Raw genomic sequence first — 72089 nt, 5'->3', positions numbered from 1 at the left:
TGACAGAGACTGTCCAAAGCAAACTATCGCTGATTCTATCTGTGTGTGGACTGACAGAGACTGTCCACGGCAAACTATCGCTGATTCTATCTGTGTCTGGTCTGACAGAAACTGTCCACGGCAAACTTTCGCTGATTCTATCTGTGTCTGGACTGACAAATACTATCCACGACAAACTATCGCTGATTCTATCTGTTTGTGAATGACAGAGACTGTCCACGGCAAACTATCGCTGATTCTATCTGTATGTGGACTGACAGAGACTGTCCACGGCAAACTATCGCTGATTCTATATCTGTGTGGACTGACAGAAACTGTCCACGGCAAACTATCGCTGATTCTATCTGTGTGTGGACTGACAGAGACTGTCCACGGCAAACTATCACTGATTCTATCTGTGTCTGGATTGACAGAGACTGTCCACGGCAAACTATCGCTGATTCTATCTGTGTCTGGTCTGACAGAAACTGTCCACGGCAAACTTTCGCTGATTCTATCTGTGTGTGGACTGACAAATACTATCCACTACAAACTATCGCTGATTCTATCTGTTTGTCAATGACAGAGACTGTCCACGGCAAACGATCGCTGATTCTATCTGTGTCTGGACTGACAGAGACTGTCCACAGCAAACTATCGCTGATTCTATCTGTGTGTGGACTGACAGAAACTGTCCACGGCAAACTATCGCTGATTCTATCTGTGTGTGGACTGACAGAGACTGTCCACGGCAAACTATCGCTGATTCTATCTGTGTGTGGACTGACAAATACTATCCACGACAAACTATCGCTGATTCTATCTGTGTCTGGACTGACAGAGACTGTCCTCGGCAAACTATCGCTGATTCTATCTGTGTCTGGACTGACAGAGACTGTCCACGGCAAACTATCACTGATTCTATCTGTGTCTGGATTGACAGAGACTGTCCACGGCAAACTATCGCTGATTCTATCTGTGTCTGGACTGACAAATACTATCCACGACAAACTATCGCTGATTCTATCTGTTTGTGAATGACAGAGACTGTCCACGGCAAACTATCGCTGATTCTATCTGTATGTGGACTGACAGAGACTGTCCACGGCAAACTATCGCTGATTCTATCTGTGTGTGGACTGACAGAAACTGTCCACGGCAAACTATCGCTGATTCTATCTGTGTGTGGACTGACAGAGACTGTCCACGGCAAACTATCGCTGATTCTATCTGTGTGTGGACTGACAAATACTATCCACGACAAACTATCGCTGATTCTATCTGTGTCTGGACTGACAGAGACTGTCCACGGCAAACTATCACTGATTCTATCTGTGTCTGGTCTGACAGAAACTGTCCACGGCAAACTATCGCTGATTCTATCTGTGTGTGGACTGACAAATACTATCCACGACAAACTATCGCTGATTCTATCTGTTTGTGAATGACAGAGACTGTCCACGGCAAACGATCGCTGATTCTATCTGTGTCTGGACTGACAAATACTATCCACGACAAACTATCGCTGATTCTATCTGTGTCTGGACTGACAGAGACTGTCCACGGCAAACTATCAATTCTATCTGTGTCTGGATTGACAGACTGTCCACGGCAAACTATCGCTGATTCTATCTGTGTCTGGACTGACAGAGACTGTCCACAGCAAACTATCGCTGATTCTATCTGTGTCTGGACTGACAGAGACTGTCCACAGCAAACTATCGCTGATTCTATCTGTGTCTGGACTGACAGAGACTGTCCACGGCAAACTATCGCTGATTCTATCTGTGTCTGGACTGACAGAGACTGTCCACAGCAAACTATCGCTGATTCTATCTGTGTCTGGACTGACAGAGACTGTCCACAGCAAACTATCGCTGATTCTATCTGTGTCTGGACTGACAGAGACTGTCCACGGCAAACTATCGCTGATTCTATCTGTGTCTGGACTGACAGAGACTGTCCACAGCAAACTATCGCTGATTCTATCTGTGTCTGGACTGACAGAGACTGTCCACAGCAAACTATCGCTGATTCTATCTGTGTCTGGACTGACAGAGACTGTCCACGGCAAACTATCGCTGATTCTATCTGTGTGTGGACTGACAGAGACTGTCCACAGCAAACTATCGCTGATTCTATCTGTGTCTGGACTGACAGAAACTGTCCACGGCAAACTATCGCTGATTCTATCTGTGTGTGGACTGACAGAGACTGTCCACAGCAAACTATCGCTGGTTCTATCTGTGTGTGGACTGACAAATACTATCCACGACAAACTATCGCTGATTCTATCTGGTGTCTGGATTGACAGAGACTGTCCACGGCAAACTATCGCTGATTCTATCTGTGTCTGGACTGACAGAGACTGTCCACAGCAAACGATCGCTGATTCTATCTGTGTCTGGACTGACAGAGACTGTCCACGGCAAACTATCGCTGATTCTATCTGTGTGTGGACTGACAAATACTATCCACGACAAACTATCGCTGATCTCTATCTGTGTCTGGATTGACAGAGACTGTCCACGGCAAACTATCGCTGATTCTATCTGTGTGTGGACTGACAGAGACTGTCCACAGCAAACTATGGCTGATTCTATCTGTGTCTGGACTGACAGAAACTGTCCCCGGCAAACTATCGCTGATTCTATCTGTGACTGGACTGACAGAGACTGTCTATGGCAAACTATCGCTGATTCTCTCCGTGTCTAGACTGACAGAGACTGTCACAGCAAACTATCGCTGATTCTATCTGTGTGTGGATTGACAGAGACTGTCCACAGCAAACTATCGCTGAATCTCTCTGTGTCTAGACTGACAGAGACTGTCCACGGCAAACTATCGCTGATTCTATCTGTGTCTGGACTGACAGAGACTGTCCACGGCAAACTATCGCTGATTCTATCTGTGTCTGGTCTGACAGAGACTGTCCACGGCAAACTATCGCTGATTCTATCTGTGACTGGACTGACAGAGACTGTCCAAGGCAAACTATCGCTGATTCTATCTGTGTCTGGACTGACAGAGACTGTCCACGGCAAACTATCGCTGATTCTATCTGTGACTGGACTGACAGAGACTGTTCTCGGCAAACTTTCGCTGATTCTATCTGTGTGTGGACTGACAGAGACTGTCCACGGCAAACTATCGCTGATTCTATCTGTGTCTGGACTGACAGAGACTGTCCACGGCAAACTATCGCTGATTCTATCTGTGTCTGGACTGAAAGTGACAGGTGGTTTCAACCTATTGACGTAGTGTTATTTGCGATGCTCATTTTTGGTTTTATGTGTTAAACATGTGTGGTAATGTTACTAACTGATGCACCATTTGTTACAAAATTATACATAGATTAAGTGTATGCGTATATTCACTTGTGAATCTGTGTTTCGTTTGTGTCTTTCCCCAATACATGTAGTGATATGATATAAAATTAGCTTACTGTTATAGCCTGAAACATAGATATGGTAGTAAACTAATATTGTACATACGCTGGGCTGAGGGTGAGTTTTGGCCATGAACCACTGTCATAACACACACCAGTAGGAGAAGGTATGGATACGAGAACATTGTTCTCTGCCACACAAACGGTACACGATGTCTGAAAATATAGGTTTTCTTTATTAATACCAGTGCTAGAAAAGCGAAACATTCCAGTCAATAAAACTGTTTTCAGAATAATGTATACAAAAATGAATGAATGAGTTCCGTTTAATGTCTTGATATCTTAATGTCAGACACCTTACGCAAGGAAACCAGTAATGAGGTAATTTGGGGACTACATCATTAATCGTGTAGTTAATAACTTGCATATGTACAGTCAAATAGAAACAAACATGCAAAGCAAAAAATAAACGCATAATTTGCAAAATGTGAAAACGTTAGATGCTTGCCTTTTTTCAAACAATCCAGTCCTGTGTAATGTTTGTTAGAAGGTAACTGAAGGGTAGGTGCTCAGCTGAAATAAGCCGACTACCCAGTCAGCCCGGTTATATATATACCTACCCTGGCCTCGCCCACCACAGCCAGCCTGGCCTATGGTGTATCATAAGGTGTGTTGCTGGCAATGTGTGTATCAGGTATAATCAGTGAACGTCCACAAATACTGGAGTATACGGAGCTGCATAGGGGACCATCGATGTGTGGGTGGTAGAGCATACTTACGATTGACTTATTTCCGGCAACTGTTATCAATGCATGCTAGTATACTGATTACCGGTTGACGCCCACTGTCAACAACTTCACGGGTATGTCATGGCAAAGTAACTCTGGAAATACCACTCAGACGAATGCCAATGAACACCATGAATACACTATCAAACGCCACGCTAGATCTCGTTATGTACTCACTAATGTGTATTTACAACCAAACATGATTGAATTAGTATCTGGTCATCCATGGCAGTAAGACAGCTTTCAACAGAAATACGCAGTGATAGTACTATAAAATATGGTCAAATATTGACAACTGCACAGTTGGCATAGTAAGTTCGAGGTTGTGTCTTTTGGACTCACTAAAAATCTTTGATTGTGGGTTTGGAACCCTGTTCGACCCGATTATGTTTCTAGCTTTACCATACGAATGCTCGTGGAATTCACCAGAGTGGCAAAATATCTGAGAACTGTGTAGCAGCAAGAACACAAATGCGAAACTCGCGCCACAGAATTTATTCATTCCACACATGTGACGAGGTTCAAAAACTACAATAAAAACAAACAAAAAGAACCTCAGTTATACAAACACAAACTCATATCAATACAGATATGAAAAAGCCTTTTTTACATAATTTTACTCATTTTAGGCCTTATACACTGTTACAGAACCATATTCGTTATTTCATCTAGGCTCAGTCATGAAAACAATGCAAATAACAGAAATAGACAGTTCACATGAAATTTCCCTTCAAATTACACATTTCCTACCAAAAAACATAATAAACACCAAAAAATAGCAGATATTCATTACATTACACCTTCTCTCAAAAACATTATGGTAGGATACAGCAAAATTGTTACTTACACCTTGTGTTCCCACTTGGACCAGGTGCATGACCAATATGGAGAGTCAGTGACTTCAGCCAGGTAACAAATTTGAAACAGCCACCAGGTGGTGATGATATGCAAATTAGGTCAGCTGACCCTTATGTTTGTAAACAATGACATGTGCTTTTGTTTTGATTACAATAAGGAGTAGAAATCAATGTTTTGATTTACTCATCTAAAGAAGTGAATTAACTTATTGGAGATGTAATTGATTGTAGATGATGATTTTGAAACATAAATATGCTTATAGATGATTGTAATAAGCATTTTGTACAAAAGTGAAAAATATGGTTTTAGCCTTTACATACTCGGCCTCTTAAACATATATAACATGTTTAACACAAAAAATAAAGGCTAAATACTACCTTAAAGCTGGAAATTCAAGCAGAAAACACACAAATTCACTGGTTGCCTGCAAGCAACAACACAAGCTTGTGGATAGGCCTGCGTAACGTAGACCCCTGCGTCTTCACAGTTACAGTTCGGACATAACCTTGCTGATCAGGCTCCGTTTCTACGATGCGTCCCATAGACCAGTAGGTTCGGGGTAAAGACTCATCTTTCAGCAGTACAATGTCTCCTACTTCAAAGTTACGTTTCGGAGCATTCCACTTTTGACGTTTTGTAAGGTAAGGAGATACTCATTTTTCCACCTTGTCCAGAAAAGGTTGGTCAAATGTTGAACACATCTCCAACGTTGACGCATATAGACATCATTCCTCTGAAATGTTCCAGGCGGAGGAATAAAGACTTGTGTTTTCACCATGAGGAGGTGATTTGGCGTTAGAGGCTGGAGATCAAGCGGATCATCAGACGACGTTGTCAAGGGTCGGGAATTTACAATACCTTCAACTTCAGTCAGCAGTGTTCTGTAGGACTCATCATCTATTCGCTCCAAACTCTCGCAGTAGGGGATTAAGAACAGTACGCACGGAACGTATAAGTCGCTCCCCACACGCCGCCCATGTGACTAGCTGTTGGTGGGTTAAACTTCCAGGAAATGTTGCTTTTCAGCAAGTACTCATGTAATCTAGACTGATCCATTTCTTGTACAGATTGTTCAAGTTCTTTTGCTGCCCCGGTGAAGTTTGTACCATTATCACAATGGATTTCCTGTACAGGTCCTCTTCTTGCGATGAAACGACGCAAGGCCTGTATGAAAGAATCTGTGCTCAAGGAATTTGCTACTTCGATATGGATATTCTCGACTGGTGAAACAAGTGAAGAGAGCCCCGTAACGTTTCACGCTTTTTCTTCCTTCTTTCACTGTATGTGGGCCGAAGAAATCCACACCACAATATGCAAATGGAGGAGCTGGATTAACTCTTTTCTCTGGTAAGTCCGACATGAGCTGAGTAACTTGTCTGCCTCTTTATATCTTCGACATGTTGTACATTTGTTGATGACGCTGCGGACTGTGCTATTTGCCTTCGTTATCCAATAGCGCTGTCTCAAAGTAAGACAGTACCTGTGAACGTCCAATATGTCCAGAATTCTCATGAATCTCTGGTGATCAAGATACTGATAGGACTGGTACAAGGGATCAGGAATAGGATGCTTCATATCTTCAGATATGCGCTCGTGATAGACGACCTCCAACATGCAGTAGTCCGTCATGAAGAAATGGGCTCAATCTGCGAATTCCACTATTCCTATTCACTGACCCAGATTTCCTCAAGTCGTTTATCTCTGACCTGTAATGTTCTGATTGTATGAATCTCACAATAGATGTTTCAGCATCTTTCAGTTCTGTAACAGTGAACTTCTGATCAGTTAGTAGGGATTTGATATCACGTTTCATATTTCTCTGATACAAGATTTTGGCTAATCGTTGGTAGACTGCAACAGCTCGTTTCAGGCGATACCAAGAGGAGTAGTAGTTTATCAGCTTCATCAAACCACCACAACTTGAACTTTGAGACTGTTTTACACTCACAATAGCGACACACTCCTCGGCCTCAGTGTGGTCTTTGTCATACAAAGTGTCAGCAGGCTGGGATGGCCATTCCTGAATAAGGTAGTCTCATGAATCGTGGACCTTCAAACCATGTTGCTGACTTCACTAGGCCTTCTGGCACAACTGCTTCCTCTTGAAGCGATATCTGCTGGATTGCTGTTTGAATCCACGTAGAACCATTGCTGAGGAGTAGAAAAGTCTCGTATCAGTCTAACTAACCCTGTTTGCTACGAAGACAGGGAAATCTTCTGTGCTCACTCTTGATGTAGTGAAGGACTGTGGTTGAGTCTGTGTGAATGCTTTAGGTGATATTCCTCATCGTCAATGTCCAGTTCACATAGCAGTTGTCGTCCGATCTTAACCGCCACTGTAGCCGCCGTCAATTCGAGTCGGGAATACTCTGGGTTTTCATAGGTGCTAAACGTGACTTGCCCATGAGAAGTACTGTATGGATGTTGTTGCAGTTGTCAGAAAGCCTAATGTAGGCTGAACATCCATATCCGTTTGTGCTGGCATCGGAAAATACACAGAGCTGCTTTTGAGACAATGTTGCCGAAATAATCAGGCTTCATGCAACGATCAATTTTCAACGACCTGAGAGATTGAAGGTTTGTGAAAGCCACTGTTTCCAGAGTTGCTGATTCTCTTTCACTGACAATGCCGTCCCAGTCAAGGATTTGTCTTTACACAAGTCCTGTAATATCTTCTTGGCTGGCAGGAGCACAGGTGATACTAGTCCAAGAGGATCGTACAGTGAAGACATTGTCGACAATATACCTCGCCTTGTCAAGGCTTTGTCTGGTAATACAACTGCATATTCAAATGTGTCCGATCTGGTATGCCACTGTAATCCAAGTGCTCGTTCTACAGGCAACTTGTCATAGTCCATATCTATTGCTTGAATATCTTTAGATCTGTCTTCAGGAGGGATAGACAAAACCACTGCTTTGCTGTTACTGACAAACTTTGCCAGTTTGAATCCGCCTTCCATGCTTGCTGACTGTAAGTCTTTGATAAGTTTGATGGCGTTTTCCTCAGTACCCACAGACTTAAGACAATCGTCTACATAAAAGTTTCTTTCTCAGAGTTTCTGTCACACTTTCATCATATTTCTTTTCAACCTTTGTCAGCGGTTGCCTTGAGTGCGAAGTTAGCGATAGATGGAGATGACACGCTTCCAAAGACCTGGACCGTCATGCAGTATTCCTCCAGTTCTGCGTCTAGATCTCCATTTGGCCACCAAACAAAGCGAAAGAAGTCCTGATGCTCAGCTGGCAACCTGACCTGGTGAAACATAGCATCTATATCACCCATGAAAGCTATGCTGTTTTCTCTGAAGCGAAGAAGAACGCCCAACAATGAATTCGTGAGGTCGGGACCCTGAAGCAGTACATCATTTAAACCCAGACCTTTACATTTCGCACTACAATCGAAGACCACCCTGATCTTTGTTGGTTTCTTCGGATGGTAAATGCCATGGTGAGTAAAGTACCATATACGTCCAGGTTGTTTGTTCAGTTCAGCAGGAGGGATCTTGCGTGCATATTCTTTCTGGAGAAGAGATTCTACAAACATTACATAATCTCTGTGATACTTGTCATCACGGAGCATCTTTTCTTTTGACCCAAAGCTCTCTCTTGACAGCAAGCTCACGATTGTATGGCATAGTCTGATCCAACTTCTTAAAAGGTAGTGGAACTTGGAAATGTCCATCAATGAAACAGTGTTGACCTTTAACAATTTCCATAAATCTTTCATCCTCCACTGAGAGTCCCAATTCACCAGGTCGTTTACCTTTGACCATGTTCACTTACTAAAGTCCTGTTCAAACATCTTGAGAACTGTTTCAGACAATCACTCATTAGCTGTTGTGACTGGACGCAGAAGAATTCTATTGCACACCACTGTATTGTCTTCTCTGTTGTGCTTCACCTGTATAGGGCCGTTGATTGTCCAACCATGTCGATAGCGAACAGCAAACAGATCCCGACAACTTGTCTGACCTTACTTCAAGTGGCTGGTGTGCAGAAGAACAGTTGATGCCTATCAGAGTCCAATGTCAATGTTTGGCTCGGTATGGAGGCAATGTATCAGCTATACCTTGAGAATGCTTCCATTTTTTGTAGAAGTTGACGCTGAGGGATATGACTGTGGTCTACAGGCATGACGTCTCGACAGAATGTCTTGGGAAGAAGAGAAAGATTGTCATCAGACAGGTCAGTGATGATGAGATCATGTATAACATCAGTATCAATCACTTCCGTTCCGTTCATGGTAGTAAGCTTCAGTGTGGACTTCATAGCTTTAGCATCCAGTCTCTGCTTCAAGTCATTGGTGATAAAGCATCCTGTGCTTCCATTATCTAGAAAGGCATTACGTCGTGATTACCTTGTCTTGACCCTTCTGTTTTACTTTGGACAAGAATGATAGGCTGCAGAACTGTTTCTATGACACCTGTCCCAGTGACATTACAGGCTGTCTCCACACTTGTCTCTTGATTACTGGATCCAGACAGTACTTTACTACTTGTCTTTGGAGAATCTTCAGGCTTGTAGTTGTAATCATGTAAGGCTGTGGGATGGCGCAATTCACAGACTGCACAAACACGATGTTTCAGCACATCCTGGAAGTATGGTTAGCACCGTAGCAGCTGAAGCACCTGTTGTTGTCACGAAGGTAAGCTCTTCTCTCTGCTAGTGACTTCTGTTTAAAAGATTCACAATTGTCAATATCATGCTGTTTCTTGCAGAAATAACAGAACCATTTCTCATTGTCCTTGGAACGCTTACCATTTTTCTGTTCATTGCTGTTTACTCCTGCTACAAAACTGCTGAATTCTTGCCTTCGTGAAGACTGGTTGCTCCTTTTGTTTTCCTCTTCTTCGACGTTTTGTCGATTCTTGGCCAGCTGTCAGGGCTTCCTTACCAAAAAATGGGCTATCTGCTGACTTGGCTGCAAAATCAACAAAATCCACTAATGCCTTGAAATCACACCAGCCCTTTGTCCACCCATTCTAAGTTTTGTGACCTTGTCTCTCCATTTGTTCTGCAAGGTGAATGCGCAGCTTCTGTACAATGGCCTGTAGGTTTGGAGCATGATTCAACACCGACATGTGAGAGATGCTATGCATAACATGGTAGCATTTTAAACAACAAGTCAGATAACTGTTTGAGTCCAATGTTGTCATCATTCTTGATTGTCGGCCAAGAAAGTACTTTTGCTCAGATAGCTTCTGGAAACACTATATGGGTCACCATATTCATTATGCAAGAGCTGACGTGCAGTCCTGTATCCCTCTGTAGGCTCTATATATAAACAGCCTGATATCAAGTCCTTAGCTCTCACCCTCAAGCTGCTGGGCCAAGATAAGGTACAATCTGTCAGCATCATTATTTGTGTGTGGTACAATGCGAGCATCAAAAGACATGATAAATTGTCCAAATTCCATAGGATCCCCTTTGAATGTAGGAACTTTTGTCTGTGGCAATAACATTGCACTTGTCATCTGCCTATAAACTTCTGTCATGATATTACTTGCACTTTGCTCCCCTGATTCATTTTAACAGACTCTAGTGTACTGGTAGGGAGGTGCCTGGGGTAGTTACTGGAAGTAGCTGGATAGCTTACATACTCACTGGGATGTGGCTCTGATTTCAAGGTAGTACTGCGCAGTGGATATGTATGCTTTCTGGGCTCTGTGTCTTGCCAGGTAAGTCTGTTCATCTGGTCACTTGCCTTGAATACATCTTTCACCGCTGTCTGTTCAATGTCATCATTTTCTGCAGTGGCGAAAACTTTCTCACGTGCCTGTACCTTGGCTATCTCAATGTCAGCTGTAACTCCTTGACCTTCTGTGCAGCATCCATCATAGAACGCTCTGCAATCAATTCTGCAAGTTTTGCTTTCTCAAAGGTACGAGCAGATTTGGTAGAACTTGCATAAGACAAAGTAGACTTCCCACCTTTAGATCTATGGCTGTGCTGTGAACCCCTGTAGGACACTGAATCATATTCAATTTCCGCTAATAACTCACGTTCCTGTGTCTTGATTGAATCCAACACCTGCTCCCGGAATTCTTTCATTGCCTGTAACCTCTCTTTAACCTGAACAGTATAGATATTTACTTCCTCTGGAGACTCCATCTCCCTAGTGTAAGATTCAACACATTTCATAGCTGAAACACAAATCATGATATCTACTAAAAACATGATTTAATCAAGTGTAAATTGTCAGCATTAGAATCATTCAACAGTCTAGTGAGTTCATTTTACACTTGGTCACAGCAGCGAAGGTGCACTAGTAGCACCCTTCTCAAACCACACAAACGTTCAGCCCTTCCTTTCTCCGTTAGGACCCGTTGACGAGTAGGACGTTGACTAAATTCAGTCTCATCATAGTCTAGAACATCATGTCTGTACACTGGTGCAATACCAAGTTCATCATATGTCCTACAATCAAATTCACTATTGCCACTTCTGTCAGACATATTAATCCTTATAATGTCCTACAAAACTGACAAAACACAAATTCAACAGAACTGTCACAATTCACAAGTCACCATTCACTTTCAACTGTTATCTTCTGACTTGTCCTGGCATTCTGTTACGTTATCACTTCAGTCCTGGCCCGGCTGTCCACAACAGTCCATCTTCTCGTTCAAAAGGTTTTTTGAACTTTGTAGCAGCAAGAACACAAATGCGAAACTCGCGCCACAGAATTTATTCATTCCACACATGTGACGAGGTTCAAAAACTACAAATAAAACAAACAAAAGAACCTCAGTTATACAAAACACAAACTCATATCAATACAGATATGAAAAAAGCCTTTTTACATAATTTTACTCATTTTAGGCCTTATACACTGTTACAGAACCATATTCGTTATTTCATCTAGGCTCAGTCATGAAAACAATGCAAATAACAGAAATAGACAGTTCACATGAAATTTCCCTTCAAATTACACATTTCCTACCAAAACATAATAAACACCAAAAATAGCAGATATTCATTACATTACACTTTCTCTAAAACATTATGGTAGGATACAGCAAAATTGTTACTTACACCTTGTGTTCCCACTTGGACCAGGTGCATGACCAATATGGAGAGTCAGTGACTTCAGCCAGGTAACAAATTTGAAACAGCCACCAGGTGGTGATGATATGCAAATTAGGTCAGCTGACCCCATGTTTGTAAACAATGACATGTGCTTTTGTTTTGATTACAATAAGGAGTAGAATCAATGTTTTGATTTACTCATCTAAAGAGGTGAATTAACTTATTGGAGATGTAATTGATTGTAGATGATGATTTTGAAACATAAATATGCTTATAGATGATTGTAATAAGCATTTTGTACAAAAGTGAAAAAATATGGTTTTAGCCTTTACAAACTGTATCACTGGGTTTTTCTCCTGCATCACGTTGACACGTCGTGATATAACTAGAAGACTGAGCTGCTTTAAACCCAGCATACTAATCCACAACCCAATCAACCAAATCCAAATGACATCAGTTTTACGTTGAGCTCCATAACGGAGTGTTACACTTGTGGGATTGAAACTAAACAACACAGAGACACACGCACGCATGCATGCACGCACGCACCCACACATATGTGAAAATAGAAAGTGAGATGCTACAGTTACTGACAAGGTTCCAGTTCTTAACCTCAGAGTTATGGGTCTTCTTGATTTTCATGGGCCATGATTTATAAAATCGTTGTGCCCATACTGGACTGTTCAGGTGTCTTGAAACATATGCCATCTGTGTCTTGACATGCACAGGACAACCTTGGTGTTACACTCGCATGTTTTCTCCACATGTGTTTGATAACGAAACCGTTGTAGTGACAGGCTATCACACACTTACAGATAATAGTTGATAAAAATGAATTTCTTATGGTCCTTTCTTTACACGTTCCTCTCAATATGAGAAAAACTATTCAACCTGTCAAAACTCATGTTATTGAGGAAGCAATGAATCTTACAATTGTAATCCACACTCTTCTCAGGGCACGTCACAAGCTACGTATTTCCAGCTGATATCGATGTGGTGGCACACAATCCTGGTTACAAACAGTCATACTTACTTTTAACTACTAAACTGGTCATGCCTAAGTCTATACTTGGGTGCTCAAACATAACAACGCGAACATTTACTGAAGTACATACTCAAGATATCATACTCGTTTTTACCAATTCATGATTTCAACGTCTTGTGCGTTGATTCCCGACTTAGTTTTGGTAATTAACAGGCAACACCCCCTTACTGAAGATCAACTGGGTAATATTGTACTGTGGCCCTGCTTCAATATGCTGTCTGTCTGAAACAATGTGCTCCAAACTCACACAAACAATATTTGCATATTGAGTATACATTGTTAACACGTAAACAATATTTATAATCGCATACGTTAAGAACACACATGGTATTAACGAGGGTAAGCAGGGCTTTTCTTCAAGAAGATTTTAGTATTTGACAGCTTGGATCCAGTCACACTACGTGGTATTGTACGATACTTCAGCTTGCTAATATCCTACACATTGTATGATAACAGTTTCAGATAAAGTGAAATGTAATTATTCGTCGGAGGCATTTGTCTCAAACTCTTGTAGCCCTCTGGTGTAGAGGTCTCCCTATGTTCGTTGTTAGAGGCGATGGTACGTATATGTTCATATGCTGTAGATTTACTGTCTTTGCGTATAACAAATAACGACTGGAACATACCTACATCATTGATAGTGTGAGGTACTCCATGTATCCCTTTCATTACAGTTATCAACTCACTTTTAAAACCACATCTTGTAGGAGGTATGACGACGGATCTTCACTGATAAATGCATTCATATGTAGTTGTTTATACTACAGTGTATGAATTCAGGATTTTCCTGGTTATGGGACATAAACGTGACGTGATAGACCACACGAGTTACTGACAGTCTGTGAATGAGAATGGTCGAGCCCACCTAGGTGATTCAGATTCGGAACCCTTATATTTTACTTACAGTACACCCCTACTTTCTTAAAGTATGTCCCTATTTTAAGACGTTTTTTAAAATACTTGACAAAAGACAGAACTCGTTGTGTCTGTATTTGTTCTGTGTGTGCCTCCCTCGTGTAGTGCACTAAGTACCGTTGCTATACAGTCTACCCTTGTTCTACCGCCACCACTTGTCCAGGACGAGCTATGGCGTTATAACCAGGGTGGCATTATAACCAGGGAAGTCAAATCTGTCGGTCATAACCATCTCAAACATCAAGTATTGAAACATCAGAGTAAGCAATGAGTTTCATTAATTTCTTGAGTTTTGCCAGTCAGGTATAAAAACATTTTCTGCGAGAGAGCCCACAGGATTAACTATTGATAAGTTTGGCCAATGATAAACTTACTGATATGATATGATATGTCTTACTTCACCATTTAGTCTCTTAAGCAAGTGATTTGCCAAGTGGACCTTTTTGGCATAAACACTGGCATAATAACCAAGAAATTGGACACTTTGTACTGGAAATGTTATATCCAGGGAATTGCAGTGTTTGTAAATCCGTTCTGGAGAATTGTCTCGTTATAACAAGGGTCGTTATAACCAGCGTGCATTGTATTGTACAAGGATCCTCCGAACGAGTATTTTAGCTTGGAACCTTGAAGGATCCTGCGTTCTGGCTACTATTTCATAGCCTTTGTGATCAAATAGCCATGTAATAGCGAAAACATATCCATCGTTACATACTCTCCCAAAAATGAAACGCATATAGGAATTTCAACTGTATGTTTATGTTTATTTTGAAACATCTTGTAGGCTTTATGAGTCAATGAAATATAGCGAACTTGCACACTGGGAATGCAGACTTATCCGTCTTTGGCACCAACTCGGGGAAAGTCAGTTTGAGTGTCACATGGAGACGTGTGGTGGCGCTGAAGTCAATACCTCGTGTGACCACCGTGGGCATCCAGAACTGCACGGCATCGCATCGGCATCGAACGAATAAGTCTCAGAATCACGTGTTGCCAAATCGCAGCTCACTCTGCCTGTAGTGCCTGTGCGAGTTGCTGAAGTGTCTGGGGCTCAGGGTTACGGCGTCGCACCCGTCTGTCCAGGGCATCCCACAGATGTTCGATCGGGTTTAAGTCCGGTGATCTTGAGGGCCAGGGGAGTACATTGATGTTGTGGTTCTGGAGGAAGTCTCTAGTGTGACGTGCTGTGTGGGGCCTGGCATTGTCCTGTTGAAACAACTCCCTCTGGCGATCAATGATTGGAAGGAGGTGTGGGCGTAGGATTTCGTCACAGTACCGTTGAGCTGTTAGGTTGCCCTGGATCATCACCAAATCACTTCTCCTACGGCAGGTGATCGCTCCCCACATCATAACACCGCCCCGGTCGAATCTGTCCACCTGGGGAACACAAGCGTCGGCAAAACGTTCACGTCGACGTCTGTACACCCGCTTTCTTCCATCGCGTCGTTCCAATAGAAATCTTGATTCATCACTGAACCAGATTCTACGCCAATTCGGTGGGTTCCAGGCCTGAACGTTGGTGCACCATTGAACTCGATGTCGACGATGTTGTTGTCGAAGCACAGGGCCAAAATAAGGTCTTCTGGCACGTAAACCAGCCTCTCTCAACCTGTTCCTGACGGTCTGTGTAGAAAGCCTCCTCAATCCGGGTATTTGTCGAGCGGTACTGGTCGCCGTAGCAATTCAATGACGCAGGTGATGTACCCGGATGTAGCGATCCTGCGCCGCAGTGGTCGCTCGAGGTCGCCCACTACGAGGGGCATCTGCTAACGCATTCTGCCGGCGATATCTCTCCCAGAGCCGTGAAATTGCTTTGGTGAACATTCATGCGTCGAGCAACTGCACGTTGAGACTGGCCAGCTTCAAGCAAACCAATGGCGATATGACGGTTGGCTTCACTTAGACGTGGCATTTTGCGTTCGTCAACAATATTCCAAATACAGTGAATAATCGACAGACAGCAAACAACCTTTTATACCCATCATTGATCCCCAACTTTCACGTGCATTACATGTGAATTGTGTATTCTGTGACACTACAAGCCGAAATTAAAAATCATAATGTTAGATACGGGTATTTTACGGATGGTGCGTTTTGTTGTGATGTTTCAAAACATAAACACCATAGGACTCATAAACAGAACAAAACCTTTTGTAAAATGAATCACGTTTTAATTCATTGTTAAATGAAATTGCTATTTTCATGATGCGTTTCTTTTTTGGGAGAGTATATATACTAAAACCATTGTGTAACTCCAAACGCAAAATCTGGTTTTATGAATTTTATAAACACTTGAATATGTCATGTGTCGTAGTAGAGGAAGTGCCTATTATGCGAGTTCGATCCATGTATATGATATCCAACAAACGTTTCATGGTATGAAAATAGAGATTATTGCAATCAGTCCCATGTGTACAATAATTGGCTGCCAAAGCGTCAAATCGTGGAATATTGGATCGTTTCAATAGCACTGTCATTGGCAAGACCTCAAACGACGTCACAGAGAGGCATGGTATTGTGACGAGTGTAACCGGATAGATGTCAATCATTATCTGCAGTTAGAGTAAAGTGCAGCCTTATATCTTTCAACAGTTTCTTTTACCACCAAGTGTCTACGAATGCACAACACTTACGCCTTTAGATTCATATCTCATTTCTTGCATCTATACCTTATGAGGCCTGTTGTCTTACAGATTACACAGACCCCATGCCAACATGCACCACACCCTCTGGAAACACTTTGTGCCACATACATTGATACATAGTGTATTAATATGACACATAGAGGTTTACATTGGGACCTCTGGGGATAACATCGGGTTGCGCCGCAAATGAGATATAGGTTGTGGCTAGTATCGTAGCAACGCCGCCCACGCTGCAGAATCGGGGAGTGGAGGTTAGTCTTATCTGACACAGAACAGTATATCACATTAAATTAAATCTACCTATATTTGCAGATCTCATCGAGGTCGACATTTTGTATGATCAGTGACGACTGTCCGGGACAAGCTAGACGGTAGAGAACACGCTGTAAAACATTTTGTTTTGTTTGTTTTCGTTTCAGAAGGATACGTTACTTAATACAAATATATCAGTTGGTTTGATGCTAACGCATATATTTTACTGTGAGATATTTTTTTTAATGGTGGCTAGACACACGTGTGATAATAGTGAAGGGAGTCCCATGGGAGACCCTTGAAGTACCCATTAACGTAGGACTGGAATTAATGGATGCCATTCACTCACCCACTCAACCCTCGTGTCCCTCTCTCAGAATACATGAAATCTAAGAAGTAAAATTGGAAAATATATCTTCCAATGGCGGTAACTCTCTCTCTCACACACACACACACACACACACACACACACAGACCGAGAGAGAGAGAGAGAGTAATGGAGAGAGAGTAAGAAAGAAGGGAGAGGAGAGGTGAGGTGAGGTGAGGTGAGGTGAAATTGGGTTTAACGTCGTGCTTGAGAATATTTCGCTCATATGACGACGTGCATGCGGGTGTATGTGTATGTGCGGCTGCTTGTACTAGCCCAGACTTAAGCTGGTTTTATAGTGCTAGCCCACTGAGATACCATGCCGCAGTGAAGCATGAATACCCCACTCAGACACATAATACTGACTCCGAGCCGACCAGTCCTTGTTGTACCCATTAATGCCGAGCGCCAGGCAGGGACCAACAAAGAAAGAGGGAGAGAGAGAGTGAGGGGCTTGAATACATTCTAGATGTACGTTCTGGTACGAATACCTATACATCGCAGAAGGTTATATTGACAAAATCAGATCAACTTCGAAAAGAACATTCCATATAATTTCTTCTCCTTGATTTTAAATGGATGTATGGTTGGATGTAGTTGACACCTATTCAACTCATCTTCTCCACTGAACGGTCAAGTTTTCTTGTAAATATCAGCTTGTGTTATCGATCATCACCCAATAACGGGAGGACATGAATCGGCGCAATAGTTGAAGGAAAGAGAACGTATCCTCCCGTCCTCCTGGCGACGGATGTGACCAAGCCAGAAGCAACAGGGAGAAAAGACTCAGGATCATTAAGCTGATAGCAGCGAGGTTGCGCCGCCGTCAGTCTGTTTGCTTGTCTGCAGGAGACTAGCATTATTATAAGATAGGCAGATTTCCGCACCTCTTCTAGTTTGTAGTTGTTGAAGGTGACCTCATGGGATGCACATTGAGGGGCGGTCCATCTTGTTTGGCAACCTTTTCTGCACAAGACTTGACAGGGGCAAATCGTTTGCAAAAACATGTCTCTGATGAGAGCTTCGTGCACTTGGTGTCTGCCTTCAAGACAGCCAGACTGAACAGGTTCCCATGTAGTGTCGTGGGGAGACAAGTGTAACCCTGTTTTACTCAGCGGCAGAACGACAAGGCCTAGAAGAACGAGCAGTCAAACTGAATGGTGACTGTCAGGTCAGGTGGCCAACAGGAGGCGCTCAATAGCTTCAAGCTCCGAGTCGGATATGCTGTTTCTGCCGGCCTCTGTCGAAGATCATTTCACCTGTTGGGACGCAGGGACGTAGTCTAAAATTGGATTTGGCGGTGGCGTTCTTGATGATGTTGAACACATTTTAAATTTTCATCAACCAAAGCTTGATATCCGTTACATAGCTACAGCCGGTAGTTGTACGAATATCTTTTTGCTATCTTATTGACTTTGTTATCGGTTGGTCTGAAAACTTCTTCAGTTATACAAGGATGAGTTCGCGGGAGTTTGCTGAGTGTACAGTGTCGTGGATGATCTAAGTTTTGTTTGGTTTCCCCTTTGAGGGTTCTGTGAAATGGAAGTCAGCGACTCCGACAGACAGTCAGGGGGGACAGTCAGACAGGCACAAGCACACGCACACATACACATACACATCATACTGTCAGCCTAACAGTAGGAGACAGATTGCCAACACGCCAACATACATACATTTTTTTTATGAAACTATACTGTAAATATTACGTTAGATATTAGAATGACAGACGTTTTTGCACATATACTAGCCACATAAAGAAACTGTGCATTGTCAAAATATTACCCCAGTTGATAAGTACGATAACAATGTCAAAGGTACATATAAACTTTAATGGAGGGATCATGAGACCATAACAAGTCGGGAGAATTTCAATTGAAAAGTCAATCACAATGACGTCACGAGTCCACAAGCGGGACAGGGGTCAAACGACCATGTCACAAGCTCAATAACGGGTATGTCCACCATCGGCATTGTGAACAGCAGTGCATCGACGACGCATAGAGCCTATCAAACGTGCAAGGAAGGCTTGTGGGATGTCACGCCAGATTCTCTCAAGTTCTGTTGCAAGGTCAAGGACGTTATCTGGCGGATGAGGAAGACGGCGTAGACGTCGATCCATCTCGTCCCAAACATGCTCTATCGGGGAGAGATCCAGTGAATTTGCAGGCCAAGGCAGTAAGTCAACGTTGTGGTGTTGCAAGAAATCCATAGCAACCCTTGCCGTATGAGGGCGGGCATTGTCCTGTTGGAATGTTAACCCAGGGCCATGACGTTGCAGAAAAGGAATTGCCACAGGTCGAAGAATCTGATCCCTGTATCCCACACCAGCTAAGTTGCCCTGAACAAACACCAAAGGAGTTCTTTGGCGTGCTGTTATTCCACCCCAAATCATCACGGAATCACCACCAAAGCGATTTCACTCCAAGACACAGGCCTGTGCATAACGTTCTCCCACGCGTCTATAGGCACGTTGATGTCAATCACTATGGGAAATGTTAAACCTGGACTCATCTGTAAAAACAACATTTCTCCACCAGAACAAGGGTCTGCGGACATGATTTCGGCATCACATTCGGCGAGCTTGTCGATGACGTTGTGTCAGGATAGGCCGTATGGCGGGACGTCGTGGTCTGATCCCGTGATGACGTAAACGTTGTCGAACTGTGTTGGGGTGGATACGGTTGAGCTTTCCAAAGTGACAGTATTGTGTGGCATTCATTTGCTCTGTTTCTCTTTCCCGGAATGCACTTGCAACAACGTATTGCACGTCTCAAGGACGAACCCACTAACGTCACGGAACGTGGCACGTGCATGCATGTTGGATACATGTCACTAATCTCTGAGTTTAAATCCTTATGTGTCTACACAGGTTTGATAAATTTAGATTTTAAATTTTTGTATGCACAGTTTCTTTATGTGCCTAGTATAGATAATCCAACTAGTATACTTCGCAATGTTATTTACGTTAACTGTGAGGCCACACTTGTGTAGGATGCCTCCATACCCGTGGTTTACCCAAGCATACATATGAACTGTGATAGACCTGTGACAAGATCAAATGTTTGTTTATCTTTTAGAAGTTTATTTCTTTAGCTTTAACTAAATTGAATATTCACGTAAGTTTGGTTTAAATATTATTTACTTCCCACTTCACCTAAATCTCTATTTCAGCTTAGAGTATGGGTATGCCAAAGTCACAATGACGTTGTGCTCTATCACACAATAGCATGCCCAATTATCTTTGTCAGCTTACTGACTCCAGTTTAAAGGTTTTAGTTTAACCAAAGTTTGTGTCACATTTGATATTACTGTCAGCTGGTCAAAATGTACTTGTGGACATTGTGTGAATCACATTTGGAATAAATCAATCATTCTGGACATTTACATAAACCTCTAAACGTTAGTCTCTTTGATCATTTTATAATTTATACACATTCATGTGATTGTAGAGATTTGAATGGTTTCTTTCAGGTGTCTTCCAGTATGCTGCTTAAACTTGCTGAAAGGTACCTGAAGCCTTTGAGAAACTTATGTCCTCATTTCAGGCTCTTGGTACCTGGCCTACTGTTGATAAGGCTGAGGACTTGGTACTGTGGATACAAGAATATACTTAGACCAAGGCCAAGGTTGAGGATGGTTAATCCATCCTGACTTCTAACCTGGGTACTCAGTCAAACGCACAAAACATCTTCCTTTACAGTCACTCAAGCACCTTTTATGTTAGCACAGGCAGCAAAAGTTCCATCTTTCTCGGGTGACATGAAGGGCGAGGGAGAGGGTGTTATCAACCTCATGAACTTCAAGGAAGCTATTGTGGCACCGGAGGGGTTGACGATTGGCAAGCATGTCATCTCACAGTACCTGGATGTATTTTCAAATGGTGAGACAGAATTAGGGCATGTCCTCAATTTTAGGAACCTGACTGGCCTTGAGGATTGACCTTTCAAGGACGGCACAGGACTGTACCATCAGTGTATTAAGAGGTCAAGGAACACCTACAACAACTGCTGGTAAGTAGTGTTATCAGTCGGTCATACTCCCCATGGTCATTTAAAGTGGTCTTAGTCAGGAGAAAGAAAGGGAAACGAATGGCGGACATCTGACAATTGATCGTCAAATACTCCTACTCTCTGCTATGAATAGATGAGATGTTCGACGCACTTGCAGGATCAAGATTCTTCAGTACACTGGACATGTCTCGGAGAATAACTGCATGCCGTTTGGTCTCTGCAACATCCTGTAACATATCAACGAGCGATGAATGCTTCTAAAATCTACACCTGATCTGTACCATTTATATAGATGATATCATCACATTTTCCAAGTCATATGATGAACCTTAAGAACGCCTTGACCAAGTACTTGAACGATCCAGAAAAGCGGAAATCAAGCCAAGGTGATGACAAATGTTCTTCCTTTAAGAGGAAGGTCAAGTTTCTTGGCTACATGTCTGAAGATGACATTGACACAGATCCTGACAGGATACAGAGGATCAAGGAATGGCCTACCCCTGTGAACCAAGATAAAGTTCCAGGTTTCTTGATTTGCGGGTAACTATAGAAAATTCGTCAAGGAGCTTGCCCCGATTTTCAAGCCTCTATCTGCTTTGTTGCAATCTACAGAGACCAAGATACTAGGAAAAACCAATCCAGTCAACAAACCAGACAAGCCATGGCTTTAGCTATAGGGACCAAAACAAGATAGGGCGTTCTTGAGTGAGAAGACAATCAGGACATACTTGTCAACACCAGAAGTTCTTGGGTATGCGGGTTACACGTGTACCAAGCCATTTGAAGTACACACTGTCTTGTACCAGGAACAGAATGGGTTGAAGAAAGTCATCAGCCATGGAAGCCGTGGATTGAACAGCACACCATCTAGAATTTCTAGCTCTGAAATGGCCAGTGGCTGAAACGTTCAAGGATTATCTGTATGGCAATACATTCCATGTTTATACTGATCTATGTGCTCAATTCTGAAAAGTTGCATGCTTACAGGTTAGTGATGGCTAGCTGTCTTGTCAGAGTACAACTTTGATGCCATCTACAGACCAGAGCTCAACAACGCAGATGATTCCAGCATCAATCTAACAGCACATATATGCTTGTAACCTGAGTCAGTTGAGTGAAACATGTAGGGCATGACTCTTTACATGCATAGTTGTGAAAGGTTTTCCAAAGAATTTAACTGTGAATGTTTATTCTACCAAATCTATTCTACATTGTTATTTGACAGAAACGATACTAAAGTCGCATAAAATATTCCGCATCGCGCAATATTTACTTTTTAGATTAAAAAGGGAAACATGGAAATATAATATAACATAAATTTTTAATTATGTGTTGATGGGACATACTGTATGATACAGTATAATTCAGATATCTTAAGTACTCCTTAAAATCGCCTCGTGTTATCGCCTACTCGGAGCTGTAATCAAGGGCGATAAATCTAACAGCAGTTTGTTTGGTCTATGTTTTATGACGACAGTCTGTAAATAATAACGGCTGGACCAGACAATCCGCTGACAGACATCATGACCATCGAAGCCATCGAGGGGACGTGGTAGAATGTGTCCAACCACGAACTGAAAAATAAGACAAAAAGGAGCAGCGATTGAGCAGTTGGGATTTAGAAACTAATGTTTAGTTAATGTTCCCAACTAAAACGACTATGTGCTCATTTTTTTTAAGGGCACATTATTATTTTTTGTACAATGTCAGGCACAATATCTGGTAGATCTGTATGTAAAACGAAAACGGCCCGAGAAGATCCGGGGTAGAATAGGTCTTCAGCAACCCATGCTTGCCACAAAAGGCAACTATGCTTGTCGTAAGAGGCGACTAACGGGATCGGGTGGTCAGGCTCGCTGACTTGGTTGACACATGTCATCGTATCCCAAATGCGCAGTACGATGATCATGCTGTTGATCACTGGATTGTATGGTCCAGACTCGATTATTTACAGACCGCCGCCATTCAGCTGGAATATTGCTGAGTGCGGCGTAAAACCAAACTCACTCACTCACTAAGACGAAAACAGTAAAATGGAGTTTGAAGGTCCCAGCTCCCGCCGTCAACGAGAACTCTCATTTCAGGACATATTTTAAACGGTATTCCACAGAGAAATAAGAGAGGGTTATGCCCCTTTGATTACTTGTATTTACCACAAACTCTATTAGGTTTCCAGTAGAAGCACTCAAGTCGCACAAAATGGGTATGGTGAGGTAGACAATGATGTCAGCAGAAGAACAGGTGGTTACCGTCCAGCCTCAGGCTGGTGAGAAGACATCGCTCACGGATGACACGGACACAGGGGATTATCAACCCCAGGGATTGAAGGATTTGGCGAAAACGAACGTGCTGAGGGTTCATCAGTATTTAGATGTACTAGAAGGTATTGATACGAAAATTAATGCTGGCTATCGACATATTCATGGTGATGAAAATCGTTAACTTTATATCAGTGGGCTATCGATGATGGGTAGAATACAGGTTACCGGCATAGGCGCTTGACTCTGATATGTTTATAGTATGACCTATATATATAAGATCTTATATCTTATATATAGGTCATACTTATAAACATATCAGAGTCAAGCGCCTATGAGTAAAATCTTTAACTTTGCGTCGCTTCGCGTCTCTTGTTAGCGCCATGGGTTTTTGCCGTCTTTTAAAGTTGATATCACTTCCCGTCATCCACTTTTACGCAATTCCGGAAGTTGGTTTGTCGTCTGCTTCGCTGTGAGACACAAACAAAAACAAGCATGTCCGTACACGGAAAGGAAATGAGTAATGACACAAAACAGGTCATTATCAATATGATTAATGATGGATGTAGATCAGCCGATGTTTCAAGGGTATTATGCATCCACCCTTCTACTATTTGCATATTTTTTAAGAGATATCGATTATCGAGAACGGGAAAATATCGAATTCGAAAACACTAAACAGACGCCAAGTCTGAAATAGATGTGTCAAAATTATCTGTGGTGGTGTACATTAAATTTTGCAAAGTTGAACACATTTTGGGATAACAAAAGAAATGTGGAAAATCTGTCCAAATGAAAAGTTGAACATCTTGAACTTAAACGTATATTCACTGAATATTTTCTTGTTTGCAACTAGAAAGACAGATTGCAAATGTAGGACATCACCATCGGTCAGGTTCCTGATTTTGTCTCAAGGTTAAGGTGTGTCCTTTATATGTCCTATTCCTTGTTACAGTGCTTCTGGGGTGGGAGAGGAGCAACAGATACCAGATCAGTGATGCTGATGGAACACAGATATTGTATGGGTATGAAGGTAAGACACTGTCTCTAGCTAGGTAGTGTCAGGTGCACAGGCTGGTCAGTACCAACATACAGCAAGGTTAATACTGCATGTTGTCATGGTTGTGTTGGCAGGAGATATTTCCTCAGGTAATATGTACAGTGCTTCTGTTACAGTTGGTGTGTGTCTGGCGCGTAAGGTTTTGGGTTCTTCTCGTGGACTTGTGATGAAAATCAATGACAATGAATCTCAAGATGTGATCTCTCTCCAACGACCATTACGCTGCTCAACACGTTGTTGTTGGATGTGTTGTCATCTGCAGGAGATGTCAATCCACTCTCCTCCAGGGACACTGATAGGCACAGTCAGAGAAGTGTGAGTAGCAGAGAAATACAGGAATCCTTGCAGCTAGAGCCATGTGCAGGCATCTTGTCTGACGCTCCAGTATGCTGAGGGGCGATGGGTTAGCCTAGTGGTTAAAGCTTTGGCTCGTCACGCCGAAGAACCGGGTTCGATTCCCCACATGGGCACACTGTGTGAAGCCCATTTCTGGTGTCCCCGGATGTGATATTGTTGGAATATTGCTAAAAGTGGCATAAAACTTAACTCACTCACTCACTGTTGTCCAGTATGCTATTGTCTAGTATGTTGATGTCCAGTATGCTTATATCCAGTATTCTGTTGTCCAGTTTGTTGATGTCCAGTATTCTGTTGTCCAGTTTGTTGATGTCCAGTATGCTTATATCCAGTATTCTGTTGTCCAGTTTGTTGATGTCCAGTATGCTTATATCCAGCATTCTGTTGTCCAGTTTGTTGATGTCCAGTATTCTGTTGTCCAGTTTGTTGATGTCCAGTATTCTGTTGTCCAGTTTTTTTATGTCCAGTTTTCTGCTGTGCAGTTTCATAATGTCCAATGTGCTGGTGTCAAGTATGCTGATGTTAGAGTTCTAATGCTAAGATATTGATTGTTATTTCAGATGGAGCTGTGGGGCTCCAGTCTACCATGTTTACAACCTGAAAGAAGACTTGCTCTTCACAATAGTCGGGGACTGCTTCCACTGTCGTGCTTGTTGTGATGTCACATTTCGTGTGAGTGTTGTGATTTGTTGTGTCAGTGTATTAGTGCTGTCACATTCCATGTCAGTGTTGTGCTGATATCTCATTCTGTATCAGTGTTGTGCTGATATCTCATTCTGTATCAGTGTTGTGCTGATATCTCATTCAGTATCAGTAAAAAAATGCGATAAAATTTACTTATTAATTCAATGAAGCTCATGGTAAATGACATTGAAATTACAAGCCCTTTTCCAAAGACAAGCCACTTAAGGGTCTGTAAATGTCCAGTTTCCCCCAAGGCTGGAGTCATAGTGCTACCAGTGGCTATTACAAGGGTATCTTCCCATAAGACAGACCTCCCAAAAGACAGACCGCTTAAAACAACACATTTTATGGTTGGTTGCATAAAGCTGTACCCTTGATAATAATGGTATGTGCCCAGATAAAAACAGACAACATTAGGTATTAACTTACCCCCACCTCGCCAACTTAACCCCTTTTTCTTTCTTTATAAGCCCTCTTATTTAAACTATGCAGCTTACCTGCACTCATTTACATGTCCCACTATGCTATACCTCTTTATTAATCTACCCCACCACCCCCATGCATGGCCCCCATTTACACTTACTATTACTATCTATCTCTCAATCATTAACAATCACCACTGGTTTTTTTCCCTCTTTTCCCTTCATAATCTCGGCTTTTTATTTATTTTCCTCTCTTGTTTCTTAAACGTTTTTCATTCAAATTCCACATAGGTTAACGCCCCATCTGTTATATTTTTGGGGTACGGTGGTTTATCCCCTATTATAATCATATTAATTATTAATCTGGCTCCCACCTACCCCGTTGGCGACATTGGCTACAGTCAGAAGCCGACGTAAAACCCTAAATCATCATCACCATATTAACTATAGTTTTATCAATTCATGTAATGAATTATGTTGTTTTTTTAAATTAAGACATATTGCATCAACATATATGTACATCAACATATATTTGCCAGATCATATTTACTTGTGAATATTATCAAAAACAATAATTTATATACATGTACCTATCAAACATATGAGACCAAGCTGTAAGTCCCAAACCATCAAAGTCAATTTAGCTCTACCAAACTTTTAATCGTAGCATATTTGTTATTTTTAATAATGGCTAAAACTCAGCATAATTGCCAGCAGCTGAAGGGATGGTGTAAATCCAGGTAGGGTCCATGCAGGTAGCAAAAGTACTGTAAGTCCCCATGGACCCTAGTATGGTGATCTACCTTCAGTTGTTGGTGATCTATAGCCCGTTTTTATTTTGTACTGTCTATACTGATTTAATTTTATGATAGCGTACTAGTTTTAAATTTATATTTATGATGTTCTAGTATTTTTACTGTCCTTCGATGACAGATTTTTATGTTCTAAATTTATTGATTTTAATATTGATATAAATTAACTTGTTCTCTGAAATATTGCTGATGTGACGCTAAATATTAACTCACTCACTCACTATGAGACCAAGCACCATATTATTTTACATCACATGTACTCTAGAAGTACCTGGGGGCAACTTTCTGGGATGGGACATACTCTGCTCTTCTTAGGACAGCTCATTAATTAAATAGGGGTGGACAGCATGGCTCATCTAATCATTGTACTCATTGAGTCTGTCTTATGGGAGGTCTGTCTTTTGGGAGTGAACCATTACAAGTTATATCCGTTATATGTCCCTTCTATTGACCAGCCAGATACCACCCCTCACATTGCCAGTAAGTGCTTCAAACAACATGGCAACACTCAGTCAAGACTTTCTTATTAATAGTCAAGATCTTAATTCTCAAAGTGGGGTCAAATCAGCTAAGCACCTTGAGTAATAACAGAAAATGATTTGGAAGAAAACTGTAGATGCCCAGTTGATGATACAGATGCTTAACAAATCCAGTGATCAACTGAAACCAGCAGCCATTTTGTTTATGAACCAAATGTCGATTTGGTCTGTGATTTGGATTAGACCATGGATACATTCATTGGTCTTGCCAAAATATTACTTAATCATTCAAGCCGAGTTCTTGAAGGGTGGAAACAGAACTTTTATCTGACAAGATGGTGTGTTGTACAGGGTGTATTAAGTTATGCTGTGTATGTGAAACCAGGTGTATGAAGGCTCGAAGGGAAAGGAGAACAAGGTGGCTGATCTGACAAAGCACTGGACCGGATGCAGGGATGTTATTGGTGCTGCTAATGATTTCTCGCTAACATGTAAGTGATTTGAAATTCAGAGTGTTTGCTTGAGTAGATCTGAGGATATGAGCCATCATTTGTAAACGGCTGTTCTTCAGAAATTATTTGTCTGATGAAGCTGAAACTTCACAAACATGTTAACCATATTACATGAATTACACTTGTTCATGTTATTCAGTCCATGCATTACAGGTTTTAATACATAATACACTTTTAAATGATGCAAGATTATGGCATGATAAAGATGTTCATCATATTAGCAGCTTAATGATGAAACCTGTGTCTACATTCAAATTTCGAGCTAGTGAATTATTTTGTAGGCTAGTAACTTTCAGGAATAGCTAGCCCGACTGGAAAGCAACTTTTGGAAACTATTTCACACACTGTAAGAGTTGCTTCACTTGTAATCACCATGCTGATGAAGATATTTAAACTCTACTAGTGACTAGATAATGACTTAATAATAATAATAATATTCCATTAATAATGGTTAAAATTCAAGCTACCATTGTATCATACCAGGTACCCAATTTACTGCTGAGTGGACAGAGGCAATTTTGACCAAACTCACTTGCCTAAGGTGCGACCACATGTATCACGTGTGCTTCGTTGTTGAGCAGGACTGAAGTCCTAGAAACTCTAATGAATCAAACTGCCAAACACAGTCACCCACCCAAGGACTCTCCACGCCCAATGTTGCTTAACTTCCACTGATTGTGACCTGAGGTCTACATACAGGACCACACACCACCATGATAGGGATTACATGCATGTTGGAGAAATTGGCCTGTCCTCATGTTAGAGGACCATGACGAATCATCATCATTCTTTTAAATCACCCACCCTCGGTGACGGTTTTCTGGTAGTCCCTTCTGATGAACTATGCCAGTCACAGCTGCCCTTTTCCAGGAACATTTACTATAAATCTTTATATATGCTAGTCCTGACAACCCCACATTGCAGATTTATATGTTCCTGTCAATGGTTAACAGGAGGAAGTGCATAATGTGAGCAGGGTTCGAAATACTCCATATATTAGGGTGCCATGGCACGGTAAATATTGAAATGGCACGGATAAAAACTGTTCTCTGTGCCCTTGTGGCACGCCTAATTTTTTAGAGACATAACTCACCTTTAGTCATTTAATCCCCAAAACAAATCACTTACACAAATGACAAACAAGCAAAAACATTTCTTGACTTTATCGCCCAGGAAATCAATGGAATTATGATGGATGATGTAAAGAAATGTGGTTGTTTTTCCATTAAGAGTGATGGGAGTACTGATAGCTGGAACAGGTAAATCATTTACACAGCAGAACCATGTATACACATGTTACACTGTGTGCCAAATGTCAGATCTATGGAACTGGTCATTAAGAATTGTTAATTAATTAATGTAATATAAAAACTTGTTATGTTGCAGATATCAAAGATATTGGAGTGAAAGACAAGTTGACAATATTTGGAGCTGTGTTTTTAATAGACTTCAACTACTTTGAGACACATTGTCGATGCTAACTGAGCACTCCAATGAAAACATATGTGATACTACTAGGAGGGACCCACCTGGCAGACAACCTGAGTCCCCCAGCATGACATGCTCAATGAAACCCTCTGACTACCGGTATTTGTGATCCCAAGAAGTGAAATGAATTGCTACCAAGGTGACTTCTGAGAAATTATACAATATAATTTCTGATTGATTGGTTTATATCTCTATTCTTTTGGCGAAATCTTTGCTGCATGCAGGTAACTGGGTAGCCTAGTGATGAAGACGTTCTCTCTTTATTTGCTGAAGACCCAGGTTTGATTCCACACAATGGAACAACTGGTGTCCCCACCATAATATTGTTGAATATTGCTGAAGGTGACAAAGATTCATTGTCCCCCACAGGCATAGTCGCAGATATTGAAGCGTGTGATTGCTACAAACTTTACCATAAGTCCTTTGACAGAGTAACATTTTCTGAAATAATGTTACTGTAGTTTGGGCATCATCATTACTGTGTTGCAGCTGCAGGTGTTCAGCAGACAGAGTTGCCTCCCTTGTAGTAGTCTGTTTACATTGCCCATCCCTGCAGCTAATGATGTTTGTAAGATATGAGGCATTAGTTTCTGACATAAAATGAATTCTAACATATATAACATTCAGATTGGTTGTGTACTATAATTGGCTTGTTGTAAAATATTTGATTATTTTGCATGATTATGTAAATCTTTTTATTGACAAGACTGTATGTAATTGACAACTGTTACAGGCATCAGTGTATGTATAGAGAGTATTTGTTTCACACAACAAGTACTCGTTAGCTGATCCTGAGTCTAATGTATTTGTAATGTATATTGATATTAATGATTATATTATCACTGGAATTAAATCTTTTAATGATATCAGTTGATACAACTGTAAGACTGTTTCGAGCAAACTTCAGCAATAAGAGAATAGTAATAATGTATCACTTAACTTTGTGTAATAGATAACACATAAAATATTGCTATTATTTACCTAGCATGAATATAATAAATAATCTGAGTCCAATTATAGATGAATAGAAACTTTTGTTATCAGTCAGGAATGTTTATCTTTACATTGCTGGATGACTTTTCATCTGTGTTGATATGTATCCACTGATGTAGTGTCTTTGTTTAAAATATAATGAACTATTTATTGAATCTTTTGCTATTACATTGTTCTTTGTATGACTTATTCAGCTGAGATGGACAAGTGATGATTGAAAACAACAGCATCATCAAGATATGTGTTCATCATTACGCTCTCTCAGCTCAATTGTATTCTTCATCTTACAGTGATATATTTCTACACAGGCATCTTTATGCAATATGCATCCCATACCCAACAGTGTTGATATAAGTCCATAGTAGCTCAATTCCATTTTACTTTTTAGGGTAATACATCTAAACAAAAGTATCATTAAGTTCATGATATATATCACCTTAACATGCAAAACCGCCAGAGACCATATTTTGGTATTTGGTATATGTTCACTGCATAATACACACATAAACATTGGCCCAATTTTGTTACAATGTTGGTCTTATGTTATGTTGCCAGTATTCGACCAACATTGAAACACTGTGAAACAAATATACTGAACATCATTGAAAACGCACCACTTATAAAAGTTACAGATTATTAAAAGCATGTGTAAGGAATTGATATTTTTTGAGTGGATAATAACAGATGGACGACTGACAAAAACAACAACACAGAAAAGACGCTCATTCATTGAAATGTTCCACAGTCAGAAAGGATCAAACACAGTGGGGTCAAATCAAAAGTCAATATCGTGTGTGACCGCCATTTGCATTGACACATGCAGTTCAACGTCTCCTCATTGAGTCAATATCCGTCCGAATAGAGTTCTTGAAGAAGGCATTCCACCTCTGCAGTAGTGCAGCCTCAAGTTCCCGGATGTTTCGCATCTGTTGTCGCCGCGAAAGACTTTGACCAATTTCGTCCCACAAGTGCTCCATGGGGTATACATCTAGCGACTGTGCTGGCCAATGAATAACCTGGATGTGTTGTTGGGCCAGATACTGCATGGAAAGTCTTGTGTGTGCCCGTGCGTTGTCCTGTTGAAAAGTATGGACATCTTGGTGGTGATTGAAGACAGATACGATGTGATTCTGAAGAATCTGCTCACAGTAATAAAGGGCATTAACTCTCCCTTGACAGACATGACGGCAGTCCTGTGATTGTAATTTATTCCATCCCAGACCATGACACTCTCACCACCCAAAGTTCTGTCTGAACCACACACTCATCAGCATAACGTTCACCACGTCTACACCAAACACGTAGTCGGCCGTCAGCATTACGTAGATGAAGACGTGACTCGTCAGTGACTACCACACCATGCCATTGTTGTAACCTTTACTGAAAATGCCTGCTAGCCCTTGTATACGCTCATTATGGTGTCTGTCAGTCAGAATTGGTCCAACGTAAGGACGTCGAGCATGGAGCCCTGTAGCGTGTAGAAGGCGTCGCATGGAGTCAGCGCTGATGACTCCCACGTCAACCTTTAACTTGTGCAGCAGTCCTGGCAGTCGGCAGTGTTCAATCACTGATATGGACAAGGTCAATATGGCGATCCTGATGGAGCGTCATAACACGTTGTTCCCCAAGGTCCTTGAAGGTCACGGGTGCTGCCTGTCTACTGATGTCGTCTATGAAGCCTAACGATGGTGGAGTGGTCAAGTCCAAGTTGTCGAGCAATATCCCTACCGCTGGTGCCAAACTGAATCATGCCTAGAGGACGTTCTCTTTCGTGAGGTGTTAACCACGGCATCTATGTCCTCATTTCACAATCGTTAGTGAAGCAATGAGAATCGGTTCTCATACACCTGCTTTTAATGCCACAGTCAGTATGATTTCAGAATGAAATTCGCACTTTTTTCATGGCGTGGCTGCATGTTGATGCATTTTGGAAGTAAGAGTCATACTGTGGACAGGAATTTGTTTCTAAAGCATTTTTTCAACTGGACATGCCCCTCGACTTCAAGTTAGTTATATTCATTGATCATTGTCATGCTGAAATCCATCTTGATGAAAATATGGACAATTTTAGACTGGTGCGTTTTCAATGATGTTCAGTATATATTGGTTCAATATCATCTTCCACGACTGGACAATTTTTTAACTTAACAATAGGCAAACATCGATCCTGTGATTGTGTGTTGATTTGTTGTATAGTATGACCAGAAATTATTGAGAATTTTAGGAATATGTTTAACTGGATTTCTAGTGTAAACAACCGTGACCAGCTATCAAGTGCTTGGTTTCATTCAAGAGAGACAACTCCGTTAATCCTTTTTCATTAGTTTGTGGAGAGTAATCCCCCTTTGTTTACTTGCTAGCAGACGACATTTTCAGTGATCCTCAGTATTGATGATTTAGAGAAGAGGAAGTTGATTTTAGAGTATTATAACAAGGACATCAGATCAGCTAAAGTGATTTCAAGAAGAACAGGCATCCCTTTGTCCACTGTTTATCGTGTTTTGAAAAATATTGCAAATGGACATGCATTGAGCACCAGGGAGGCGCAGGTAGGCCCAGAAAATTGACTGTCGGTGACAGGAGGTGGCTTGGTATTCTTGTTTCTGAAAACAAACGAAGGAGTTTAGAAAACTTAAGGCTGGATGTGATTGATAGAGGAACTGTGGCTGTCTGTAAGGAGACAATTAGAACTGATCTGCATGCAATGGGCTGGCAGAAAAGTCGAGGAATTCCATCACCGATCATGAAACCTGAACAAAAGGAGCGAAGGTTGAACTGGTGCTTACAGCATAGAAATTTTAACTACGACAATGTGATTTTCTCAGATGAAAGTTCTGTGTGGCTGTTTCCTAATACACTGAAATTCTGGACCAAACAAACTGAAAAACCTTTGTATCAGCGCCAAAAGTACAGTCCGAAATTTAACGTGTAGGGTGGCATATCTGTGTTAGGGGCAATGCCCCTCTGTGTATTTGAAGGGAATATAAACAGTGAGCGGTACACAGATATTCTCGAGGCACATTTACTTCCATCTGCTCACGTGTTCTATGGAATTTTTTTTATTTTCCAGCAGGACAACGACCCAAGCCATCGTTCAAAGCATTCACAGGCCTGGTTTCAGACCCAAAATATGACATTATTAGATTGGCCAAGCTATAGCCCTGGCCTAAATCCAATAGAAAATGTTTGGAAACTTATGAAGGAAAGTGTCAATAAGAAAAATCTGACAAATATTGCTGAAATGAAAGAAGAGGTGGTCCGATATTGGGACAGCATGGACCACGACTTTCTAACTTGTTTGATCAGTAGCATGCCCCGCCGCATTGAAGCCTGCATTGCTGCCCATGGTGACTTTACAAAATACTAACTGTTCACCTGTCTTTGAATCAGGAGTTATGTTCTGCTAATATTCACATTTAATACGTGAGTAATGAGCGAAGAAAAATAATAATTTACAACCTTTAAATTCTCAATAATTTCTGGTTGTACTGTATCAACACTGTGCATGAGACGTGAATACAAGTGGGGCACTTGTGAGCACTACCAGGATCTTTTAGAGGGTCTCACGAATACGGGTTGAATTCCAGACAAGTCATGGAAACTGACCTGAGGTCACCATGGTCGGGTCATCTGAACCAGTAGGTGCAGTGTTTAACTCCCACTATAATCACTACACTACTTACACCGCCACTCCTTACTAATAACATGCTTCACTGTAACCCCAGTGTTATTGGAAATATAGCCATTGTGCCTTCCCCAATTCTGATGTACTTTGAACTCTCTAATGTTTCATGAAATTTGCTCCACAATTAGTATGCAGAGGGAGGAATATCAGATATGTTACATTTTGGGTACACATTTGGATAAGGTTTAACCTGCTGTTTTTTAACCTTACTATAACCCCTCAAATCTAAATCTGACTTTGCAGTAGTTAGGCAATCTCCAAAATATGAGAGATGATGGAACTTGCAGGTTACATGGCACAGTATGCTTCTGTGTTCATTTCTAGAATTGTCCACCTTTTGCATTTCTGTTCAAAGCTGAAATGATGTCAAGCTTTAATGAAATGTCTACATTCTGTTGGGATGGCCTAAATGATGTATTCATTAGTTCATCTCATTGTATTTAGCTTGTACATGTAGAAATCTGCTATACCCACGGCCAGTATATGCTCATGTTTTTAAAGGGCTGTTGATAATCAAACCTTAATTCAAGGTGTAATATGTTTTGAGTAATTGATGATTTGTATTCCTAGCCAATACCTTTGGTACTTCAAACTTTGTATACCAGTAATTTTCTACAAAACTGAAACTCCCTTAAACCAGACAGTGGGTGAAAGTCACATTTTGTTGTACATTTGTCATGATGGGGAGACTCTAGACTAACACTGTTACCTTGTAGCACATTGATTGATTTTATTAGTCCAGGTAGTGTTTATTTAGTTGTTATGAGTTACACACACCAGTTACTCTCCGGTTAAAGGTCAGATCCTGATCTGTACCCTATTTCATGTCCAGATTTGCTCTTGTAAGTCGTATTAGAATTTGACAATATGTATGCCATAGAATGCACAATGTACATTCCACATTCAGTGACAGGTATAATGGAATGCCTCATTATTAATGTTGATATTATTCATATAAAAGTACCACATGATACAGCAAATATTGAAGAAGATTATGGTGAGCTGCAGAGCTGATTGATCTATTGTTTATAAAATTGAATTATTAACATGGTTTATGCATACCGTCTTTACAGCTGCTCTGCAGAGGATACCTTCAGGTTACCTTTTCACAATCCTTGTACATCTTAGAGACTTAATTTATTTTTTGTTGTTAACAGTTGATACCAAATAAAATGTTCATGCATGTATTTATGTAGCCAGTGTTCTTTTTTCTCCCAAACAGCTATTTCATAATTTGCCCCTAAATGTGTCCCATTTCCTGTTATTACTTAGCATGTGATAGTGCAACTATTTCTGAGCTATCTCTGCTGTGAGATCCATGTTAGAACTGCCTGAGGGTTGACACATGGTTAGACTGACTGAACAAAAGCTTTACTGGAAACATGTAGAGTTAATCAGTGAAAGTTTGTTGTCTCATGTTCTGCACTAATCCAGTCTTGTAGTCAGAACAGGAGATACACAGGTGATACAGAGCAATGACCAACCATCACCATACAGGGTTATGTATATCCAGCCTAGCCATCGCCTACCCAATCCATTTGGTTGGTTTCTATAAAACAAGTTGAGGTTACTGGTCACCAATTTTAATCTGGACATGCCAGAGTTGGCATTTTTTTCAGTAATGCAACTTCTGTTAAACTACGACACTCACGGTTTTATTTATTTATTTATATATCTGTCCTTATGTGTGCACACACGGGGGGAAGACGCACACACACACTTGTATTTATGCTAAGTGGTAATACTTTTATGTGCGACTGACAACCGTTCCGGATGCATTATGGACCCTCTGATGCTTTACATTGTTAAGGCAGTCCGTATAACACAGAATTGCAGTAGCACTAAGTATGCCTCTACAAGTGTTGCTGCTGTCGTCTTGTTGGTGGGGTGGCATACCACGCTGATATTATTGACAAGAATCAAGGCCAGCTTGCATACAAGACCAACTTGTGACTCGTACGTGTCAAACATGACTCCGAGGTTTCTTGCATCTGAATACGGGTGAATAACCCAGCAGGCACATAAACGTCTAAATGACGTCTACACAAGACGTTGAAAAGACGTCTAAATATAGTTTAAAATGAAAGACGTTGAAGCCTAGACGTTGTTTAAACATTTAAAGGTAGACCCCATCTAAACGTTTAAAAGACGTTTAACAGAGGTTTAACATATGTGTATGAGGGCATGATGATGTTGTCTGCCCCTTATTGGCATTATTAATGTGTTGCAATCTTGATTCATCTTCACTCCATCTGGATTCAAGGTTAAAACTCTAATACAGTGGTATATTAAAGGCATAATCACACTTTTCGAAATAAAATTAGATATATTGGGGCATAAATACCTACTTTAGATTCCCATTGATGCAATAATATTGTTGGTTATAATGTATGGCAGAGTTGCAGTTTTATATTTTTAAGGGAGGGGTGTGCAATTATGCCTTTAAAAGTAAATAGTTATTGTAAATTATTAACAAACAATTGTTTGTAAATGAATATAAAAGAAATGTATTCAGTGTACAAAATGATGGCATCTTCACTCTGCATAATTTGTACCAGTTCTACAAAATAGCACTTAAATAGAAAGAAGATGTTTTGAACGGCAAACTACATTTCAACATTCATTTTCAATGTACATTATTCCAATCTCTCCGATCACAAGAGTAGGGAGTGCAAGTCTAGAATGAACATGTTTCGAAACTATTACTATAAAGTTAGATTTTGTCTTCATTAAACTTGAGAGTATTGTTAGAGACATCATTTACTGGGCTGGGCCAGTGGTACTTGTCTCAGAAGTGCATCATGTTTTGCTGACATTCTCTGCCACCAATCCCCAACCCGACCGTATTTTTTTATGTTTTGACTTCACCCCCAACACTACAAGTAACATTCTTTCATGGGCCGCTCTTCCTAAACGAGTGACCAATCCCAAAATAGTGGTTAAATAAGTAGAAATGTGTCATTTTTTCAGAAAAGAATTTACCATCCAGCTTGTTGGCCACTCTGTCCCAGTGGAAGTGGCCTGTGTTCCTGCTTACAGTCACTCTTTGCCTAATCCACACTAAGGAGGGTCGCTCACCCACATTCACGTTTACATTTACAAACATGCATGACAAACACTCCTCCTTCAGCTATCCCCATGTTCTTTTGGCTTGCATTCTCAGTCGGAGGGGGGGGGGAGGTTTTTATCCAACTTCCAAACCGAAAGAAAAGTCAACAAGTTTATGCGTGAAACACATTTCATGAACCCTTGGAAGCGGACGTAAAATATTTGTATGTGTCGCAGAGCTAGCCACTTTACAGGTAATGTTGTTATATTAAGGACGCAATCCGCAATATTCTAGCTCCATGGCGGCGGCCTCTGTCGAGTGTTGCTGCAATCTCCGCAATCTCGCTGCTGAAGACCTATTCTTTCAAGGGTCTTCACGGCTGAAGAGATTAAATTACTTTTATACCACATTGTAGTTTATCAACGAGGGTTGCAAGTAAATTAAAGGATGCATTGTCATATTATTTTACACAATTCCTCATTTTTGTCTTTATGTTAAATCATAACTGAGACTGCAAACCACTTTGTGGGGAATCGAACCCGTATCTTCGGCGTGACGAGCGAACGATTTAATCCCCAGGCTACCCTACCGCCCCCGATATTTTTAGAGAGAAAACTGCGTACTTAAAACTGATCTTTATAGAGTTTATTAATTTCCATACTACCCACTGCGTGTTCTGTAATGTTTCTGGAAATGTAGTGATAAACTAGTATCTAGACACAAGTCAACCCCCCGAAGCGTCCATGCAGGCATCGTCAACTTGCGTCTTGGAACGTTCTTAGGAATGATGCTTAATAAAGTTTTGCATATAATTATGTTTTTGTATTGATTATAGGTTTCACTAATGTACATGCCAAGCTGACATTTAAATCACTAAAGATAGTAACACAAATGCGTCTTAATATTTTTATGAACGTTGTCAGCAGATTATCACGTGACCGACGGTGCGCTGCACAGTTGTTTCGTTTGTGCCAGTTCCTAGTGTGTAAATTTAAGGAGGGTAAACCAATGAAGCGTATTGGTTGGTAAAACACTAGCGGTTTATACGATTTTGTCAGAATGTCGCCTCAAGACTCTAAGGCCCCACGTCACTATATGGCTGAAATATTGCCGAGGTGACGTTAAACTATAACTCACTCACTAAGGCCCCACAGTAAACAAAGGAAACGTAATATTGGATTGAAACCGCTATGACGTCCACTATAGAAGCTTTCAGTAGTTTAAGATAATACGTTCAACATACATTAACAGTGGATTTTCTCACGATCGTACAAAACTGAGAAAGAAATGATTTATTGACTGACTGCACTGAATTATGTAACACACTGACGTCGGGTAAACAGATGTTAGTGGGTTAAATCTAGTTAACTTCGTATTTACCAAAATGAATAATACCATATATGACTTCAGTAAATTTATACTGGATAATTAAAGCCATTCAGAGGTATATAATCACGTTATATACCTATGATTTTCCAACACAGTATATATCATTTTAAAATCTTAACGCGGTTATGGTAGAATGGAGATAAACACATTTACTGTGTTGGAAAATCAGAGGTATAACGAAGCTATAGGATATAGCTCTCAATTTTGTATTTAAAACCTTACGATACGCGTTCGGTTTAAAAACAAATTTAGAACTATTATAATTTCGTTCCATACCTCTGATTTTCCAGCACAGAATGTTTATCTCCAAAATATTAGCTATAATAACTAAAAATCCATGGAAAAAGCTGTAGGTTATCTCGCGAAGCGGCGTGGCTAAACTGGGTCCCGTCTCTCATATTGCAAATACCTTGCTTTGGCGCAAGTTGACGACGCGCAAAGGGAGCCAGGAACCAGCTTATAGGAGCTTAACGGTACAAGCGGTAGGGTTGACACACAGCTTAATTAGTGCTCTACGTGTTTTGGCACGGAATCCCATAGATTATGAAAGTCGTGGTTTTCCTCATTTTGTTGTAACCTTATCTATGGCCATATTAAAGCTTGTCATTTGGGCCTTTTTCCCCTACTATGTTTATGCATAAATGCTGGCAAAGTCCGGTTTGCTTATCTGTTTCCCCGGATTTTAATCTCACTGGTACTATTTCATTGTTGCGCTGGCTCCTCTTAGAACTGGATATCCCAATGAGTTTTGAGGATAGACCCAAGTATGTACGAACGCAGATGGGTGAGAAGTCAGAAGGTATGCCAAGTATGGAAGCAAGGTTCAGAAAGGGGAACCGCTTAAACAGTGTGTTCTGCGAGCACTCGTCACCTTCCATGTGCCTCTGACGAATACAGACACCGCCCACACCACACAGAAAAGATATTGTCAGGTAGGTTTTCGTGTCACTTATGACTGACGGTGTTGTTAGGTTTATCTAGCAAAATGTTACACCAGATAAACACATGGAGATCACTCGGTACGGCATACGCGGCTTCCAGGCACTGTCGGCGATGGTGCAAAGATGGAAATAGCCTGTTTTCAGTTTGCCGGCTGCCCGGTGTTTCATGTGCTGACTCACGTTCAGTGCACGGTGAGATGGATGAAGTTCGGTGGCCAACACACCTTGTGTAAAGCACAACCGAACTGCCAAAACTTTGATATCGGGAAAAGTAAATAGTCTAACTTCAGAACTGTAAACTAGTAACTAATAAATTGCTTAGCATGCCTCCAAGAAGACAGAAAGTGTTCCATGAAACAACATGACTGATCCATGTAAACTGTCAATACATTACTCATCTGATTTGATTATAAAGGTCACATGCAACCAAAAAATCAAACATAATTAAAACACAATTATCACTTCTTCATGACATATAATATGCATTGCTGATTATGAAAAACAAATAAACAAAATTATAAGCGTATAATCGCAAATCAAAAGTGCAATATTTTGTACTTGGGTTTACCTCCCTCGAAACGAAGCAGTCGGATACCGAACCCAGTCAGAGCGGGTGGGTGTGCACTCAAGTGTAACGGCTGGTTCATTAGCAGATGCTGCCTTCACGGCTCATTGTGTGTGTATATATAGAGATGTTGGGTTTTGTAAATACATGCTCATTTTTTGTGTATAACATTTTGCAATCAACAGACATCATAATATGTCATGTGTTCAAGTATCACACCTGCCTGTCTGTGTAATTACATAATGTGACAGAGACCGAACTCGGCCATAAATCAATGCTTTGTTTATGGTGTATAGCCTGATTGGTGTTAAGTTCAAATTGCATGTGGTCAGTGATCACAGTTGTGTATTGAATATTGTCATTAGCAGACAGGCAGGCAGACACACAGGTGTCAATAAAACAAGACATTGAGTTTTGTCTGTGACAGCTTACATATCTATATCACAGTTAGAAATTGTGTCAACGCTTAAATAATGACATTGCTTTTAAGCATCGAACTGAGAAAGTGACTCTCGTAAGAAGAACGGTGGGTGAAATAAACAAATGAAATTATATAAACAGTTTATTTACTGTCATAACATATAAAAGCTCACTACTTGTGGGATATCAACAAACATTATGAAAATAGCTCACACCAAAGCCTTCACCGAAAGTATTCACAGACAGCCCGCCCAAGTTGCATCTAACCTATTTCACCGCGCACGCATCGCATATGAGCGCAGCCCAGCTGTTGAAACCTCGTATTCCCAGAAAAGTCTGGGGAAAATTAGTGAAACGCTTGAACTCCTCGGATTTCGCTTTTTCTCATCGCTATTTTTCAACTTTATAAGTTGAATTTGCATTTTTGACGCTTTGTTTCCGTAAGTCCATTAAATAAACTACAACACACATAATGTGATACATAAGGGATTGATAATGGAAGAAGTGAAACGGGAACACGGTATTTCAGTAAGAAATAAAGTCGGTATATATGCTATAATGCACATACTAATGGATCAAATAAATCAAGGCGGGTTTTAAATGATATTGTACAGAGTTAAACTGCCATTGTACCCACGCTAGGAAACATTACTGATACATGCATACCAAGACTACAAACTATAGTTCCCTGAAAGTGGTCGACTTTTACTTCCAATACATCAGATATTAGTTTTATAATTAAGATAATTAAGTATAACACTCAATGTTTACATTTTTCAGGGTCATGTAATACTATATATACAAAATAAAGCCAGAGTAAAAACAAGTTATCCAAGTGTTCATAATACTATGTACCAATATAAGAAGTAAGTAAAACCACTAATCATCCCTGCAATAAACTCCTACTCATGTTTATGTTTTAATTCTTATTATGACATGACACATACCTAGGCCTGCTTTATGTAATAAAGCAAAAGTGGTAAAATCAGATACAAAGAATAGTATTGACAAGCATAAAGACGATGAACGCTATATGATAAACATTATCAATGTTCATGATACATTTGCATACTTGTACATAGTCTCATCATAAACACCTATAGTTAACTCCGACTTTGCATCGCTTTGAAATCTTCCCAAAAGGATATAAGTTTGTACATTTTAGCCAGCAGTCAAGCAAATGTGCTGCTCCATTAATGCCATTAGATGCTAAACACGGAGTTGAGCCAAGATATTAACTTGTGCGACAAGATACTAACTTGTGCGCCAAGATACTAACCCCAGCTTCAAGATATTAACTTGAGCCAAGATATTAACTTGTGCTACAAGATACTAACTTGTGCTAACTTGTTCAAGATAACTTGAGCTCAAGATATTAACTTGTGCGCATCAAGATATTAACTTGAGCTCAAGATACTAACTTGTGCGCGCCAAGATGTTAACTTGTGCCAAGATACTAACAACTTGTGCGCCAAGATAACTAACTTTGTGCGCCAAGATATTAACTTGAGTCAAGATATTAACTTGTGCGCCAAGATACTAACAAGATGTTAACTTGTAGCGCCAAGACATTAATACTCAAGATATTAACTTGTGCGCACAAGATACTAACTTGTGCGCCAAGATATAATTAAGATGTTGAGCTGCTCAAGATATTAACTTGTGCGCCAAGATAATATTAACTGTAGCGCTCAAGATATTAACTTGAGCTCTCAAGATATTAACTTGTAGCGCCAAGATATTAACTTGTGCGCCAAGATACTAACTTGAGCTCAAGATATTAACTTGTGCGCCAAGATATTAACTTGAGCTCAAGATATTAACTTGTGCGCCAAGATATTAACTTGTGCCAAGATATATTAACTTGTGCGCCAAGATACTAACTTTGAGCCAAGATATTAACTTGAGCTCAAGATATTAACTTAATGCTCTCAGCGCCAAGATACTAACTTGTGCGCCAAGATAACTAACTTGTGCGCCAAAGATAACTAACTTGTGCGCCAAGATATTAACTTGTGCGCCAAGATACTAACTTGAGCGCCAAGATAACTAACTTGTGCGCCAAGATATTAACTTGAGCTAGCCAAGATATTAACTTGTGCGCTCAAGATATTAACTTGTGCGCCAAGATACTAACTTGTGCGCCAAGATAACTAACTTGAGCGCCAAGATATTAACTTGTGCGCCAAGATAATTTTTATTTTATGAGGTCCCTTCAGCGCCCGCATAAATCAAAAGTGCAATATTTTGTACTTGGGTTTACCTCCCTCGAAACGAAGCAGTCGGGATACCGAACCCAGTCAGAGCGGGTGGGTGTGCACTCAAGTGTAACGGCTGGTTCATTAGCAGATGCTGCCTTCACGGCTCATTGTGTGTATATATAGAGATGTTGGGTTTTGTAAATACATGCTCATTTTTTGTGTATAACATTTTGCAATCAACAGACATCATAACATGTCATGTGTTCAAGTATCACACCTGCCTGTCTGTGTAATTACATAATGTGACAGAGACCCGAACTCGGGCCATAAATCAATGCGCTTTTGTTTATGGTGTATAGCCTGATTGGTGTTAAGTTCAAATTGCATGTGGTCAGTGATCACAGTTGTGTATTGAATATTGTCATTAGCAGACAGGCAGGCAGACACACAGGTGTCAATAAAACAAGACATTGAGTTTTGTCTGTGACAGCTTACATATCTATATCACAGTTAGAAATTGTGTCAACGCTTAAATAATGACATTGCTTTTAAGCATCGAACTGAGAAAGTGACTCGGTAAGAAGAACGTGTGGTGAAATAAACAAATGAAATTATATAAACAGTTTATTTACTGTCATAACATATAAAAGCTCGCGCCTGTGGGATATCAACAAAACATTATGAAAATAGCTCACACCAAAGCCTTCACCGGTATTCACCAGACAGCCCGCCTCCAAGTTGCGCTGAACCTATTTCACTGGCGCGACGTGCTATGAGCGCAGCCCAGCTGTTGAACTCCGTGATTCCCCAGAAAAGTCTGGGGAAAATTAGTGAAACGTTTGAACTCCGATTTCAAGCGTTTTTTTTCATCGCGTTATTTTTCAACTTTATAAGTTGAATTTGCATTTTTGACGCTTTGTTTCGGTAAGTCCATACCGAAAGATATCAGAATCTGCAAAGTTGTGTTTTACGTTGCATGTGACCTTTAAGCTATAGATATATGTCAGGGTTGTGTTCTTGCACGTGAAATTGTCCAAACAGTGTGGCTCATTACTTTATCATAACGATAACATTTTCTGGTTGAGACTAGATTATAAATAGACTTCCATTTTTTAGCTGTAATATTCGCCAATTTATCAGTAAGTAAGCATTTACTACCAATAAAGTAACAATGTCTTTTATCAACTGTATATTGGAGTAACAGTTTTTAGATGAATGACAGCCACCTTCCACCTCTTGAGTGCATTCTGCCTGTTGCAGCACTTGCACACCCAACTGCCATGGACATTCCAGGAAAACTGACAGAATCTCAACTCATTGAAGCATTGTTTGTAAACAATTGCCCATAACCACCAAACTTAAATTACTTTGTCTAGTGACCATCTGAAGGGAGTAGGCTTATCACGTGACACTTTTCTTGTTTGTAAACCAGCACACTGATTCTGAAATAACACTTGCACCTAATGCAAGCTTTGGGGGTTTGATGTACATTAGAACTTAAGAAAGAACATAAACTGTAAAAGGTTCACTATTTCAGTTCTATGAATTTATGTAATGTAGCAGAATATCAGTTACCCATGACCAGTCAGATGGGTCCATATATATGGCGTAATGAAAATTATTTCCCAAGCCAGGTACTTGGGTTACAGAGCCCAGCCCAGGGGGCGGTGGGGTAGCCTAGTGGTTAAAGCGTTGGCTCGTAACGCCGAAGACCCGGGTTCGAATCCCCACATGGGTACATTGTGTAAAGCCCATTTCTTGTGTCCCCCGCCGTGATGTTGCTGGAATATTGCTAAAAGCGGCGTAAAACCAAACTCAGTCAGTCAGTCAGCCCAGCCCAGCCCAGCCCAAATATACTACAGTATCTGCTACAGTGAAGTGCATGACAATATTATTATAGCTTTGCACATCAAAGTTACTGTTGCTATCTCTCTGTAATGCTTCAGTGACAGCACATGGTGGATAAATGAGCAAATGGAATGAGTTTTTCACATTTTAGGATAATCTTCTCGATAAACGTTGGACATTTCCTAACATAGGTTTATCTATATAAGCAGTCTCATCCAAAGTGAAAATGATAAAAAAGACATCAATGGACTGTGGAAGATGTGACGATGTGACCAGAGGTACAACTACTAGACTGGTGGCCTGGAACTAGTAGAGTTTTTGGCTTCTGATGACAGAGGCATATCTATATTGTAATCTAGGCTTTGATAAACACTGTCATGGCTTGTAATCTAATCAAGCTGGCAACTAGTGTTTGGTAACTTATCCATTAGAAAAAATACACAAGCCTCTTCTTTGTTTTAAACAACATGACTGATGTTGTTTTACTATGTTCAGGTCTTGCATTGTTGACTTAGATGTGTGGAGCTGTATTGTAACTTTGGGTTTAAGAATTGAATCGAATGTGAACTAAAGCTGTGGTATCACTGCTACAAATTATTGCATGCATGATTTAGAAACACATGGAACTTTGGATGTGTCTTTAAGCATATAGTCTGTACAACCTATGCTTGTTGCAAGAGGTGACTTAGTGGATTTTTTTTCCCTCTGTACTCAAAAATATTCCGGCTATTTGATTATTACTCTATTCTGAAGAAGACAGGCATGCACTCATGCAGTCCCAGATGATCTGAGCCATTCAGTCCCGTTCAAGCAAACCTTTCATTGCTGTGGACCCTTATGACACCCCATGGTAGTGACTTGTCACTTGTTGCATCTGGCATAAAGAAATGAACAAATGTACAACTGGTGGTGGGAATGTTCTGTGCCTGTCATAGACTACTGTTATGGAGTTAGCTGCTGACTGAAAAGGCCTTAAGAAAATGTTGTGGTTCTGATTACCCGACCGACCCTTGAATTCTGGTGCCCGACCATATCCTTTAGAAATAAAAATAAGCTTTCAGATACCATTATTTTTGTCCCGGCCCAATGGACATTGGTCATACTGAGAGTGAAAGTTGACATGAGGGCCGCAAGCTTGATTGAATATACAATTACACATTGAGAAATATGTTATTAGTTTGCACTTTACTATAAAAGAAAATGTAAGAAAATCATGAAAAAATTCACTGACCATGCTGTGCGCTATGATATTGCCACTATAGTCCATTTGGCTCAAAAGAGAACCGATGCTGTGGAAGCCCAAAGAGACGAACAGCCATGTGAACATAGAGCATGTGCACAAGTGCCGACAAAGTTATAGAATCATTTACCTGTGCTGTGCCGTCTCAATCCTTTCTCACGCACACCTGGCCGTTTTTCTCTTTGCACTCCTCTCTCGTAACAAATAGTGAAATGTGTCAATATTTTTATGATAGTTTGTTCATCATCTTATTTATTCTTAGGACATAAATTCTGCAAAACACCCACAGAGTTGGTCTGATGTTGAATGCGTTTATCATTTTTCGAGTTAGATTGCAATTATTCGGTCCACCTTTGAGCCAAATGGACTATAGTTGTAACCATACCTAAGGTGGTAACACAAAGAGTTATTCAAAGCATGGTTTGATGCATCCTCGATAATCTCCAGGGTATACGTTCCGATAAATCTCCACTATTCTCTGGATGCATCTGTGGCTTGGCCCGATGATTTTATTACCTCCCTTTGCTGGATCAGCATTCTCACAGTAGCCAATCAGAAAGTAGCTGTCGCAGATGCGGAGATTTTTGGGGAAAACATACAGACAAATTGACAGGTGTGAAACCTTGAAAAGATATATGCAGAACTCCTTCTACCTCTTTCAGAGTACCTCTGCAACAATATATTATTGTGTTGCCAAGTTTAAACATTTAGATAGTTTAAAAAGCGAAATTGAGTTGTGATTGATACGCTCGACTTCCAAGCATAGACACCTGGTTGGATAAAAAGCCATCCAAGGGAGGTAATAAAATCATCGGGCCAAGCCGTAGATGCATCCAGAGTATAGTGGAGATTTATCGGAACATATACCCTGGAGATTATCGAGGATGGGTTTGATGTGATTCCAGTCGATGTCTGCTGTAGTGATCAGTGGATCTAACTAGAGAGCAGACATGAGAGATGTGCATGGCAAACATACAGCAGATGTCAAACTATCTACCATTTCACAACAAGTTGTGATGAAAAATGTGGATATTTTTTTAATATAATTCTTCAATCTTTCAGATAGACCAAGGTTGTGAGCATCATGTCGGAGGTCAAACCCAAGCTGGTTATGCTTTTCAAAGCAACAAAAGAAAAAGAAGAAGATAAATTTGCTAAGGTAGGGTTGTGAATTCATTGTTCATCCAGATGAAATCCTGCATATATTACACAATTTTCAGGTTAAGATGCTTAGAACATATAAAAAATAATTACTGCATCACAGATGACACAAATATTTACTCACAATTTCAATAACTCTTAATGTGTTAGATCCTTTCGTAAATTAATCACTGTAAAAATGAAAGATAGATCTCACTGACTGACTAAGCAGGGAAGGAATGAAACAACATGCCTGTGGCAGGATGGAAAAGTGCATAAAGCTGACTTCAAGAACACACAGAGAATAATCTCTATATCTGCATATAAAACAAAATCTAGCAGTACATAAAATACATTTAAACATGTTAAATGGCACGTCACCATGTCTACTGGTAATCAAAGATTTCATATTTTATATTTGTTATTACCTGCTTGTCTACCTCAAGTCTCTAAAGGGATACTACGTAGTTATTTTATTTTGTGTTATCATGATGTTCACGATAACTCTTATCAGCATTAATCAACAATAAACCATATGAGTTTTACCTCTTGTTTATTGCAAGTCCATTGCTGTGATGTATGTCCATTCTCATTATTTCTTCTAATGATAGGTCTTAGAACTGAAATAAATAAGTACTTTTAGGAATCTAACTTTTTCTCATTTAGAACAGCATGTAAATTTGATAATGAGTGTAAAACTCCATGTCCATGTATTTCCTGTAGTTCTCTGGTAAGATATGTTCTCTGCAACTCTCTCTGCTCAAGGAACCATTGAGACTATAACTTTTGCTATTGTTTACTCTATATCTGCTGTCTGTGTCTGTTCACAGGAACTGAAAAACAATGGCTATGAAGCAGTGAACATTCCAGTGTTGTCATTTACATTTGTCAACCAGGATCAGTTGAAGACACATCTACAGAACCTGTCTGACTTCTCAGCCATCATTCTCACCAGTCCGCGAGCAGTGGAAGCAGTGGTGAAGGCATCAGAGGGCCTTGCAGGTAGCCTCTACTTCATGTAGTAAACTAGGCTACCCAAACTTTTATCATATCAACTGTTATTGCTATGCTTTTGGCTAATGTTATTTCATACATTGTGTGGGATGTTTTATTTAGTAAGTATTTCTGGTTACTTTCCATAACATCCATATTGTCCCATGTAAAGAGATCTGCTTTGAACTTTAAACTGAACCCTTAGAATGGCTCTGTTGCCACATTGTACTTTACCTTGGAACCCACAACTGTTATGATAACGAGATGATCTGTCAATTATGACTATCTGTGCACGCAGTACTTATCAAAAGCCAAGTTCATAATGGGAGCAAGATGCATTTGTAACCAAAGTCACATTAAGTTGAAGTAAAGGTTGTACGATCCAAAGTCAAGGTTGTAAGATCCAAAGTCAAGGTTATAACATACAATGCACCTTGAAATCTGTCCACATGTTTCTAGCCAGTACTCTACCGACTGGTCTACCTATATCCTTGTCATTACCTTGTCTGCAACACTTGACACTGGTCCGATAGTCACAAAAAGTTCAGGTAGCATCAGAACCAGTGGTGATCATTGAAGTGGATTCTAGTTTTTAAATTCAACTTGCTATATGCCAACTGACCCGAGTATAATTTCACCAAAATTGGGTCATGGATCAGTGGAAAAAAATTAAAGCAAGAAACACATTTGGTACATCTCTTCCTTTTTTAGGTCAGATAATAACAAACTGCTTATGATCTTGAGGATTTGGTGTCCAACTTTTCACCACACTGTTGCTAATTGTAGCTATGACATTTTATCTTTCAGATAAAGGAAAGAAATTCAGTGGCATGAAGTGCTATGTAGTTGGAAAAGCTACAGGTGTTTTAGGTGAGCTGCTTTACATAAAGAATTACTGGTCCGATCTAAGTGATCAACGTGGATATGGAAGGGAGGTAATCAGGCTCAATTCACAAACACAGGGGGCCAGGGGACCCTTATTAGTAGTTTTGAGGGTCCTGTGAAAGAATAGTGTAGAGAACTTTATGTTTTGATAATTTTCTTAGAGCCTAAAATGAATCATTGATCATGTGGACTGATGGGTGAAATGATACACGTTACTGCTCTGAAAGAAACAACAAAACACCTAGCAAAGTCACAGATGTGTTGTGGGTACAGTAAATAGTATCTTGTGTCCATCTGGACGCAGAGAATATTTTTCTGTGTCCATTCTTTACATTTGTTTATACTGGACGTACATTTGCCCGTCGCGTAAAACATTGGGTAATTCTACTGACTATTAGTAAGTTTAGATTTGAGACAAGTTGTTTATTCATATTGATTAGTTATCTTTTGTGAACATTCTTATATTTTTGTCTTCTTTTGATAATGATTGATTATTTGTAATACCTATTTTACCATTTGATCCATGTTGCATGTCTTGTGTTTCAGCCAAGAAGGCAGGATTCACCACTACAGGAGAGGACTCGGGCAATGCAACAGAACTTGCAAAACTTATCTCAGCTGGTACTGAATATATTTATGAACTCAGTAATTTGAATTTGGCGAAATGAGTATTTGACATAATTTAGCATGCGTTTTCCGAATTGGCAGTTGTATTATTTAAAAAATGCTCATGTTATTGAGGTCACAGCTGGACTTCATACTGCATTGTATGTGTATGTTTCCCAAAGTGTTGACCTTGTATTTATGACCTTCATGATCTGTTGTTGTAAATAAGCTACAGAGAGTGGTCCTCAAGCTGGAAGCTGATATATTAGTGGGTGTTGTCCATCTGCCCTCAGGTTTTCCCTCCTGTCTGTCCATCATATTTCATGTCATGAGCATAACTCAGAAACCTTTCAGTATTTTTTTATGAAACATTGCGTATGTATCGAACACATGCTGAACAGGTCCCTTTTGGGCATTTTGGTATGTAATTTTGTATGTGTGTTACCTTGTTCTACTTAGTGCTTAGTGTCAGGAATGGGGACAAGGTATCTCAGAAACTACTGTTGCATGAATGAAACTCGCAAGTTTATGTTAGAGATCCTCATCAAGACGTCGGAAATGTATCCATAAACATTTTGTTTCCAGAGTTACATCCCCTTCCACATGTATTTTTACTGTGTTAGGCCACCTATTCATAGTTTTCATCATTAACGTCATATTATTCACAAGTATATAAACAGGCAAAATAATATTGTGCCTCTTGCTGGGGAAAGTGATAACACTGTTTTCTCATTTAATTTGGATACAGAGGCCAATTATCCTCCAGCACCACAAATTGATGTTCATTAGTCCTTCCTTTCATTGCATTTTGACACCGGATGCGACCAAACTGTTCACTGATATCAACCCGACCTTGAACTGGTGATTTGTGCTATTTAGGATGCTGTATATTGTTACATTGTATTTGTTCATGTTCTGGTTTTCATGACAACAAATATAACAAAGGTTCATATGTAGTTCATAGGGTTTTCCCCATTGTACATCATAATGTCCACTGCTGACGTTTATGTTTCTGCAATATATTTTATACATATACTCAGCAGCAAAAATAATGTCAGTACGAATTCAAAATTAGATAGGCACTGTAATCAAATCATTACAGAAATGGACATAATAAGCGGATCAAAAACATTTTTTGTGTGCAATATCTTGACACATCAATGAAAAACTCAGCATAATTTCAAGACATTACGTGAACATCTGCAGTCCATTCAGACTCTTGACTTCAGTATCTAGTGTGACCACCACGAGTGGCAATAACTGCAGCACAGCGTCTATGCATGGAGTGCACCAATCGTTTGATGAAGGCCATTGGCACCTGGACCACACTCTAAGAAAGGCCTGGCGCAATATATCGGCTGTGTTCGGCCTTGGTATGACATTGTTCAGTCTCCTCTGAATTTCATCCCAAAGATGTTCAATTGGGTTTAAATCAGGACTAAGGGCTGGCCACTGCATAATGTTGACACCGTTTTGCTGTAGGAAATCCCGTGTAGCTCTGGCAGTATGCATATGGGCCCGGGCGTTATCATGCTGGAAAATGTTGTTCCAGTGACATGCGAAATGTGGTATGACGTGGGATCTGAGAGATTGGTTGATGTAGCGCACCGCTGTGATGTGGCCTCCTCTCCCTGGACCAAGGTTCTGGAACATCACAGGACCCACTCTCTGGTTCAGGCCTATTCCTCCCCATACCATGATGCTTGCACCTCCCCATGAGTCTTCATAACACATTGGTCTGAGTAACGCTGGCCACGTCGTCGCCATATTCTTGTTCTGCCATCTGCATTTGATACGCAGTACCGACTCTCATCTGTGAACAGAACAGTTCTCCATTGCCTGTATCGCCAGTTTTGGTGTTGTAGGGCATTATGAGGGTCCTGTGAAATAATAGTGTAGACCTGTAGACGTTCATGCCGATGACAGTCCACGGTAAGGTCTACGACAATGGAGGTTCCCACTGTTAAGATATCGGCATACTGTATCAGTACTGATTAGTCTTCCATGTGTTCCCACCCTCTGGCGTGCTGTTTCGAATGTCTGCATGAAGGGATTCTGTACATGCTGTCACACAACATGGTGGTCTTGTCTTCTTGGTCTGCCAGTACGGGGGCGATCATTTGTGGTGTTGGTGGCCCAGAAACGTTGCTGCAGCCTGTAGATGGTCTGAACGTTGACCTGGAAGTAATTGGCAACGGCTTGTGCAGTGGGGCCAGCTTCAAGTCTTCCTAGCTCCTGGTTCCTCTGAGCTGTCGTGAGTCGCGGCATCCTGCTGACGTTGTAATGTGAATGTTTCAACCAGGTTTGGGGGTGCATTTTATAGGGCTGGTCCTTGTGAACAGCCCGTGCAACATGAGTTGCATGAAAAACATGGAGAAAACCGTACCATCTCCGAGGTCAGGTTGCGTTTTTGAGATCATTTCCTGGGTTCAGTTCTGAGTTTGGGAAGGAATGTCTTTGCTCAGGTGAAGTTGGAGATGTTGTCAAAAATATACAATCAAAACATTAAATGAGTTTACAGTTATCTGTTTCTGCAAAGGAAATTTCCAAACTGACATTTCTTTTGCGGCTTAGTATATTTTATGCAGGTTGAAACACATGGAAACTTTGAGTGAGTGAGTGAGTTTAGTTTTACGCCACACTCAGCAAATTCCAGCTATATGGCGGCGGTATGTAAATAATCGAGTCTGGACTAGACAATCTAGTGATCAACAGCATGAACATCGATCTGCACAATTGGGAACCGATGACATGTGTCAACGAAGTCAGCGAGCCTGTGGAAACTTGGAATTTATCTGATAATAGCCACTGCTCCCAGTGATCTTCTCAGTCTAACATAACCCTACTGAGATAACTTGAGGTATCAGACACCAAGTAGAGTATAAATCAGATTATGATTCAATGTTACTGACTAGGTACGACAAGTGGAGTCCCTATGTGGTCTGTTTGATCTGCCTATAGAGCAGAAGGTCAGTTGCTCAACCCATTAGTTGTATCTTCCCAAAGAGTTTAAAGAAATGGTACTTGTTACGCAGCTTGTCGTCCGGCATTAAGGGGGATGAAGTGAGGGACAGGTGGGCAGTGTAGTGTGTCTAGTGAGGTAGCACCATGAAACTGCTTAATAACTTTACTACATATGTGCAGTAATCTTGGATGAGATGTTAAACCCCATTTCACTTTACCTCACTTTGTGGCAGCTGCTTGTTCTTGCACGGACAAGAACATTCCCTCTGGTGTGACTGTTTCATGCTTGTAACCTACATTGTCATCCATCTGTGATGTGACTGTTTCATGCTTGTAACCTACATTGTCATCCATCTGTGATGTGACTGTTTCATGCTTGTAACCTACATTGTCATCCATCTGTGATGTGACTGTTTCATGCTTGTAACCTACATTGTCATCCATCTGTGATGTACATTGATCACCTACATTGTATTGATGTGACTGTTTCATGCTTGTAACCTACATTGTCATCCATCCTACATTGTCATCCATCTGTGATGCATGCTTGTAACCTACATCATCCATCTGTGATGTGGATCAGTATTGATGTGTTCTCGTCCTGAGATGCAGATCCCCCGAAAGATGGTAAACCATTCCTGTACCCCTGTGCTGACATCCGCAGAGACGTGCTGGTGCAACACTTGAAGGAGAAAGGTAGCTGCACATTTATGTAACAATTATAAAGTTAGCTTTGTTCAGTCTTATGTGGAAGAAAGTTGCACTTGGAAGACCCGCGTTCGATTCCCCACATGTATGAAGCCCATTTCTGGTCTCCCTTGCTGTGATATTGCTGGAATATTGCTAAAAGCGGTGTAAAACCATACTCACTCACTCTTTTATACCTTGGTATCAGTTAAGCTATGGACAAATACATGTCTGGACAATAAGTTATCTAATTAATATAAGCTGGGTAATATATGATAGATATGAAAAGATAACATCTGGACACATTGAGCAACAATGTTGTATCATTAAATGACTAGAACACGACTAAGCCAATAAGCCTTGTTGGGTGGTGTCCCTGTCAGTGGCAGAACAGCTGCTGGAAGGACATTAGGACATTGTTACAAGAGGAGATAAGTGTGTCACATGACATCCATCGGTGTGACCAAGGTTCCATCTGAAAATGTAATGACACTGTAATATATATCACTGTGACACCTTGTTTTGTTGATGTGGAGAGAGAGGGTTGTTGTTTAATTTGGTATATGCCACCAGAATGTGTTTATGTGTTGTTACATGGTGTGAAACAAATATATGCAATTTACTGTAGTATTCTTGATGGCATCTATTAAACCATACTCACTTTAAATATTACTCATCTTATCATGTGAAATATGTGTTTCCTGTGGATATGAACACTTATGTGAGCAGCATGTTAATGACCAATGTATTACCCGTGATGTAAGTCCTTATACCAATATGCATGTCTTGGCATACATTTAGTTCATTAGGTCATAGTTTCACTCCCATTACGACTATCAGTAAAGAAAGGGAAAGAGAGCCTACCTACCTGGATTATATGGACTACTCCAGACCTCACATGTACTCTGCCAATATAAAGTTAATGAACATCAGATGACGGACGTGTTAGTAGTCTTTGTTCTTGTATCCTGCATCTTCAAAACAATCACAGAGAATACCATAATGAAAAACTTGAGGGTTTGAAAATACAAACACAACTGAAGGCTTGCACAGTACTTGAAAAAGTCTATGCAAAGTTCAGAAGCAGGAATATAGTGACCTCACATTAATTATGGTGTTTGAAAATGATATATATTACATGAATAGCCTCCATAAGGGTCTCTGAGATTAGTTGGCCTCAACTTCTCATGAAGCAGCAGTCTTGTAAGACTTTCTTCAGTTTATTTGATGTAGGTGTTCCCTGGAGTCAGCAGATGTCTACCAGATATACTGGAGCCAGAACACTTCTCCTTCTAAGGAGTTTGTGTTCTTTTCTTTTCATGCATCACAAACCAGCAGGAATTAAGTGCTGTTCTCGACACCATTCAATAATGTGTCTGTATGGTAGTTACAAATGTCTACAAAATGACAGATCGATTTTTTTATTGTATGTAGAATTAGCTGTTGAGGAGATCACAGCGTATGAGACCAAACCCAATGAAGCCCTAGAGAGCAGTGTCAAGGGGGTCCTGGATCAGCAGGTAGTCCAGCATGTGTTTCTACTTACTTTTGTGTTTATATCTACTCACCTTCAATCCTAAATAGCATGTTCAGTAGTATGTCATCTGTCTTGTCACCATGTAAGTCATTATATTTTCCAAACACAAACTAATCTTTTTGACCATTGTAATCATTTGGTTTTCATAATTTGATATATAAATAGTCTCTCAAATGCAACAGTCAGATCAGATTGTGTCGTCTTTTCATACCGATCAGTCTTAACACTGGTCCAGGATAATAATCATAAAAGACATGTCTTGTTGCTGGACAGAACCACTACTGATGAGTAGGAAACACGTTCACTTACATTTGAAGGTGTGAAGTGTATATGGATGATATTGTGTATTGACAACAGTAGAAGTCCCAAGCGGGTGACATCATTTGATGTTCCCCCTACTATTGACTACAACGGTGTCCATACGCGTAAGTCGTGACGCCATCGATGGCGATCCATCGTTTCATGTCCATGGGAGACAGCGATGTCTTGTTGAGGGTGATCCCGTATATTTTGTGTTTGTCGCTTCTCAACGCATTCACTTGATGTTTGAACATTTTATTCTTGAATAGAGCTTGTTTGAAGAGGGTGTGTTTGATGTATTGTTTCACGACGTATTTCTTGACCCCTTTGGCTTTTTTTATTTCATCGTCTGCTTTCTTGATGGAATACATCTTGGATCTTAACCCGATGTATTCCGCGATGGGTGTCCCAGCACATTTGTCATTCATCTTGCCGAGGACCTTTTTATTTGTTTGGTTGTGTAGGGCGTGGTCTGGGGGGTAATCACTCGTATCGTACAGGTGGATGTTTTGCCATGTCCTCGTACACGTCCTCGGTACGAATTTCCATCAACAACGAATCGGTGTCAGTGTACAACACCTCACATCGATCACTGTATTGTTTTTTTAGTTGGTTGTAGTAGAAATCATACATCAAGTGTTTGGATAAGTCGAGAATGCTCAACCCCACATAGACCGGTCGATTGAGTTTGATGTGAATCTTAGCCATGTGTAGAGCCGCCAAATCATCGTTGAACATTTTACTGAGGTTAAAGGCTGAACTCGCTATGAGTTTCCTTAGTTTTTCCTCCTGGTGTGATCTGACTAATTTCACGTTGACGTGCTTCCTTAAATTATCCATGGTTTTTCCAAATACCGAGTTGTTCATCAGTTTGGAGAGGTTTTTCTCAAAGTCGCTCGTGGCTTTTCTTCTCAGATCCATATTCAACCGAATGTAGGGTTCCATCCAGGTACTTTTTTCTTGTTCATCATGTTAGGTACGAGTTTTTCCACGTTAGCCAGTTTGTTATCTCCCAACAAGTTTCGTTGATATTCGGACATCCATTCTCGATCGACCATTAATCATTCGGGAGCCAGCGGATAACTGTTGTGGGAGGCATGCAATTCTTTGGGATACTTCGGAATATGTATCCTCTCTCAAAGTTTTCGGGGATAGTGTTCTTTGTTTTAAAATGGTCGCTATCAACCCACTCGAACCCACCTGTAGGCGAAGTTTGACTCATGGCCCAACCATAGAGATTAATCGCAGATAGAGGAGATGGTATGAGGACTGATTCGGATTATACATTCCTTTCTCAATAAACAGGTGCATGTCGTAATCCGTTAACAATTCCAATTTGACTCTTGTTTTCTTCAAGAGTGCATCCCACGACAGACCAGGGCTGGTGTAGTACCAATCCGGGTCGAGTTGATCTTGTTTCAAAGACATCTTTCTAAAAATTTCGAAGACGTCGGCGAGTAGTAGCACATCTGTTTTCAAGTAGAGATCGTGATAACCAAATAAATGGTTACAGTCCAGTTTCTCCCACACATTCTGAGCGTGGTCGTAATCGTCCTGTGATATATGGGACTCGGTCAACTGGCTCTAAAAGGACTCGATGGGTGGTAATTGTGTCTCCTCAAACTTAGACCAATCGTCCATGTACTCGTACGGGGACACACCCTTCCTCAACAGCAAAGACTGAGTCGCCGCGTCGGTGTATTGATTTGTTATAGGTATCGTTGGCCTTCACCAAACTGTAGAGGGACCGTTTAACAAGAAGGAAATGTATTTTTCCATGTTGTTGGGGATGCACTTGATATCGCCATCGATTTTCGAGATGGCCTGCATGATAAGGTGGGCATCGTAACCTCTGAGGTTGTGAAACACCAATGGTATGGGTATGGTTTTGGAATCGATTCTAAGCTTCAAGTTACACACGTTGTGAGCAGCACCTCTGTATTGACCGGTGATGTGACAATGATCTCTCACGAAATTGTCTTAAGGGGTCCCCAACATACGTGACAATATCTAGCTCGTTGATGAGCTCGCTCAGCCTCTGGTGTCATATCCATGGGGGCAGGGTCCAACAAAGCTTTCCTGATTTTTTTCTCTTCGTTTTGTAAGTACGTGAGAAATGTTTCAGCTGCGTCGTGGCCTCGGTAGATCACAGGCTGTTTTGTTTGTCCATCGCATCAGACGACCACTTTGTTTGGTCGTGTTGGGATTGTTGTGGTCAATATATTTTATGAGGGCTTCGAAGTCGGCGTAGATGACGTAGGGTATGGACATTTGATGTTTATGATTGATAAATTTTAGCGTGTTTTCCTTTTCTTGAGTCATGTCGATTCTGATCGTGGTCTCTCCCACACCTCGACAGTCTTCTTCGTGCGCCTCTAGTACTTCGGCGCGACTGTACCCGTGCAGACATCTCTCACAAAAATACTTCTTCGCTTTGTGAGAGGATTGGTCGTGCAACAGCCTGCTCAAACTTTTAATCCATGCGTAGTGAAATTTATCCTCTTTATCGATGAGGAATGAATTGATCCTGCACACGATTTTATCTGTCACAGGGCTTATCCTGTGCACAATAACACTATTCCCCTTGTGTCCGAACACGTTGATGGCTAAATTATTTGTTTTTCTATCTTAGAGATTTGGGATAGGGGAGTGGGTTCATCTATGCCCATAAAGTCGAGACTGTCTTCCTCATCCGGGGGATAGCTGGAAAGCCTATGTGGATTACCTTTGGGTTTAAATAAGGCAGCTTTCACCTTTACCCTCATACAATTATCACCTTTATTTTCGGGGTTAACGATGGCCTGTTTCTCCTGAAATGCTCGGGCACCGGGAGGTACGATCCGCCTTTGAATGGAATGTAGTTCGCTATATCCACATAGATGGTGTCAACACGATCCACCACCCATCCAGAGCCCATGTTGGTATATTTTTGTATTATTTGTAACGAGTAATCGATGGTCGAAGGGAAAGAGTCGGATTGAAGTATGACTTCCTGCTTGCCTCTGAAATAAGGTTTGATGTACTCGGTACTACCATCCGTCTGCTGTTTGTTAAGCGACATTTTAATCGTGAGCTGGTTTTTAATACTTTTTAAATCATCCATCTCCTCGTCGATCTTGCTAGCTATGAGGGGTTTGACGTCGTTGACATCGATACTAGAATTCACTACCATCCGCCAGCCTCCTATATACTTACCCACGGCGTGGTCTGTCGGCACAAATCGCATTTTGACCGGCTCGGTGTCTTCCAGAAAGGTTAACAATTGGGCTTTTCCCATACGAGAATAATGTTTCAGTTCACGACTTTTCGCGAGAGTTTTTAGCTCTTTAACCGTGGGGGGCTTAACATGTGTAATGTCCAGTTTGGTCAGCAATTTGGCTTTCCTCATGCGAGAATAACCAGTTAGTCCACAACTTTTCGCGAGAGCTTTCAGTTCTCTGACAGTAGCCATGTTGTATACCATATGCAAAGTCAAATGTCTAATAGGTTGTTTTCAATGTGCAGGAAAAATTAGATTTTTATTCTGAGTAGTCGGTTACGTTCATTTAGATAATCTTTCTTTTTGTCGTAAATAAGTTGGTTTTGAACTACATCCGCTCCATGGGCTTTGCACAAACGATAATGGCCTTTGACCCCTATTCCACATACTTGACATGCATAATTGATATGGCCCCTTCTCACACAGTGGCCATGCATGTGACAATATTCGATCATACAGCGCTCTCCGCATGCCGTGGGCTTGCCCAGCAATACCCACTTACAATAATAAGTTCCCAAGGCCCACATGTTGTATACCATATGCGAAGTCAAATCTCTAAATGAATGTTTAAACGCCCATGCACATTCCATTCTCAGCCACAGCATTGTATACAGGAATGTTTAACCACTCAGCTGACTCGAATCCACACACACAGCATTATATAGAAAGTAGGTCAGAGATATCGAGCCAGGTTATCGCTTTACTTGGCATTTGCGTGATGTTTGCTTGGAGTTTGCTAGGAGTTTGGCTAGTTTCCTGGGGGAAAATGGGAGAGGATGGGATTCCCTGGAAAAATTTAGATAGGATTGGGAGAGGATGAGATTTCCCAGGAGAAATGGGAGATGACTGTGACAGGATTGGGATTTCCATATAGACATATGGGAAGTATGGGATATATATACCCAGGAAAAAAACAACCATGCCACCAAGAAGAGATTTGTCTTCGGACCAGATCCAAGAAATACGCTCCCTTCGCGGTGTTCTCCCAGCAAGCGAGGTCAAAAAGCGCTTTGGTATTGGGTCCACAATTCTGTACGAGCTATGGCAAGAGCCTGCTGCAGAATTTTCTACCCTCTTGCCCGCCGGCGAGACAGCTCCGACGTCGCCCTCCAGCACAGTCGTATTGCCTGCCGCAGAACCGTCGACCATCTTGACCGCCGGCGAGATAGCTCCAACATCGCCCACCATCCAGGACTTCTACGACCGCTTGGGGAGGCTCATGGCTCGTGTGGAGCAAACCGCGAGCGACGATGTTGTCGGTTAGTGCGGAGCAAACCGTGACGATGTTGGTCGACATCTTTTCTAGGCTTGATGACGACGACGAAAAACTCCGGGAGGAAATAGAAAGCGTTGAGGAGGAACAAGAAGAGACCCGTCTGGATGTCCAGAAGGTGCAACACATGCTAGAATCGGTCACAAAATGGACCTACCTATCGCTAGCTGCCGTGTTTCTCTGGAAGGTTGTCTACAAGACCTGGAAGCACAGCTCACCGACCGATATACCGGTTGACAGACAGGCTGACGAGAAGACAGAAACGCCCAAACTAGTTTCCATGGCCAAACCCCGGGACCTCTTCCAAATGTACTAGGATAGAAGAAAAACAATATCGAGAGAGATGCGATACTTTTTCTTGCAATTGGAAATATAGCACTTTTTAGTTCGCGGGTGGTATTCTGTTCTGCTGTTCTGCATTCTCGGCGGGACTATTTGTCACCCCATTGGCAGCAGATACAATACTTGTCGAAACTCCTAGTGCCCTACAGATTTTGAGGCTCCTATAAAAATTAAGAATATTGTTTTCAGGAAATTCACCCCCAATAAACCTTGCACACAAACTGCCCAAACTGCCCAAGAATGAGCGCTGGCGTTGCCTCACATGGAGTCTAGGCCAGTAGCTCATAAATGAGGCGTGACCTACAACATAGGGCTATCTAGGCCAGTAGAACACTCATATATGGCCTGACCTACAACATGGAGCTATCTAGGCCAGTAGAACGCTCATAGATGGCTGGCATAGATGACCTACAACATGGGGCTATCTAGGCCAGTAGAACACTCATATATGGCTGGCGTGACCTACAACATGGGGCTATCTAGGCCAGTAGATGCGGCTCATATGGGGGCAGTGACCATATATGAACTGGACCTATCTAAGGCCAGTAGAGCACCGACTTGAAACCTCAATCTGCTGACTTGCAAAGTTTCTTCTGCTAGCCTGACTTGAATGCGACACGCTGGATTCAAACCTTACCTTTCTACCTTTACGCTGGTGGGACGGCTGGTGTTAGCATGGCGAATTTAACATGCCTCAGCTGGCAAGCTAGTCTATTTTTAGTGTATGGACACCGTTGTAGTCAATAGTAGGGGGAACATCGAATGATGTCTCCCGCTTGGGGATCATCATTTTTACTGGACGCTGGGAGCAGAATTAACCCAAAATAAGCCATTAGGGTACCCTGTATTGGTACCCCCACTATATAACTACTACAGTCGGTAGGTGAGGATAGCCCAGTGGTTAAAGTGTTCACTCGTCCGTTGAAGACATGGTTTCGATTCCCACATGGGATCAAAGTCTGAAGCCAATTTCTGGTGTATCCCGCTATGAAAGTGACGGATTATTGCATAAAGTGTCATAAAGCCTTTTCACTCGCTCACTTTCTGACCTGAGAGCATGATCACTGAGGTCAGAGAAAAAATTACCAACACTAAAAACAGCCATGTTACAAATATTTATGGATTGAATTATTTCGAAACTTCTTCAAATTTGTCAGTTTAGCATCATTGAGTTCAACAGAGACACATACTGTTGGGCACTATTTTGAAAATGTTTCTGGTTTTCTTTGAGCTCAGCAAAGCATGATTATTATTGCTTAAATGATACAAAAAATAGTTTCTCTGGAAATGGCATTTGAAAAAATAGTGTGAGTAGGCATATACATAAACATTCCTTGATAAATATCCCTTCATTCAAGTTAAAACAGCTTGGGGTGGTCACCATGGTAACTCTTCAGACAGGACTGACTGACTGAGTTTGGTTTGACGCTGCTTTGACCACTAGGCTGCCCCACCGCCCCTCTTCAGACAGGAAGACAACGCTTTCATACAGTTGTAATTCACAGAACTCAACTTGATGTACATGGTGTGTGTACATGCGCTACCTAACAACCAGTTAACCAACTAGATGAACATATGTTTTTATTGTCACCTTAGCCAATCCAGATAATTATTATAATTGTATTTATACTAAGGCCAGACCAATTTTATTTCGTATTTAAAGGATCCGCCGGTCATATTTTTTCAAGAATAAGAAAAAAAATGAAAGTTAATTTTTCCCGCTCAAAAAATAGAATCCTATATTTTTTATTGGCCAATAAATGTAAACTTACAAGAAATTTGTTTTAGATTGTTTTTCACTCCATATACACTTCATAAAATGCCAAAAGTATAATACTCTTAGTATTTAGAATAAATATTACTTTGACTGGTGATTGTTGTTTGTTTTGTTTTGCTTTAGGTTTTCTGAGGACCAAAATCCATAAAACAAGAAATGTTATTGGCCTGGCCTAATGTACAATCTCAATATAGAACAATGAATGTAATTTGTAAATTGAAAATACCACAAAATACAGATTACATATATTTTTTTTTCCTTTCTGGCTATATAGGTTTACATTGTATATCTCTACTTAGATCGTGTATTGGAATAGTTTTCAGTTGTTGGGAATTTTAAGGAAATATTGCCACGTTGTATTGATAGAAATCAGGTTATTGACAGGCCAAGGTAAAGCTGTTGATTCACACCATGTTTTGACACATCAGTCAAAAGGCAGTATCTGGCTGGCTAGTTCCTTGTAATAGCAACACACTTTTAATTCATAACTAAAAAGGATTACTACATATAACTTGCAGCTGATGTGATCTGTACACATGCTTGAGTGTTTGACCGTGTGTTATATAAGTACAGCTAAGATACTGTGTCATGATGCCAGATGTATGCTGTATTTTCTGGCAGGGATTGCCCGAGTTTGCTGTATTCTTCAGCCCTTCTGGCGTCCAGTACACAGAGCCATTGGTCAAGAAAGGACTGCTGCCACTTGACAAAATAAAAGTAAGGAATTTCTTCCTTTAATAGATTTAAGGGTGTTGTACTTGTAAATAGTGTTAAACCATGTCCAGTCTAAGTATGTACGCTTAGGGGTTTCTAATGACATGGTTACTATTAGCTTATATTTCCGCAAGAAGACATCCTTGAATATTGAAAAAAACGCTATTTTCAGCGACTGTTTACTCAATGTGTCCTCGATGTGTATCACTCGGAAGCGATCGTGTGGAAAAATAGCATTCGGAATCGTTCGAGTTTTTTAGGTAAAATTTCAAACGGTATGTGCGAATGTGAACCTATGCAAATTTGGTAAGCTGTGTTCTGATTGGTCAGTCCAAAAGGTTAGCTGAGGCGACCTTCTACTAGGTTTTGTTAGACTCAGTATAGCAGTGTAATGAATAATACTGAGCCTAAGTTTACTTAGACTGAAACCATGTCCTATCTGGGAGGCACTTCACCATATTATTACATCAATGTCCTGGCATTATCATGAATGTGCTTGTATGATTGGAAGGTTCTGAGCTTCACGTTGAAGCGTAATAATGCAATTTTTGTAGAGGACATTACATGATATCAAGGAGGCATACTAACATAAAAATTGAGTCAACTGGGCAAAATGTTGAGGTGTAAAAAGTCAGTCAGCTGTGATGAAGTACTGGCACAAACCGGCTTAACACAGATAACTGTCCATGAAAATAACTCTGGTCCATGATGCCCTGTGAACAACACCCGTTAATATCTAAAGAATCTTTGTCACAGAGCCATGTTGATGACTTCAACAGTGAATGACTGCTGGGTCAGTAGGGAGTTCACTCCATTTTCTAAGAAACTTTGGCAATGGAGAGAAAGCTTGTTGGGTTCCAGCTTCTGACATTTCCTGACATTAACAGTGCACCAAGTATTGGATGTCTTGTAACAATCTCACTATGATTGAAGCAGATACAGAATGCTTCTTGCAATATATTTGTGACTATAAATGAAGCTTGGGTTCACTACTTCCAATGTATGTCCAAATGACCAGCAAAAGAGACAAAGACCATTAGAGGGACAGGTTATGGTGTCCTTGTTCTAGGGTACAGAAGTTGTTATTGTAGTGATCTATAGATTGTTTTGGACAGTGAACCTACAATGAGTAGGTTCATGGGTTATAAAATCTGTTTGGAAACTGATATGTCTGATTACTTATTTTTAGCACACTGACATGTTAATATTTATAATTATGTTGTTTTGGTGAAAGGTATAGGAGTATTGTTGGTATAGTGTAAAAGTGACTCCTTATGATAAACTTGTGTGTGTCAGGTGATAGCCTTGGGCCCTGCAACTAAGCTTGAGGTTGAATCTCGTGGTGTGACTCTCCATGGTGTTACAGCCAAGCCAGAGCCTGCCAGTCTTGTTACGCTGCTAAAACAGGTATGTAAAACTATGGTACAAGCAATCCTACCGATGTTTTTCTTACCATGCTCTAACTTGTCAAACTACCCATATAATTACAGTGTTTCCGCTGACTTAATTATTTATCGGACACTGTCAGGCAACCTAAAATTTTACCGGTCATGAATGACATTTGCCGGTCGTATCCTATTGCCATACTGTAAGTACTCATTTTAAAGTTATTTTTAGCCTGGGTATTTCCGAAACATAAGAATTTTTGTGACCACGAAAGCACAGCCAAGACTGTCATTTCGCTTACCCATGATTTTTTATTTTAATACATGATTATTTACCGGACAAAGTGTCCGGCCGGGTTTCAATTTACCGGTCCCCAACAAATTTTACCGGTGATTTTCAGGTATATACCGGAGAACGGAAACACTGTAATTGTATCGTATCCCTCCATAACAGTATGCAATATTCCTTCGTTGATCATAGAATAGTGTAGAACAATGTAAAAACATTTCCTCAAATGCACCTGATGTAAGCAAGACAGGTTTCAGTGAAGGTGACCTATTATAAGCGCAGACCACTGGCTCATGTAGCTCTGCAGGCTCGTCATCAAACTTCATCCCACAGCTTATAACAGGATTCAGAGGCAGAATGGCTTCATATCCTTTTCCCTTGCCCTGGACTCCTCAGGCAAATGAGGAGAGCTTATGAGAACCAGCATATGTAGTCCGTGATTTACTTACTGTCTGTCTGTACACGAGAAGGATCATGGAAGATAGCTTTCACTGATACACAGTCAGTAACTGAGGCATACCCTTCAAGTTCAGGAACTTCTCACATCACATGGAATCATTGTCATGTTAGTGATGGTGACAGACATCAGGATCTGTTGCAGAGCTCAACTTGGAGGTCAACAGAGCATATCATGCTCAAGTACCATTATACACACTTCCTTATTGCATCAAGTCATTTTGATGGGGTTGCTATATAGACAGCAGTCTATGGTTATTCATAATAACTGATTAGTGGTATGGTTCCTGTTTTACATCACACATGCAGCTGTTGAGTTACTCCAGAACAGGACATGACATCATCACACATAAAGGTCTTTATGAAATAAACAACAGGCATCAGACTATGTTTTTAAGTGCAGCTGAAATGACCATGTGTCCCGAACCTGAAGTGGAATGATCAAACAGAAAATACATGTGACTTCATTATTGAGCTAGGTTGAGGCTTGACACTTCCTTCAGTTTGTTTATGGGCTGGCTGGAGGCATGGACTTCCTGGTATGAGCATTTTCTGTAGGAGGCATAATGTCTGGATGTGCTGTGGAACATGAACTGTATCTTGATATGTCAGCATTATTGTGGACATTGCTGCCAGACCGCCATTCACTCACCACTCTTCATGTGGAACTACAGAGGATAATTGTTAGCTTCTATCATGTTACTGTATATGTTTTTAGTGTTCAAAGCTGCTTGTGGATGTAAAGGAGAAGTCATTTAAATCTGTTGATTCTGGAAGTAGAAGCAGAACAGGCTTGTAGATACTGTTTTTGGCTTCAATTGATTTCTCTGCCTTAAACCACAAGTCAGTTATACATGTTGGCCAGTTGGTTCCTGGCTCATAGTCAACTACAGCATCAGTCATGTCACACCACCATAATAGTTCCAATAGTGTTTGATGAGTGAGATGTCATGCCATACAGAGTATTCCACTTAGATACATTTTGCTGATCTTAGACAACCAGTCATTTTTTAATTCCATTAATTCTGACTTCTTTTCGTGACATTTTAGAAGATGGGAAGTGCAACTCTGACAAATTTATGGATAAGAACTTCTTTTATTTTCACAAAAGACCTTCTGAGTTTCAGGTAGGGGAAGTGTAAGTACACTAATGTAACCATGTGACAGGACAATGCAGCAAGGGGAGGGAAACCCTATTTTCTCTTGAACCACGAGGGATGGTTCTTGTTGGTGAAATAGATGGATGATTATATTTTATGTTTTGACTTCCAAAGCCTTTTTATGTGTGAGATTAAAATATGTTGTTAATGTTTCTATGTGATCTGTGTGTTGTTATGTTTAAGGAGAATGTTGAAGAGAAGAAAGACTAAGTGTCCCTGGCATGGAACAACCAACTGCTACAGTGGAAAGTGTGTACCCAGGGATAACAGTGTGGGGCTAATGTCCAGCATGCAGTGGCATCAACAGACCTGTCAGTACTATCAAAGAAAGAGTTCATCACAGACCATCATATTTGTACCACATATGATGAAACACAAATCTCACTCTCCCTCTCTTCATAAGGTATTTCATTAATTCATCTTTTCTGATAAGTAGTTACAAACTGTTCAAGTTCAAATAAAGTGACCTTTATTGTAGCATTTTGTTCATGGTTTCAGTAGGTACTCCCAAAAGACAGGAAGATGAAATATGCCATGTATATCAGGTTTAGAAAGAGTAGATGAAATACACAGATAATTGTGTGGACTGAGGAACGGAAAATATATGTTATTGTTATTTCAAAAAAATCATAAAAACTTGTTATTTTTATTCTTGTGGTGCTTTTATATATATGTACAGTGTTTTTAACTCAGTGTTGACCAATGTTACACACCAGCTAAGGCCTGTTGAAGTCGGTTACATGTGTCTGTTCAGTAGGCTACTGACAAAATAGGAGAGATATGTGTGTAGCATTACTTTAATATATTTGTTGTTGTTATTGTAGTGATTGATCTAGTCAGAGTAACATTGCCTGTTGTTCTCCGTAAGTATTAACCATGTGGATATCACGTGTATGTTTCCTGCTGTCATTTCTCAGGATGCAGCCTTAATACTTCTCAAAACATGAAATGAGTTAAAAGCATACCTGTGATTGCGTTTTATTGGTTTATAGATGTCATGTTCCCAAACTGAGGTGATGTTTAGATGGTGATTAACTCAATTAGTGAAACCCAATCATGTAATATACCATGAGTTCCTTGAGAAGTTATTTATGTTGCTCTCTTGTATAAATTGTGATGGTATAATAGACTATTTGACTACCGCTTGCCTACGGTAGATATCCCAGATGTGTCTTTCAAAGAGTCCAACCCTCCAACATTTATGTATTGTTTCATGAAAATTTCAGACTGAGTCAAGATATGATCTCAGATCCTCTAGCTGGAGGTATTTGTGTTGCATGTTTTACATTATTTGTACAAAGAAACAGATGAGATTTGAGACAATGCCTGATGTATTGTGACATGCATAGAGGTGGACAGGGGTTGGAGACAATGCCTGATGTATTGTGACATGCATAGAGGTGGACAGGGGTTGGAGACAATGCCTGATGTATTGTGACATGCATAGAGGTGGACAGGGGTTGGAGACAATGCCTGATGTATTGTGACATGCATAGAGGTGGACAGGGGTTGGAGACAATGCCTGATGTAATGTGACATGCATAGAGGTGGACAGGGGTTGGAGACAATGCCTGATGTATTGTGACATGCATAGAGGTGGACAGGGGTTGGAGACAATGCCTGATGTAATGTGACATGCATAGAGGTGGACAGGGTTGGAGACAATGCCTGATGTATTGTGACATGCATAGAGGTGGACAGGGTTGGAGACAATGCCTGATGTATTGTGACATGCATAGAGGTGGACAGGGGTTGGAGACAATGCCTGATGTATTGTGACATGCATAGAGGTGGACAGGGGTTGGAGACAATGCCTGATGTATTGTGACATGCATAGAGGTGGACAGGGGTTGGAGACAATGCCTGATGTATTGTGACATGCATAGAGGTTGACAGGGGTTGGAGACAATGCCTGATGTATTTGCGACATGCATAGAGGTGGACAGGGTTGGAGACAATGCCTGATGTATTGTGACATGCATAGAGGTGGACAGGGGTTGGAGACAATGCCTGATGTATTGTGACATGCATAGAGGTGGACAGGGTTGGAGACAATGCCTGATGTATTGTGACATGCATAGAGGTGGACAGGGGTTGGAGACAATGCCTGATGTATTGTGACATGCATAGAGGTGGACAGGGGTTGGAGACAATGCCTGATGTATTGTGACATGCATAGAGGTGGACAGGGTTGGAGACAATGCCTGATGTATTGTGACATGCATAGAGGTGGACAGGGGGTTGGAGACAATGCCTGATGTATTGTGACATGCATAGAGGTGGACAGGGGTTGGAGACAATGCCTGATGTATTGTGACATGCATAGAGGTGGACAGGGGTTGGAGACAATGCCTGATGTATTGTGACATGCATAGAGGTGGACAGGGGTTGGAGACAATGCCTGATGTATTGTGACATGCATAGAGGTGGACAGGGGTTGGAGACAATGCCTGATGTATTGTGACATGCATAGAGGTGGACAGGGGTTGGAGACAATGCCTGATGTATTGTGACATGTACAAGTGGACAGGGTTAAAAATGCCTGATGTAATGTGACATTCATAGAAATTGGCAGTGTGAAGGCAATGTTAGACCTGTTGTTGATAATAGCGGTGCAGTGTTAATGTCACGTTGGCATGTAAGACATAAGACATATGCTTATATGTTTAGCGGCAGGTATATATTTATGATTATATATATTTTCTTGAACCTGTAGTTTGATATTCCCAGGTTTGAGGAGTTAGAATTCGATTTTAAAACTTCTGCTGCTTTCTATACGGATTGTTTACATGAAGTGCATGACCATTGCTCAATGCTTTGTTTGCTGCTGAGATTTGAATTGATAATGTATGTTTGATATTATTTATTTAGTTTTCATCTCTTTTATTTAGTAGCATCAACATTTCCAAGAGACTTATAAATATACACGTTTGAAAAAGCATCCCATATTGTTTGTCTCTCTGGTCAAAAAGACATCTTGTATGAAATGACACAACAAACCTCCAGGGAAGCCTGTTTTATTTCTGTCACTAAATTGCAATTATAATAACTTTCCATGTGAAAATGGTAAAAGAGTTGCACATTTGACTCCCCTTAACTGAAGGTGACTGTTGGCACTTGTTCATCTTGTCCATCAGTCAGTCTGTTGGGAAACCATTTGGTCAATGAAGCTATAAGATTCCATGAAAAACCTTAGCTAAGGTGACTCTAATAGTGCTTACAGGGTTATTTAGAATCACGTTAATTTACAGTTATGTGAAACTTATCTGTAATAAGATGGTGACCATAATTCCATGACTGCAAGGGTAAACGTTTCAGGTTTCAGCAATAATGTGTCCCTGGACATACTGAATGACATACCTATAAATTCCACCAACCCTATCAGGACTAACGATCTGAACCTAGAGTAAGTACATGTTTAACTGACGTACATGATGCTTGTATGTCCACCATGTTTTATTCATTTGAACATGAGGACCTGGTATCACTAGGCAGCAGTTTCCAAGTGCTGAAGACTACATTTGTTAGCCTCCAGTGGAGACTTTGTCGGTTCGAATCCCACAGATGATGTGTTTTATTTAGAAATTGTCAAAATGGTAAATTATGGGGGAAAATGAAGTTTCATCATTTCAATGTGCTGTTTAGCTAACATTTCAATTAGTTAATGCACACAGAACGCTATAGGAGCCATGGTTTGAAATCTGTTACTATTCTATTGCCATCTGTGGTTTTGATTTGCATTGCTAATGTCTCAAACCTTCAAAATATCATCACTGAAATGTCACCCTCAAATGCTGAAGAGTTTTGATATTTTATAACAAAACAGTATGTTTTCTACAAGACCCTGCAATTTAGTCTGCAGTTGGACATTGACTGGCAGAAGTTGCTCTGATGGAGGCTGCCCTGAAGCTGTGATGCCTCAACACTGACTTGTGCACATCTGGGGCTTGTAACAGTCTTTTACCATTTAGATGTAGTTTGTAGTTTCGAAACAAGTTTGACTGGTTTCTGGGTTGGTATGAAAAACAACAGAGAGCTCTCTTACAATTGGATATATACACACTTAAATAAAAACAGACACAAATACAAAGAAAGAGGCAGTCCCATTACATTCTTCATGATAATGGGAAACAGGCACATTTTCAATGGAATCTGACACATTATTTCTTTAATATGTAACAATGTGTTGTAATCTGTGTTTACTTCAGTTTCACCATTTCTAATATCTTTAGAAGGTACTGTCTTAAAGTTCGAAACACAATCCCGTTTGAGAATAGGCAGTAAGGGTTATCTCCCTTCCATCGAAATACGGTGTTTTCTGTGTTGAAACAGATTACCAAACCTCATAACTACTTCGAGTCTTTCACTTCAACTTTAGTAACTCAGTCCAACAGATTACGAACACTAACCTCACATCAGTAACATTAATGTGACCAATGTCAGCTCAACTCAAACATAAAAAGTTTGTATCCCAACTACTTTCACTTATAACTCTACAAGACGACCATATCATGTTGTTGCATCTACGACAATTCATAAGTTGAGACCGATTACAATCGGAACAGTGCTCAACTCAACACCACATCGTCAACATCCAACTATTTGCCAATTTAGTTTCCACGTCATCACTGGGCTCGCCAAGCTTGGTGGAGACAAAATCTGTGTTTCAGAAGACAGGTTCCTCTGGACAGCTTTAGTGGTCGTGCTATGCTCCACGTCAATTTAAATAACAAATATATAATGTGTGTTTTGCCGTTCCTGTTTACATCATCCCACCATGGCGCAGAAATAAATCTTCAGCAAACCAAGACGTTGCGTGAACATTATTCACCATTAACCAAATGTGTTTTATAAGCATATGATACCAAAACAATCATTGTATACGGTTCACGTAAAACAAGGCGTATCATGTTCCCAACAAAGACGCACATATCCAGTGTGTCGTGCGTGCAGGTGCAAGTTGTGAAGGAAGACCGTTAAGATGAGATGTCCCCGTGAATATACTATGTACTCACGGAAACCTTATCTGATTTACGAATAAACAATTTTAACTTTATGGGAAGCAGAATTATTTTCCCCGTTAGTGTAGCTGCATAGAATAAAGGCGTCCAATATATCACTTCCTAATATGCTTCGCTAAAAGATCAAAGGCGCCGACAGTACTTATCAGGCGATAAAGTACTCTTTTTTTGCATTACGTCACACTTTATTGACGTCACCACGCCAGTCTCGTCTGCCCCCTCTCAATCAAGATGAATGTCGGTTGTCATTGCCAAGTACAGTCTCCTACAGTACAACCAACTCCGTAAGCACCCGTTTCTTGGTTTGCAGTTCTTTCAGTCGGCTAACTCGTCTGGTCGAAACATTACGTTTAAGTTTTTCAAGAGAAAAAAATACCTCAGCTCGACTTGCATTTGAACAGCCTCACGGCACAGGTCCACAATCCCACAATGCATTCTTGGAATGTCCAGTGACTAGTCAGCATCATCTGAGGTACTCCTCACTCACTTATATTGGAAGTAGAAATGCGACGTTCATAATGCCCCATATGGTTTACGATAATGTCAAATTTAAGTTAATTTATAGAGACATCTAACCTAAAATGATATTTAACCCGAACGTAAACCGTCTTCGCACTGTTTATCATTTGTTGTCTTGGTAACGGGACAGACACATCAATAGGAGAGCACGTCAGTCAGTCGTACGTTACATCGTAGTTAAACATCAGAAGTACTAACCCGCATATTGTCCGATCCACATCAGCATTTGAAAAGCATCCCGTACACACTCACACCTATAAGTATGACCGATGTTGCATATGTTGACATTAAGATTACCATAGACTTTCCGTCTTATGCAATGATGTATATTAACGTACATAATGCAGTGAATATAAGAACTAAATTTTTATATGTTTCAATCATGTGTGGAGTCCTCACAGTGTGACTGAGTGAGTTTAAATCTAAAGCCACATGTAAATATCTGACAACAAAGGACAGTAAAACAGCTTAGATGAAACGGGCTACAGGCCATCAAAAACTACAGGCACATCACAATACTGGAGACCATGGGGACTGACAGTACTTTTGCTTCCTGCATGGACCCGAGCTGAATTTACACCATCTCTTCATCAGCTGTTGATTGTACTCAGTATTAGCCATCACATAAAATAAGAAATATTCTATGATGAAAAACCTGGTAGGCCCAAATTTACTTTGAATGTTGTGGGGCTAACGTACGATCTCAGGACGACAATAATTTTTCAATACCTCAAGCCCTTTAAATTGTCAAAATGTATTTATCGTATATGGTTGCAAAGGTGTATGTGTATAATATACTCTCTCTCTCTCTCTCTCTCACTCTAGATCAAACACACACACGGTAGATAACATTGACGTGTACCTCATCTTACGTTGTCTGCTTTGGGCTTTCCGGTACTCCACTCAGTGGTCATGTAATGAGAAAGTAACTTCATATCTCCCCAGTTTACTGAACAAAGGGACCCAGTAATTCTTGTCAATATAGTCTCTTCATTGTATGTGATAGTCTCATTTACCAAAGAGCAGTTCATTAACTCTGTTGCTGCCTTCGGAACTTTGGCATTTCCCGTCACAGCAAAGGACAAGTTTCAAGTTCACTTCAT

The 72089-nt window shown here is 40.7% G+C and overlaps 3 protein-coding genes across 4 annotated transcripts in view; 2 read left to right on the top strand and 1 right to left on the bottom strand.

Moving 5' to 3' along the window:
* The window catches only part of LOC124272349, a 14207-nt gene extending 10630 nt beyond the window's left edge, over positions 1–3577 (bottom strand). Inside the window, exon 1 of the mRNA XM_046707523.1 lies at positions 3474–3577. Coding sequence (XP_046563479.1) covers positions 3474–3552 — 79 coding nt within the window. The 5' untranslated portion in view covers positions 3553–3577. The remainder of the gene's footprint in view (positions 1–3473) is intronic.
* Positions 3578–23410: 19833 nt separating this feature from the next.
* On the top strand, positions 23411–30496 carry LOC124272363 (phospholipid scramblase 1-like). The gene is made up of 6 exons (XM_046707535.1): positions 23411–23659; positions 24490–24567; positions 24711–24909; positions 25512–25623; positions 27734–27839; positions 29247–30496. The coding sequence occupies exons 1-6, from the start codon at positions 23497–23499 to the stop codon at positions 29339–29341; spliced, it is 753 nt and encodes a 250-aa protein (XP_046563491.1). The 5' UTR covers positions 23411–23496; the 3' UTR covers positions 29342–30496.
* Positions 30497–39057: 8561 nt separating this feature from the next.
* On the top strand, positions 39058–66400 carry LOC124272362 (uroporphyrinogen-III synthase-like). Of its 2 annotated transcripts, none has more exons than XM_046707534.1 (10): positions 39058–39396; positions 46746–46838; positions 47650–47821; positions 48620–48682; positions 49244–49318; positions 52880–52963; positions 54389–54474; positions 62064–62159; positions 63453–63563; positions 65630–66400. In XM_046707534.1, exons 2-10 carry the CDS (start codon positions 46764–46766, stop codon positions 65654–65656), a joined length of 789 nt encoding a protein of 262 aa, XP_046563490.1. In that variant the 5' UTR covers positions 39058–39396; positions 46746–46763; the 3' UTR covers positions 65657–66400. The 2 variants fall into 2 exon arrangements, with proteins under 2 accessions (XP_046563490.1, XP_046563489.1); XM_046707533.1 differs by having other exon boundaries at positions 39142–39396; positions 46742–46838.
* The last annotated feature ends 5689 nt before the right edge of the window (positions 66401–72089 follow it).

Source organism: Haliotis rubra, unplaced genomic scaffold (genome assembly GCF_003918875.1).
Source record: "Haliotis rubra isolate DU_JTF1 unplaced genomic scaffold, ASM391887v1 Scf169, whole genome shotgun sequence".
In the NCBI taxonomy this organism is placed as follows: Eukaryota; Metazoa; Mollusca; class Gastropoda; order Lepetellida; family Haliotidae; genus Haliotis; species Haliotis rubra.
This window is presented reverse-complemented; position numbering and strand designations above follow the sequence as displayed.

Excerpts from the sequence above, each read along its gene's own strand:
- LOC124272363 (XM_046707535.1), top strand. The coding sequence starts at position 23,497 with ATGATGTCAGCAGAAGAACAGGTGGTTACCGTCCAGCCTCAGGCTGGT. Across the intron at positions 24,568-24,710 it reads GATATTGTATGGGTATGAAG|TTGGTGTGTGTCTGGCGCGT; the intron begins GTAAGACACTGT and ends CTTCTGTTACAG. Across the intron at positions 24,910-25,511 it reads ATAGGCACAGTCAGAGAAGT|ATGGAGCTGTGGGGCTCCAG; the intron begins GTGAGTAGCAGA and ends TTGTTATTTCAG.
- LOC124272362 (XM_046707534.1), top strand. The coding sequence starts at position 46,764 with ATGTCGGAGGTCAAACCCAAGCTGGTTATGCTTTTCAAAGCAACAAAA. Across the intron at positions 52,964-54,388 it reads GCAACACTTGAAGGAGAAAG|AATTAGCTGTTGAGGAGATC; the intron begins GTAGCTGCACAT and ends TATTGTATGTAG. Across the intron at positions 62,160-63,452 it reads TGCCACTTGACAAAATAAAA|GTGATAGCCTTGGGCCCTGC; the intron begins GTAAGGAATTTC and ends TGTGTGTGTCAG.